The sequence below is a fragment of the Nansenia antarctica genome (assembly GCF_963989245.1).
Source record: "Nansenia antarctica genome assembly, chromosome: 2".
Taxonomy (NCBI): Eukaryota; Metazoa; Chordata; class Actinopteri; order Argentiniformes; family Microstomatidae; genus Nansenia; species Nansenia antarctica.
In genome coordinates, this window is record NC_137675.1 from 21,484,688 (window position 1) to 21,556,776 (window position 72,089).

Below are 72,089 nucleotides of genomic sequence, written 5' to 3' on the forward strand. Positions count from 1 at the left end.
GAGATAGTGTGCGGAATTGATCTTCACAGCAAGGTCTTCTCTCATGGCATCCGCTATCTGCCCGATCATGTCAGCGCATCGTTTGTCATTACTATAGGTTGGATTTAATTCAACGCCATTTTTCTTGTGAAGGGCGAATAATTTGTGGAATTTAATAAATGGGATCTCTTCTTTTGCCACGTAGTAAGCGATGTTAAACTTTAACTTGAGCTGTCTTTTAATTTCCTCACTGGAGCTAGCCTTCTGGCGTCCAACAGCTTTCTCAAGGGGCTTGTTCTGAGCTGACATGAAAGCTTCCCTGCATTTCACATGTTTGCGAGACAGACCATGTTTTTTCACTGTGTCGCGTTTCAGCTGTGTGTCTCCTGACACAAACGCGGTCTTTCCAGCTAACTTCATGTGGGCGACACACCACTTGCAATACATCTTCCCTTCCTTCAGCAACAGCCACGGGAAAGATGTTTGCCACTCGGCACTGTACCTGTAGACCTTTGTCACTTTTGTCAGACCAGACTTCGCGTTGGCAGTGGCACCGCCATTATCACCACGTGGATAATGACCTTCCCCCTCCCCTGACACACTTTCTGACTGGGCGCTCTCCTCCTCGCTTTCCCCGTCTCTGTTTTCTTCGTCACTCTCGTCTCCAGCTGTAATGTTGACTCCACTACCCCCCTCTACCTCCTCTCTGTCTGGAACGGTGCTAACATTAGCCTTGCTAAAGTATGCCGTAATCGGATTCATTTTAACAGCGGTCTTTTTCTGACAGGATTTTCAAATGTAAATGCACGCTTGTTGTGCTTGCGGGTCACGTGTCTGTTTTTTTTTTCTTCTGTTTTCAAAGGATTGCATTGGTTTAGATGCGCTGTGATCTTATTAACGAACATAAGATTGACTGCGCATGACAGTAGTTCAGCTTTTTTTTTTTTTTGTCGCACTGGTGCGATTGAATGTATTTCCAAGTCGCACAGAAATATATTCACTCGCAAATGCGACCAAAACAGTCGCACTGTCGAACCCTGTTATTATAGTCATCAGTGTTTCCCCTAGGTTTGCTGCCTTGGGAGGGTGGCATGGATCCTCCACCCCCCCCCCCCCCCCCCCCGTTGTGAAATCTTAATTTCTCCCCCCCCCCCCCCCGTTGTGAAATGTTAATTTCTCCCCCCCCCACAATTAGTGTAACAGATTAGTAACAGAACAAGTTATCTCTGCTGATTGAAACAAACTGTTACAGGACTCAATTTACAACAAGTCAAGCCATTTTTTACACATTTGTTTTTTTTATTACATATTTATACATATTATTTACATATTTACATTGTTACACTATGTCGGGCAAGTTGTCACATTGGATTATCAACGGATAAGAACACAACTAATTAATTGTGAATATTGATTATAATTTCAAATTCCAAAACCAAATTCAACTTCATTAAATAACAAAAAATTAAAACAATCATGCTTAGAGAATCTGGCAAATCATGCCTTTGAATCAAAACATTAATGCTGGCATGACCCCTTTTTTTCTTGTCTAAATTGACTGACGTATATAGCGCCCTACTCCAAATATCTTTACAGTCTCTCATTCCTCCTTTACCCACATAGTGTGCAACTTTTGTTGCTGCAGTGAATCTTTCTTGGTTTCTGAAAGAACACTTCTAATGCCTCCTGGTATGGGAAGTCAGAGACCTCTGGCCCATTTATAGATATCCGCATGCAGGCTGCAAGATGTTCCCCCTGCAGCCTGTTGCGGATGTTTGTCTTGACCTGCAAATACATTCATTTTAAATGTGATGGCTTAAAAATATATCTTAAAACAGTAAACGCCATTATGTGAGAGATATTTCTTACCCTGTTCATGGTGGAGAAGTCCCTTTCACAGTTTACACTGCTGGCTGGGACCGTCAGGGCAATGGCAGCCAGCTTGCTAATGGTGGGTATGAGGGTCCCAAATTCTTCATACTTTGAGGACAGCGCTGACAATATGGCCAGCTGAGTCTTGTTCTGAAAAGGTTCACATGATTAACACATGATAATGTCATGTGAAAATGTTTGTCAGACATAAAGTTACCTTGAGTGGACCAGAGACCACTTGTTCCTTGAAAGGTGTCCATTCTTCAAGGACTGTGTCAACATCGACAGTGGGACAAAACTTCTCCACCAGTGTCCTCAGGTGTGCATGAGCACTTTGGTTGGTGAGGGTAGCTGCCTGTGGACCCAGTATCCCAAAAGCAGCCAAGACTCCCACCTCACTGAAACGCCTCTCAAGATGGGCAATCAGGCCAATTAGATACGGATCCATCACCTGCTCAAACAAAAAGATATCAGTAAACTATTAATCTAAATAAAACTGCACAGTGACTACATTTAAGTAACATCAATTAAAGCAGCCAAGCTACATAGTCATACTTGTGATCGAAATCTTTGCCAGAACTGCAGTGTGTTCCCAGGCCCTGTGTCATCTGGCTGTCCTCTTCTGCCTCTCTCCTGTTCGGCAGTGATGCTGAATGCACCCAGCCCCAAAGGGTCTTCAAGGCTTTGGTTCAGCTTGTTCAAGTGTGAGCCGACAGGCTGATGATCCCCAGCATCCATTATGCCTTTTATTAAGGCCAGTGTGACAGAGACCTGGGAAATGAACCAAATTGACACCAAAATTGTGGTACCCTATATTTGCAGAAAATGCATGAAGTAGTTAAAATATTGCAGCTGATTTGGGTTATTAGTTACCTGCTCCTTGATTGTCAGGAACATCACATCCTCCTTCTGAAATAACTTAGAGAGGCGTGCCAGGTGAGGGAGAACATCTGCTTGCAGGTGGAGGGCGGCAATGAAGCGATAGGTCGCTAGGAATGAGTACAATCCCTTAGCACCAGGACATTTCCGGGACTCAACCTCATCTGCCAAGGCTGCCAGTACAGCAGGGATGTTTCTTCTCAGGTTTTTTATGGCTTCATGCTGAGAGAGCCATCGTGTGTCCTTCACTTGCTAGTCAATGACAGATAAAACAGTTTATAAAAACAATGTAAGCTGTTTATTAGGATTGGATACATAAACACAGTTAAAAGAAAGAATGTAATATGCAAGTAAATGGGCATAAATATTCACACACGATATATCAATTTATTTAAAATGTAACATATTTACCTTCACTTTCAGCTCACACACCCCAAGAACCTCTGCTGCTGACTTCAGGGAAGCAGAGCGGTTTGAACTGTTTCTGAAGTACAGGTGGAGCTGTTCAAGGTGGTCTCTGAATGTAGCCATGTAAGGCACATTTTCGGAAGCGTCTTTGCAGGCTAGAGCTAGCCGATGCGCAGCACAGTGGACACTGAGGAGCCATGGCCATGCGTCCTTCAGCTGTTTTGCGACCCCATTGTTTTTCCCTATTGAATACATTTGTTAATCAAATTTAACAACGAATAAATTCTTAATCCACTAATTCCATGTAAAGAAAAAACAAAAACAACAAGTTAACCAACCAGTCATGACTGCAGCGCCGTCAGTTCCTAGTCCAAATATCAGGTGTGTGGGGATGTTCTTAATTTTAATAACCTGTTTCACTGCTGCCACCACTGAATCTGCTTTCCCATCGGTCAGATATATGAGATCCAGGAATTGGCAGAAGAGCTTCCCCTCATTGTCCAAGTATCTAATAACATAATAACATTTTATACATTTCCATCTCCCCCTCATATCAAATCAAATTCAAATCAAATTTTATTTAGTGCATTTCTAACAAAATGTGACCCAATGCACTTCACAAGAGCAAATATATTGAAATGTTATTAGTTGAAATGTTAAACTTTGATAGACTTTACCTCAGATGAATGTCCAGTTGTTTACAGACAGAGACATCTGTACTCTCATCAATTTCCAAGCCAATGGCTTGTGATTGTACGATGTCCCTTAATATTGGCTTTTCAATTACCCCTGCTAGAATTTCCAGCATTTCGTCAACTATTCTATGCGATCTATAGTTGGTAGTTTGGCCAATCTGAAAAATTGTTGGAAGGTTTTACATACAAGTAGGGCAGGCCTATACATGGACAATTAAATACCGTTTATTCATATGAATTCTTAAACACATGTATAAATAAATAAAAACATTGAATTGATTGTCAATTATAATGATCAGATAAGACCAACAACAAACACAGAAAACAAAATGCATTACTTGCATTGCGAAATACATACTTTCAACTTGTCGAAGTAGGTGCAGCCCAAAAGTTCACCCAGTTGCAGCAAGGCTGGATAGTTAGTGTGGTGGGCTATTTCATGCTTAATGAGCCAATATAAGCACTTAAATGCCCCCACCACGGCCTCATGCTCCAGGACAACTGTGGGCTCAAATGAGGTCAGGACTGTGTTGCCTGAAATAAAATGCAGAGGTTGACCACCCAGTCCACAAACAAGAAAGCAAGCAAGCATCATCAGTACAGTATCAAGGAGCCGTAACACTTATGATAAAATTATAAATAAAATATATATTTTTTACCTGCTGTCAAACTTGACTGGCGCTGACAGGCTAATTTATGATGGTCAGATGAGATGTGGTTGTCAAGTTTGTCCTTTCTGTAGGACTGGCAGGGTGACTCTATAAAAGTCCGGGTCTGGGTTCCTCTCACAACCCCCTGCCTGTGTTGCCTACATATCCGGCAGAACATTCCTAAAACCAAAAATGAAAAATTCCCCATTCATTCTGTTTATGCCAATAATGGTAATAAAACGTTTTCACATTTTTATCTATTTTGCACCTAACCATACCAATATCGGTTTTGTAGAGCCAGGAGTACTTCTGCTCTGACAGCCAAGCTGGATCAAAGCCTGTCTTCCTGTGCTTGTCGACGCGTAGAGCTGTATCCGTGCTGGGTTTGGTAGGACGGTTAACGTTGTTACTCAACTATTCTATTATGTGACTAGAACAAATATGATAATTTATAGACTTTATTGTTGAGCCACAAAGCCATCACTTTTTTTAAATTTATTTTTTTACTGTTTTGACACTATAACAATCTTGACTTCACTATCTGTCCATTTTCTCACCTGGTTCTTCCTGCTCTTGCTCTCTCACTCTCTCTCTCTGTGTCATCTCCATCCTCCTCTCTCCCTCTTTGCACTGACAATCACACACAAACATATATGTGACCAGTGTGCGAATTAAATCACGGTGTGCGGGGGAGCCCAGGGATTAAAGCAAAAAAAAAAAAAAACTCCTGACGGGAAAAAAAAATCAGGCCAAATCGGGGCCGGTGGCTTTCCGTGCGCAAAGCGCGCGTGCGATTTTCCGTTCTACGTTCTAATGCTTTGACTTTTCTTTCGAAAAATGTGAATACATTTCCGCGTTGTCGAAAATCAATGACACATCGCTAGTCAACTAACACGGCTTGTTTTGTGAGCCTGCTAACAATGTAAAGTAGTGTTCTAGTTAACTAGGTAACAGACTGAAGAACTGCTTCTACCACTGGGCCGTCAAGTCCCTGAACACAGCAAAGGCCTAAGTTCTGGGCCCAGGACAGTCCGGACGGATTGTATGGCAGCTAGTGCTGAGGCACAAACATGTACATTTCAAGCCTGCAAACTGTGACACTTTAAAATAACGTGAAAAAATACTTTTGTGCAATATGACAACCCTAGTTGACTATCTGTGCAGTATAGTACAGTGGATTGTGTACATAGCCTTTATTTATGTAAACCAGCTCCTTACCTTACCTTGTGATTTTGTGCTTTTTCTAAAATGTTTTTTTTTTTTTATCCCTTTCCTAACACCAGGGGAGCCACCCCTCCTACATTTCGTTGTTTGGTACCTGTACTGTAGCAATGACAAATAAAGTCCATTCCATTCCAATGTAAAGTAGTGTTCTAGTTAACTAGGTAGCAGTCCAATCCATTTCGCTGCTGTATTTTGGCTTGACTAGCGAGTTTGTGTTGTGATTCTCAACAACGTAGTTTCACCCTTTTCCATAGTTTTGAATAATAAATGTGTGGACTGACGATGTAGCGCAGCCTAACTTATTCTAATAATTATTTAACATAGTTTTATTCTGATAATGATTCCCCCCTCCTCCCAGACTTACAAGGTCACACTATTATTGGATTGGTTGTTTGCGTGCCGGGTGAAGTTAGCTAAACATTTAACCTGCTAACTAGCAAGAGATACATAATGTCACTCTCCAAATGTCTAAAGAGGAAAGTTGACAGAAAACAGGGCATTTAAAGAGGAATGGACAGCGAACTATGCGTTCATCCTACCTGGTTTCATCAATGCAAAGCCGTTGTGAGAGACTCGCATTTTCCGTGCTCACAATGAATGTTCCCTTCCACCTACATGCGAGTCGTCCTTTTCGTCAATGAATGTGATAAAGACGGACTAGACTAGAGGAATCGATTGGTGCATAAAAACCTTGAGAACTGACGGATTAAAGTGACGTCCATAATAATAATAAATAATAATAATACATTAGACTTTTCTAGACACTCAAAGACGTCCATATCACCAGATAGCCAACAAATAGTGACCGTTGGGAGATGCCAGTTTTCTCATTAAGTGAGATTTAATAGCCTAATATTATTTTTTCTATGTTTAATGAATGGCTCATTGTAATTATTATCACTAGTAATGTAGCGTGTTTGCTCTGTCATTAAATGTTTTTCAGGAGCATTATAGGCTAAGCGGATTCAGCTTATTTATTTTTTTGCGCCGATTTAGTTGTCAATGTTTTTCATAAAATTAAACTGCATTTGCTTTGTTACTGTTCACATGTGTGGTGCAGTCACATTCACATAGCCTATAAGTAAACATTAAGTTTGAATTATTTACTGAGCTGGCGTTACTTTTTTCAAACCACACACCGCATGTCGGCTATTTCAGCACCACGCGTTGTCCACCTACTTCTCACTATGAGGGGTTCAGCGTCAGTGCACCCCGCTCTGTTACTGTCGCATAGTTGTAGCCAATAAAGGCCTATATGTAGGCTATATACAGGCTATTATATATCCTTTATATACCTAATACCAACATCAAAATAGATTGTATGCCTCTACAAATCATATTACACCAGGTAAAATCCGTCACAACTTGGAATAAATCCATCGCAATTTGGAATATTTTAGAGCTCCCCCAAAATTTCACAAACCATGTTTCCAGGGGAGCTCATGTCACCACTAGGGGAGCTATAGCTCCCCAAGCTCCCCCTTATTTCGCACCCTGTATGTGACACAGCCCAATGAAAAGGGCTACCTGTAGGCGAAATCATATTTTTTTTTTTTTACATGTGCTTAAACTACAGATTGTAAGCTTTCAAATGATGCATCATACATTGAAATTGGAAACAAATTGAAGACGACATGAGTATTTGAAAGTTGCTACACCTTTCAAAGATGTTGTTTTTTCCTCACCTTCACAGCCAGGTAATGGGCGGTAACAATGTCTGGTTAACCCCACCCCCAACCACTCCCCCTCTAGCTGTCAGCTGTCACTATCTGTCAGTGGTAAGTCACTGGGTCAGATAGCTAACATTATTACCTAGCAAGGTATTACCTAAGCTAATTAGCCAGCTTATCATTATGGAGGCTTTATGGTTGTAACTATTATTCTTTTAATGAAACAAAAAAGTCTTGAATCAGAATCAGAATTTATTTTACAGTACACAATAATACAAATATTTGGCTGTGGTTCTTCAACATTAGCTTTGCAGCAACATAATCACATAATCACAACAATACCATCACAATAATCACAAGTAAATAAGTAAAGTAAGTAATAAAGTGTATAAAGTGTCACATGCAAGTAATAAAGTGTAAACAGTAACATGCTGTGCAAAGTTCAACAAGATGAAAATGAAAGTGTTCAGGTATTTTTTATTATTTTTTTAACCTTTATTTATACAGGTAAGAAACACATTGAGCTAAAACTAAACTAAAACTACACAGTCTAAGACAAAAACTAGTCTAAAACAGTCTAAGATAATCTAAAACTAAGCTAAAACTACAAAAACCTAAAACTAGGCAGTTAAAGATCTAGGGACAGGGAGGGGTCAGTAATGGGCAAAAGGGAGGGTCAACTTAATAGCAAGAACAGATCATGGACTCGCACTGTATGCCTCTCAGCTTGAAGAGCTTGAAACTGGAGAGAGGGATCAGCTGAGACAGTTTCAGACACTGCTGTAATGAATTCCAAGAGGAAGGGGCTGCAAATGAGAACGCCCTTTTGCCTTTCATGGTCCGGACCAAGGGGATGGAGTATGTGATGATGTCCTGTGTGCGAAGGCCGTAGACAGATTGCTTGCGTGACAAGTGGTTAGAAAGGTAGGAGGGGAGCAGACCAAGGATGGATTTGTAAATGAAAGTATACCAGTGAAGGGTTCGGCGGATAGAGAGAGATGACCAGTTAACCAGGGAGTATAGCACACAGTGATGTATAAGGGGTTTACAGCCTGTAATGAATCTTAATTTCTCAAGTAGTCAGGTAGTGTGCAATTCCTGCATTCCTCCAGCGTGTTTCTCCTGCCACTACAAACGGACAGTCTTGTTCCGAGGTGCCTTGTTCTGAGGTGCTGTGGAGTCTGGTGGGCACGGGCATGTGGTGTCTTTTGCCTCATCAGAACAGAATTCTCTGATCTTGTCAAAGAGATACTTCTGTCTGTCCACGTCCAGTCCGGGTGGGGCTTGCACAGGAAGATCACCTCTGGGGGGCTTGACATCAATGTGTTTCAGTAGCTGAAACTCGACTGGTTGTGCGTCGTTGTATTCCCTGGCCATAACCACGCCAGGTTTCTGAGCATCAAAGCTGCAACAGACAGAAGACAATACATTAAATTAAATATAATATCAATTAAATATAATATAGTACATGGGCCCTGGTTGATGAGGGTCAGAGGGGTAGTGGACCTAAGAAAGAGAGACAAAAGAGGAAGAGAAGAAAAAGATTAGATGCAGTGAAAACCAACATCACAGAGAATTGTGTTTGTGTAAACCAAATACAATCAACAGTCATAGGATGAACTAATTCTCACCTGTTGTGCAAAGTCAAAACTGTAGTGCATCGTGATTTCTCGGCTTGCTGGTGTGGAGGGGCCAAGAGAGAGCTGCGATTCCTTGCAGACCTCCGCACAGGCAGCATTCATGCGCTGGTACAGAGAACGCTCCTTTGCAACACGGTCTAGGTGCTGCTCCTGCTTCTTCAGCTTGGCTGATTTCACCACATCCGGCAGATTGGCACTTCGGAACACTTGGTAGTTGCAGGGGTGCAAACTGGCGATGGTCCAAAAAGGTGACACTTTTTTTTGGTCCGTAGATGGTTAGCTCTATCATTAACAGTGGTCTAACAATGATGCGCGTGTAAGTAGCGATGGCCCTGACCTTAACACCCTCATAATTAATGTAAGCAACCTGTTCTCAAAATAATTATGCGGGTTCCTGCAGGTTTCAACAAGTTACATTTAAGACCTTTATAAGACCACTTTTAATAGATTTTAAGACCTATTGAGCAAGTATTGGTATTAGACTCACATTCGTTGATTATTTTCATTAGCAATGCTGGGTGATCTGTTCTGTTGCATATAGAACAATGATAATGTAAGTTAGCCTACTCTATCAATTTCTTGATTAATTTCCATTGCTTCTCAACACATTAGATATAATAGCATAAATAACAGAATAAACTCACACACTTACTCACACTCACTTACACTGCATAGCCTACATACTGAGATATGGCACACACACACCTCTCACAGGAGGTCCACACACACACACACACACACACACTATATTTACTAAACCACACATACCGTTGCTACCACTGCAAGTTTGAAGAAATTCTAACTTCACATGCCTACAGTCGAATCGCCTCCTACGGCGATTATCGTATCGAGGCCTCTTGTCTTATCATTTCACGTGGCAAAATATCGGGGTTTTGGGCGCAGCTTAACCAATGTCACACGAGCAATAAGTGTGCGATAAGTTTTGTTTTATATGTTGTCTCTCATCCGCACGCGTCGTATTCCCACGCAGTGGGTCTGGCGACAATAATACATTTTCCGGTCAGACTTTTTAAATAAAAATAAAATCGATTCTACGCAAGTCTAAAGCACACAGAAGCCATTAAAAATGTTTATTTTGAAAGTCTCGCCCTGTGTCTGATCCTGATGTTATAGAAGCAGTGTAGCAGCAGGTTAAAAGCGAGGTAAAGGGGGACGCGAGACAGTCTCGGGCAGCGTTCGTAAATTCGCTCTGCGCACTGGGCTCAACGTCATAAAGGGACCAAGTAATTTGATTGGACAAGAGGCATTCCATGACTGCTGATCAGATTTCCAGAGCGAATTTACGAACGCAGCCTAGGGCAAACCACTCGCCGACTCGTTTTTTTCATAACACGAAACTTGAAGTTGTAAAGTACCCTCTCGATATAATAAACAACAGTTTAACAATCACTAAATACTTATAATGATCATCTAATTATGTGTAGTTATGTGTTTCTAGCATGTCGATGTTCTATCAGGTAAATTCGCTAGAACTAACCTCCATACCCTGGTTCAGAAGAAGAAATCAGTCCTTCGTCACTTACATCATCGTCCTCGATGAAACTTTTAGGTGGATTGGTTACCCTAGCCTAGATGGTCTTTGTGACATTTCACAATCACAAACATATATGTACAGAAACTCACTAAAGTATAAAACACTGCTAAAATACTGCTTCTCTTCAAATCACTCCAAGACACTTTGAGGTCAGTGCATTAGTTTTTTTGGTGAACTACCGTAATAACCCTAAATGGCTAGAGAGTGCAACTTCTGTGCTTTCAGAAACTTTTGGATTTTTTTCGATTGCACATATAGTTCAAGAATTACGATAGTTTGAACGAACCCTGTAAATTCCTGTTGAGAAGTTATCGCAACATAGAAATAACTTCTATGTTATTTTATTTGATTACTTCTTATGTTTCTACTTCCATCTTAAGAACTTTTTAAGACGTTTTATTTCAACTGCAGCAGAGTTTAGCAGACAGGAAGATGTTAGCTTGGGCATCATGTGACTTGGATGAGATGAGATGTAGACCCCCCCCCCCCCCCCTCCCCAAATATTTTTTTGCAGATCTGCATGATTCACGTCGGTCTATTTTGAGGTAAAAACGGCGAATTTCACCTAAAGGTGACAAGTTTGCACCAAGTTGTTCCGCTGGCACTCCCAGCACAGATCTGTCCGGGGTTTCGTGCTTGTTATGTGAGGGACCAAGGTCTTCCACAGCCTTCGGAAGCTGTTCACACTAACAACACGTTGCTCTGCAAAGAAAGAAATTATGTTATGAGTATGACAGCTGTACATATTTACCCACACAACATACAGTAGTAGCCTTACACACACTAAACATGACTTCTAGTAGCCTTACACACACTAAACATGACTTCTAGTGGCCTTACACACACATGTGTCTGTGTGTGTGTGTGTGTGTGTGTATGTGTGTGTGTGTGTGTGTCTCTCTCTCCCCTCTCTCTATCCCTATCTCTCTCCCTCTCTATCCCTCTCTCTCCCTCTCTCTCTCTCTCTCTCTCTCTCTCTCTCTCTCTCTCTCTCTCTCTCCCTCCCATTTCGACTAGTTGTTTTTACTTGAAGCTCTTTTCGTGACATGTCTTGTAAGTCATGGCCCACACAAATAAATCATCCTATAAATCATCCTATAGATTTGGACACTGCAGGGAGATTGACACAGGAGGACTCTGTGGGGCTTTGTTGCGTGGGACGGGGACACAGAGCTGTGTGTCTGTGAGTCTGTGTGTCTGTGTGTGTGTTACTGTCTACATCCCTGTGTGTGTCTGTGTGTGTGTGTTACTGTCTACATCCCTGTGTGTGTCTGTGTGTGTGTGTGTTACTGTCTACATCCCTGTGTGTGTGTTACTGTCTACATCCCTGTGTGTGTCTGTGTGTGTGTGTTACTGTCTACATCCCTGTGTGTCTGTGTGTCTGTCTACACCTTGGTGGTAAGGTATTACAGTATTACAGCTACAGTCTGGTAAGCAAGACTTCCCTGATCTCCTCTTTTAGAGCTGAAAGGTTCTTTAAAGAAAGATAATAGATCACATTACAATTCTACTGACATACAGGGTCTGGTTAAAAAGTCTGCAAGTCTGGCAACATCATTTTTCTGTTTTTTCACTACCTTTCATTATCTACCTGTCATCTGTCAGTGATGACATGCTGACATGTTTAAATAGCAAAATGTTTTGCTAATTCAAGATTCATGTTTTTTTATTGCCATGTGTGTCAAACGTTTATTACATCCTATTACAAGTAATGAAGGGGGGTGCTGAGGGTGCTGCACCAGAACCATAGGTTCTCAAGGCTACTTGTGGTCTTGACTACATGTCCACTTTCTCACCTGGTTCTTGCTGTCTCTTTGGTGTGCTGACTCCATCCTGCTCTCTCTCCTCCTCCTCTCCCTCTCTCTCCTCCTCTCTCCCTCTTTTGCTGTCCACCGAAAGGCAAACATAACAACCAGAATATGTATAATCTAATAAGAGGTATACATTGATCCATATCAATTTATAACATCATTCTAATTGTATATTGGGTTGCTGTGGGCAATGCAGTCAGATAATGTCATTTTGACTTGACTCTCTCACCTGAAAAACAATCGTATGTCCATCTATGGAAAAACAGACATTTCCAATGAGTGAGGGTTTGTTCCAATGCTTCAATCCACTTGTTTATTGTATTTTATTACCATAAAGCCCAATTCTAGCAGAATAAGACATATTGTATTATTACTACTACTATCTATTATTACTAATCACCTCTGAGCTAGCTAGCTAGCTTGCTAGTTCGTTAACACTATTCACACAATGGAACTATAGCCACTTTCTAGTCACCATGGAACTATAATATGACACTTTCTAGTTAAGTCACAATAATAATGAACAATTTGAACCAATGTTTTCTGTCAGAAATACAGAAATTATATTTGCTACGGTTACTTACTTTCATATGCTGACTTCCTTCATCTGTCTCTCTCTCACACACACACTCCCGCGCTAAACAATTATTCTCCGGGCGAAGCACGAGACTACTTGCGAACCAATGAGGTGCGTGTATGTAGGCTACTGGACCGGAGTGTGTAACATCATCTGTAATTGGGCTAGAATGATTTTAGAAAATAATAATAATAATAATAATGATAATAATAATAATGATTATTCTCTTTTAGGTCGTGCTGAGATGAAATTTAGGGATACTCAAGCACCGCTAAAAAGCGTCTAAAATCGTCCATATCGCCAGATTCGGGTTGGGTGCGTTTAATAAACACGGGAAGTTAGCCTGCTTGTCAGAGGTTTGGGGTCTACGTCCGTCCATTACTAAAACTATGATTGTTGGCCTTTATTTGCACTTCCAGCAGAGACGAATGGCTTGTTTGAGATTAGCACGTCAGAGCGTGTGTGTGGAGGGAGCTGAGCCCCGCCCTTCGTGAAACGAGGAGACAAGCGGACAAGCGTGGCAGCAAAACGCACAGAGGAGAAACATATTAAATGAGGGTGCACATAAATTAGGCAAATGACACAGAATAAACATATTTCGACCACATAAGAAACATATTTCGACCACATAAGAAACATATTTCGGCCATATACATGGGAGAAAAATATAATTATAAAAAATAAAAATAAAACATGAACCAAATTGACATTGAACATTTTTCTTGGGGGGGCGGGAGGTCCCGTTGGGGGGGCGGCCCGCCCTCCCACGGCAATGGTAGGGGAAACACTGGTCAACAAGGAGAACGGGAGACTCTGAGTGTCGGAGGTCAGTAGAAGCCTTTGTCTCAGCTCGCTGCCTCACTGTCTAACACAGGGGTCCCCAAACTACGGCCCACCCCCACACTTGGACCGGCCCTTTGAACAACGTCGCCCCCCCACACTCTCAACAATGCCAGAAACATATTTAGAAAAAAAATTAATATATGTTTTAATCATATCATATCAGGTATTTGATATTAAAGGTTGGCTTTCAAATTAAAATGTCCCTTAGTTATAAACTATTTTCATTAATAACATTATTAGTTAGTTTCACCCGCCCACAGAATGCGGAACATTCAACGTAACGTTCCATAGTGAACAAGCACGGATCTATAGCAGGTGCACGCGAGCTAGAACGAAAATTCAGAGAGATGAAAAATGTGACGCAACGTCATCGAAGTGCGATGTGGGCGCAAAGTGCGAATGCCTTAAATCTGCGTTCAAAGTTTTTCAATGCAAAAAATCTGATTTACTTTTTTTGTAATAAGAAGCAACTTGAAGTTGTGAAGTACCCACTCGTTATTTTTTCGAGCAGTTTTCATTTAATTAAATACGTGTAATAAGTCTTCAAAATAAGCTTGTTTTATGAGATGAGTTTGAGAAGCTTGGGGGCGGGAACGTGAGCGCAGCTAAGAACAACAATCGGTGTGAATGGCTGTGAGCTCAATCGACGTAGCCAATAGCTGGGCGAGGGGGAGGGATAAAAAGCCACATGCAGGAAGCAGCGCGCTTTTGTTTACACCAGAATGTGTTCATAGACCAGACTCTAAGGTAAGATCTTCTATGTATGTACATGCCTTTGTTAGTTAAGTTAGTTGTTAGTTACTAGTTGAAACCAGTGCGTTCGTGTATTTAGACATTTCTTTATTATTACCCACGAGCAACTAACTGAAAGCACATTGTTCCGTCTGCAAGCTGAAGATTGTTAGCATGCTAGCATTGTAGCTCGGTATTCTGTCTATGTTGTAAGTACGGTTAGTATGTCTACGTTGTAAAAGTTGTAAGACTCATGTTCAGTGTGTAATACTGGAATACTGTAACATGTCAAGTGTAATAGATTACAGAAATGTTAACTGTCCGCCAGGCCCCACGCCTTCATTGATGTTTTAAAGCGACCGACACCAGTTCGTAGACGGTTCAGTGTGGTCCATTGCCGGCGTGGTAGGTCGTCTCCTCCAATGGCGCCATCTCCTGGGTCCCAGATGTAGCGGTGGATTCGGGAGGGCCCGGCTGACTCCCACTCCTGCTTCCAAGCTGCTGCCAACCATGCATCTCTGGAGATGTCCTCAGAGGTGGAGTTGAGCATGGCTTGTGCTGCCTTGTTGTAAGGGTGGCGGGTCTTGAGTCGGCTTGGAGGTGCTGGTGTTATGGTGGTGTTGTGCAGGATGTGCCAGTCATGCTTTTGTGCCTTCCTGGCCAGGGCGAGGGTGGCAGCCTCCCGTCGGAGGCCGGCCGGTGCTATTCCCGCGAGGACTGGCAAGAGGGACACAGGGGTAGGCTTCAAGCATCCAGTTATTATTCTGAGGGAGGTATTGATAGCCACGTCGACCTTTCTCGCATGAGGGCTTCTGCTCCAGACTGGGGCGCAGTATTCCGCTGCAGAGAAGACCAGGGCTTGGGTGGATATTCTAAGGGTCTTAGCGGAGGCTCCCCAGGTTGTACCAGCAAGGCGGCGGATCAGCGTGGCCCTGGATGTCACTTTGGCCTTGACTTCTTCCAGGTGTTGCTTGAAGGATAATGTCCGATCCAGGCGCACTCCAAGGTACTTCGGGGCTTGCTGGACCTCCAGACATTTGTTGTCAACGCGCACCTCAAGTTCCCTCCTGGCTTCTCTGGTGCTAAGGTGGTATGCCGCTGCGACTGTCTTTCCGACACTGAGTTGTAGACGCCACCTTCGAAGGTATGCTACCAGTGTGCCTATGTCTACGTTAAGACCCTCTTCCATCGCCTTCCACGTTGGTCGGCTCAGCATGATGGCAAGATCGTCTGCGTAGCCATACTTTCTAGATGCTGTATCAGGTAGGTCGTGGATGTAAACGTTGAACAGCATCGGCGAGAGAACAGACCCCTGCGGTACCCCGTTCCTCAGTCTTCTGAGCCTACTGCACTGGCCGCTGCTGGTCTGTAAGATGAAGCTGCGGTTGGAAAGTGTCTCCATGATGAACTTCACCATGTGGCGGTCCGGTATTGTCCTCAGCAGCTTCAGGTGAAGTCCCCGGTGCCACACGGTGTCGTATGCAGCAGTCAGATCCAGGTACACTACCCCAGCTTTCTCATTGTCCTGGAAGCTGTCCTCGATGTCCTGACAGAGTAGTGTTACCTGGTCTGCTGACCCTCATCTACTACCTGGAGTTACTATGGAACTATGGAGTTGGACAAACATACTTAGTTACCAGCACTTTAGGTAATTATCATTGTCATGTTAGGCTAGCTATTTTATGAACATGGTATGATGGTATGGTAGTATTTTATGAACATGGTATGGTAGTATTTTATGAACATGGTATGGTAGTATTTTATGAACATGGTATGGTAGTATTTTATGAACATGGAGTGCCAGTAACTGTAGGCAATATTTTAATGTACTATCTTTTTTCTGTTGCAGCTTTGATGCCCCCCACCCCACCAGACACAGCAGCTCAGAACATGACTGTCTAACTCAGAGCCGAGTGCTCATTGAAGTACACCACACACTCTGGCAATATTTTGTTGAATAACAAGAACAGTTGGGCATAGATACAGCATTTTGAACTGTGTCATGATTTATTAGCTATTGATAGTCAATTCACAGACCTTGCATGCTTACCTGTGTATAGTCTGTTGTATGTTCTCAGTTGTTGCCCTCAGTTCCAACTATACTTGTACTTGTTGCATGGCAAATAAAACTTGAAACTGAACTATAAGGCTGGACATTGACCACTGAGCACTACACTATTTCCAGCACAAGACATCAGCAAATTACTCTGTTATTCTTATTCTGATTGATGATTTGTTTGGATCATTAAAAGAATAACAGTTACAACTACCTTAACGCCTCCATAATAATAAGCTGGCTAATTAGCTACAGTAATAACATTGCTAGGTGATAATGTTAGCAATAGCTAGCTAAGTACTGTAAAGTTCTCTTTGAAAAGTCTATCTGACCCAGTGACTAACACTAATGTTTGCACACTGATTGTACTTTGCACAGCTTGTCGCACTATTGTTCTGCTGTAGTGTGACTACCATCACTTATACTTATCACTTTATTACTTATTATTGTGACTATGTACCTTGTTGAAGAACCAAAGCGAAATATTTTTATTCTTGTGTACTGTAAAATAAATTCTGATTCTGATTGAAGACGTTTTTGTATCATTAAAAGACTAACAATAACAGTTACAACAACCATAAATAATAATAAGCTGGGTAATTAGCTTAGGTAATACCTTGCTAGGTAATAATGTTATAGCTGTATAACTATAGCTGTCTGACCCAGTGACCAGTATTGACAGCTGATAGCTGTCAAGCTAGAGGGGGAGTGGTTGGGGGTGGGGTTGACCAGCTATTGTTACCGCCCATTACCTGCCGGTGTGAAGGTGTGAAAAAGTCCCAAATCTTTCAAAGCCGTTTCCTCAGGATTTAGTTTTCAGGGTTAACAAGTTTCAAATACTCATGTCGTCTTACATTTTTTCCCGATGTCTATGTATGACACATCATTTGAAAGTTTACAATCTGTAGTTTAAGCATATGTAAAAAACAGAAAAATGACTTTGCCCCCTCCTTGATCATTCCACCAGATCGCGTCACAAATGGCCAAACGGTTGGTAAAGAGAAAAGTTGATTCAGAATGCAGGGTTTTTAACCAACAGTGCACAAGTGATTATTATTGTTAAATGCAAAGAAAAGGCTCATCTGTCAAGAAGCGGTGTCTGTGTTCAAAGAATACAATCTGCGCCGACACTATGAAGCCCGCCACAAAGACAAGTATGCTAGTGTACAAGACCAAATGAGAGCAGAGAAGTGTCGAAGCTAAAATCAGCTCAGCAGAATACGTTTGTACCCGAAACCCAGTTATACCAGTCATCCGTTCGGGCCAGTGCTGATGAGTTTGTCAATAAATGTATGAATGTGATCGCGGAGGAGGTGTGTCCCGCGGTGAGTCTGTCAGCAAGTAGGCACCAGATGAATTGAAACAATGGGGCATTAGATAATGTAGATGCCCAGCTGCAGGAGAAAACGAAATAATTTTACCCATATGTTCATGATCTGTATCAAGCAGGGATTTTCCTGCATAGAGAATTATGAGGCGGCCGCCTCCGTCATATTTCTAGCCGCCTCCAGCTCTCGACAAAACTCTGACGGTCGTATTTTCTACAAGCGTTGAACTCGTGGATTTCTGTCATTTCTAACTGCAATTGCGGCACTGAGCCGACGTGGTGGCGGGGGCGCTGTTTCGCAAATAAGTTAGCGTTCGTGTTTGCTAGCGAAACAGCTGATAGTTGATGTTCAATGTTTTGATTAAATTTCGTCACTCTGTTTTAATATTTTGATCGTCTGTGTTGGTAGGATTCCCTGTGAACTGTCCATCTGGGCAGAGAGATGGAGGCTTCTGCTTACTCAGTGTCAGAGAGCCAGAGGACACACCTTGGGGACATGCGCCAGTGCTACATCCAGTTAGGGAAGAAACTAAACACGGCGGATATTGTGAAAATACAGCAGCGAATTAGAAGACCAGACCAACACCGTTGTGCTACAACTGATCAGTAAGTCACACATGCTGCTAACGCTAACACGTGCTGCTAACACTAACACATGCTGCTAATGCTAACACATGCTGCTAACCCCTAACACATGCTGCTAACCCCTAACACATGCTGCTAACGCATGCACGTCTAACAGATGAATGTCATGTATGATAAGGCAGCAAGCTGGCTTGGAAGTGAGCTGCCAGTCAAGCGTCCAAAGGCCACGCCCACACAGCCTCAGAACTGTCTGACCAGGAAGTAGAGCCTAATTAGAAGATTATTTTCTTAGTTTATTATGTGTTAACATTTTTCCTGGACACAAAATACATTTGGAACCATTTAATGTCCAGACCCTTTAATTACAGCAAATGCCATCAGTAATATTATTATTGCATTTGCAGGACGTGTCCTGTCAGTCTAGATGGGAGTTCAGTGAACTGTTTGTCTGTCATGTCTAATCGACCTGCGTTGTTTCTGCCTCCAGTGTTTCCAGCCGCAGGTCCTCTTCAGCTCATGTAACCAGATCTGGCTGTGTATACAGTTCTCCAGCCCTGAAAAGCCCACAGAGGGGTCCAGAGATGGTGAAAGAAGAGGATGGAGGAGACCAAAGGAGGGAGGAGGGAGTGATGGTGAAAAGCCCACAGTGGGGTCCAGAGATGGTGGCAGGGAAGCTGGAGGAAGAGGATGAAGAGGAGAATGGTGTGATGGTGAAAGAACAGGATGGAGGAGACAAGTCCAAGTAAGTAGTTAAAGGGCAGTTGGTAATTAAACAGTTGGTAATTAAACAGTTGGTAATTAAACAGTAGGTAATTAAACAGTTGGTAATTAAACAGTTGGTAGTTAAAGGGCAGTAGGTAATTAAACAGTTGGTAATTAAACAGTTGGTAATTAAAGGGCAGTTGGTAATTAAACAGTTGGTAATTAAACAGTTGGTAATTAAACAGTAGGTAATTAAACAGTAGGTAATTAAACAGTTGGTAGTTAAACAGTTGGTAATTAAAGGGCAGTTGGTAATTAAACAGTTGGTAATTAAACAGTTGGTAATTAAACAGTAGGTAATTAAACAGTTGGTAGTTAAACAGTTGGTAATTAAAGGGCAGTTGGTAATTAAACAGTAGGTAATTAAACAGTTGGTAATTAAACAGTTGGTAGTTAAAGAGCAGTTGGTAATTAAACAGTTGGTAATTGAACAGTAAGTAGTTAAAGGGCAGTTGGTAATTAAACAGTTGGTAATTAAACAGTTGGTAGTTAAAGGGCAGAACTATAAGCACGTCTAACAGATGAATGTCATGTATGATAAGGCAGCAAGCTGGCTTGGAAGTGAGCTGCCAGTCAAGCGTGCAAAGGCCACGCCCACACAGCCTCAGAACTGTCTGACCAGGAAGTAGAGCCTAATTAGAAGATTATTTTCTTAGTTTATTATGTGTTAACATTTTTCCTGGACACAAAATACATTTGGAACCATTTAATGTCCAGACCCTTTAATTACAGCAAATGCCATCAGTAATATTATTATTGCATTTGCAGGACGTGTCCTGTCAGTCTAGATGGGAGTTCAGTGAACTGTTTGTCTGTCATGTCTAATCGACCTGCGTTGTTTCTGCCTCCAGTGTTTCCAGCCGCAGGTCCTCTTCAGCTCATGTAACCAGATCTGGCTGTGTATACAGTTCTCCAGCCCTGAAAAGCCCACAGAGGGGTCCAGAGATGGTGAAAGAAGAGGATGGAGGAGACCAAAGGAGGGAGGAGGGAGTGATGGTGAAAAGCCCACAGTGGGGTCCAGAGATGGTGGCAGGGAAGCTGGAGGAAGAGGATGAAGAGGAGAATGGTGTGATGGTGAAAGAACAGGATGGAGGAGACAAGTCCAAGTAAGTAGTTAAAGGGCAGTTGGTAATTAAACAGTTGGTAATTAAACAGTTGGTAGTTAAAGGGCAGTAGGTAATTAAACAGTTGGTAATTAAACAGTTGGTAATTAAAGGGCAGTTGGTAATTAAACAGTTGGTAATTAAACAGTTGGTAATTAAACAGTAGGTAATTAAACAGTAGGTAATTAAACAGTTGGTAGTTAAACAGTTGGTAATTAAAGGGCAGTTGGTAATTAAACAGTTGGTAATTAAACAGTTGGTAATTAAACAGTAGGTAATTAAACAGTTGGTAGTTAAACAGTTGGTAATTAAAGGGCAGTTGGTAATTAAACAGTAGGTAATTAAACAGTTGGTAATTAAACAGTTGGTAGTTAAAGAGCAGTTGGTAATTAAACAGTTGGTAATTGAACAGTAAGTAGTTAAAGGGCAGTTGGTAATTAAACAGTTGGTAATTAAACAGTTGGTAGTTAAAGGGCAGAACTATAAGCACGTCTAACAGATGAATGTCATGTATGATAAGGCAGCAAGCTGGCTTGGAAGTGAGCTGCCAGTCAAGCGTGCAAAGGCCACGCCCACACAGCCTCAGAACTGTCTGACCAGGAAGTAGAGCCTAATTAGAAGATTATTTTCTTAGTTTATTATGTGTTAACATTTTTCCTGGACACAAAATACATTTGGAACCATTTAATGTCCAGACCCTTTAATTACAGCAAATGCCATCAGTAATATTATTATTGCATTTGCAGGACGTGTCCTGTCAGTCTAGATGGGAGTTCAGTGAACTGTTTGTCTGTCATGTCTAATCGACCTGCGTTGTTTCTGCCTCCAGTGTTTCCAGCCGCAGGTCCTCTTCAGCTCATGTAACCAGATCTGGCTGTGTATACAGTTCTCCAGCCCTGAAAAGCCCACAGAGGGGTCCAGAGATGGTGAAAGAAGAGGATGGAGGAGACCAAAGGAGGGAGGAGGGAGTGATGGTGAAAAGCCCACAGTGGGGTCCAGAGATGGTGGCAGGGAAGCTGGAGGAAGAGGATGAAGAGGAGAATGGTGTGATGGTGAAAGAACAGGATGGAGGAGACCAAAGGAGGGAGGAGGGAGTGATGGTGAATCAAGAGGACCGAGGAAGAGTGGAGATGAAAGACAGTGAGATGGATGGTAAGTCTTTGTTATTGGTGAGGGTCATTGCACTGTTGTAAAACCAATGCTGCCAGTGCAGTGTGAGTCAGTCAGTACCTGCATCGTCTGACAGTCCTGCTCTCTCCCGCTGTGTGGGGTTGATATATCAGGGCTAGTTCCCCAATCTAACCCAGTCCTGGACTACAGGACAGCCACATGTAAACAAGTGACTTACTACATTTGTCTAAAGTAAGTGAATCAGTTTACAAAATTGGGGAATAAAACATAATAATAACAGACAAGAGAGAAATATGATAGAAAATCCATTTTAGGAATAGCAACTGCACTCTACTGCCCTCTACTGCACTCTACTGCCCTCTACCGCACTCTACTGCACTCTACTGTACTCTACTGCACTCTACTGCTCTCTACTGCACTCTACTGCCCTCTTATGCTCTCTACTGCCCTCTACTGCTCTCTACTGCTCTCTACTGCTCTCTACTGCTCTCTACTGCTCTCTTATGCTCTCTACTGCCCTCTACTGCTCTCTACTGCTCTCTACTGCTCTCTACTGCTCTCTACTGCCCTCTTATGCTCTCTACTGCTCTCTACTGCTCTCTACTGCACTCTACTGCCCTCTTATGCTCTCTACTGCCCTCTACTGCTCTCTACTGCTCTCTACTGCTCTCTACTGTACTCTACTGCTCTCTACTGCTCTCTACTGCCCTCTACTGCGCTCTACTGCTCTCTACTGCACTCTACTGTCACACAAATATTCAGAGCTTTGAACGAGATTATTAACACCCGAACAGCCATGGGTGGGGTCATTAACACTAGAACAGCCATGGGTGGGGTCATTAACACTAGAACAGCCATGGGTGGGGTCATTAACACTAGAACAGCCACAGGTGGGGTCATTAACACTAGAACAGCCATGGGTTGGGTCATTAACACTAGAACAGCCATGGGTGGGGTCATTAACACTAGAACGGCCATGGGTGGGGTCATTAACACTAGAACAGCCATGGGTGGGGTCATTTGACCTAGTGAGTAAAAATAAATTCTACCTTTGAAGTCGATCACATTTCAGGACCCTCCTTTCATGACTTTTCCAAGATAAGTGCATTCTACCACCCAGTATCCTGACATGTTCTAAATCTACCTCGTATAAAGCTATTTCTATAACAGGTTTTACCCAAGTTACATACGCAGTAGTGATAGGATATTATATGTCTATGTACAGACAGTTATGAATGATAAACTGTACAGTAGGTCTCGCTATAGCTATCGCAGCAAAGTACTTGCAGTAGCCTACATTTGATTATGTCTGTAATCCTCAACGGATTTTCATGGAACAACATGGAACAAATACCATTTTATTTATGATACAGTATATAATGTGTATAAAGTGTATTTATGATACAGTATATAATGTATATCAATTTTCAAATATTAGCATATTTATGACTATTATTTTTTTAATAATGATAATCAACCTCTTCTGCATCATATGTGCAGCCACTCCCCGTGATAATCTGACCGTAATCCTGTATGGTGGTACGATGCTTGTAGGAGGTGCAGAGGTTTATCTCTCTGAGAGACATACTTAGATAGATAAACAAATGTTGATATTTAATTTCTCTATATATATTTTTTTCTTAATATCCTAATGCTGTACGTAAAGCACTTTGAATTGCCCTTGTTGTATAAAATGTGCTATACAAATAAACTTGCCTATGTAACCCTGTATATGTTCCTATTCTTACAGACCAGCAGAGCTCCAACCCAGGTTCAGACAGCGAGCCCAGCTCCACCACACCAGGAAACCATCAACAACACAGGAGCTCGAGGCAGAAGAATCACCTTAAAACACACCCACAGACTGGGAAGAGTTTTAGGCCAAGCACATGGTGCCGGTGGTCCTTGGCCTCCCCTTGGGGACCGCTGAATACTGGTAAGCAAACTGGCTAGTAGTTGCTCTATTGGTAGAGGGCTGCAAGGGAATTTTTCCTGGCTACATAGTATACAGGTTTTTACTTTTGCCTGCTCACGGCTCTGTCAGTATTGATTGACTGATTGACTGATTGACTGAACATTTTCATTGTGTGAAGTGCATTGAGTTGCATCTTGTAAGAAATGCGCTATACAAATAAAATTTGATTTGATTTGATTTGATTTGAAGCAGGACACCTGAAGATGCCTCAGAGAACACACACCGGAGAGAAACCATACCACTGCTCCCAATGTGGGAAGAGTTTCAAAACAGCAGGAAATCTAAAGATGCATCAGAGACCACACACAGGAGAGAAACCGTACCAATGCTCCCTGTGTGGGAAGAGGTTCAACACAGCAGGAAATCAGAGAAACCAAACACATGCAGAGAAACCAAACACATGCGCCCAGTGTGGGAAGATTTTTAGTGAAGCAAGACACCTGAAGAAGCATCAGAGAACACACACAGGAGACAATCCATACCACTGGTTGTTATTGGAATGAGTCTACAGTCGAAGGCAGTAAGACTGTAGACTTGGTTACTTTCTTTATTTTTTTGTTTTGTGATATATGGAGATCTTTCTTGGTCAGGTGGCCGGAAATGATATATTGATGACTCAGAGAGAAGGTTGAATTGTAATCATTGTATTAGGCAGATCTGGGTTGCATTCTCTTGTACATATGTTTCCAAGGCAGCATGCTCTGTACTGTCATTAGTTCCCATACATGGCTCTATCCTGTGTCCATGCTGTTCTACCCTGCTGACCAATGTAAGGCTCCTATGTCCTTAGAGTTAAACTGGTCTCACTGTTACTTTATGGTATATGCCTGCTCCTAAGAATGTTGTTTACTACTGAGAGTGGGCACACTTAAAGTATGTTTAAGGTTAAACAATGAGTATCACAAATACTTTTGTGGGGGGGGGGGGGGGGGGGGGGGGGGGTTGGGACATGTTCGTGTTTTCAATAAAAATAAATTAAAAAAAACATGTGGAGTTCTTAATAAAGTCAATGAATGACCACATCAGAAATAAATTAGGCATCGGTTTCATCATACAAAGTACATTATATGTCAATATGTCAATGTCTGGAAGTAGATCTTCAATCAAAGGAACGGCCTTGTGTTTCTGGTAACAAGGAGTGCTATTTGATTCTTTGATAGTCATCAGTCTTGCACGTGTTCTTGCCTCTGTTCACAGCGTTAATAGGTTTTATTAACTTAAGACAATTTTAGCATTATCATTACACTACACCCCTCCTTTTCTTGACTTAAGTCTATAAAATCTTAGGCTCTCCATCAATGGATTGTAGAATTAACCTGCTCAGAAACAGTTGGAAACAAAAATACAGATGTTAAGCATAAGTTTGTTAATTGGGTTATCTGGACTGTTGTTCCCGTCCCTTAGAATTCCTAGAAGAAAGTTTGTAAGTTCGTGCTGTTGAATTCAGCTGTTTACTGCTGATGACACTGTTAGTTGCGTGCGTCAGTACAATTGAACAATTACGACTACATAAAAGTATGTGTAAGTCTCTCGTCATCATCATGTCTCTGTCTTAAATCATAAGAATTAACACTTCCATTGTTTGTCACATTGAAATGTCATTAGTTTGTCTCATTTCTCATGTTTCATCCGGCAATAGCTTCCTTCAGCATCTGCAACTTTCTCTCCCCACTTCTGCAATGGTTATAGACCAGATCTTAACAGCATCTCGGTCTCTGAGTCCTTCGCTCAATGTCTCTTGATTTCCTTGATTCTGTTTCGCTGAATCTAGCATCCTGTTCGTTAGACGCCATCTGATATATGGAGATCTTTCTTGGTCAGGTGGCCGGAAATTATATATTGATGACTCAGAGAGAAGGTTGAATTGTAATCATTGTATTAGGCAGATCTGGGTTGCATTCTCTTGTACAGATGTTTCCAAGGCAGCATGCTCTGTTAAGTCCAAGCTTCAAGCATGGCTACGCCATAAGGGATGCCGAGCTTGGCTACGGCTGGTGCCGAGCAAAGTACTGATTGTTTGTTACAGCTTATATACCGTGCTCAGAGAGGGAATAGCTTTACCTCGTAACTTACAATACTGACATTAGTTCCCATACATGGCTCTATCCTGTGTCCATGCTGTTCTACCCTGCTGACCAATGTAAGGCTCCTATGTCCTTAGAGTTAAACTGGTCTCACTGTTACTTTATGGTATATGCCTGCTCCTAAGAATGTTGTTTACTACTGAGAGTGGGCACACTTAAAGTATGTTTAAGGTTAAACAATGAGTATCACAAATTGGGCATATAGTCACACAAAAACGCATCATATCATTTTGTTATCTTGATTTGCCATAATGTCCACGGTGACATGCTTTTTTGGTTGTCATTTCGGCAACATTTTTGTTTGCACTTTGCAAAGTATTTTACATACATTCAGGAGAACCTTTGTGGTAAAGAACAACAATTGTTTTTTTGTTGTTGTCCCCCAGGAGTCTATTTCCCTGCCAAATAATAAAGCACAATGCTAGCTAGGCCTTGTAGAGGAGGGGCGATCAGGTCAGTAGGAAGTACTCATGTATTTTAGTTCTCACAGTCGATATTAACCCTCTATGGCATGACTTTTTATTTTAGATGGGAACAAATATTCACCCCACTTTTTCACCCCAATGTTATCGCCTGGTTACACGTTACAGCTAGCTAGCTAGTCACAGCTACTGTTAGATTCACGACTGTTGTTCACTGCGTTGTTGTTGTTCATTGATTGGTGTGAGTGTGTGAGTGCATGAGTGCGTGTGAGATCATTTTGGAATTTCATAAATAATGAAATCTGTATGCCTTTTGAGTCCTGTATGCCTTTTAAACTGCTTCAGAATAAATATACCGTCATTGAAATTCTATTGTGGTTGTCTTTGGGAATCTGTCTTTGAAATCTATCCTCTTCTCTCTGCCAAGCCCCCGCATCACCCCCTTTCTCTCTGGTCCTCCTCATCACCCCATAACTCCTTCAATCTCCTTCTACAGCTGTCATCTTCTCATTCTCTCTCCCTCTCGCTCTCTCTCCCCCACTCTCTCCCTCTCATTTCCATCCTGTGTCATCTGTCCCGCTCTTATCTTCATCCTAATTTTAATTTTCATCTCCCCCTCCTGGCTCTCTTTCTCCATTAGTGTTGAGTGTTGTCTGACTCAAACATTGCTAAATCTCTCTCTGTCTCTTCAGGCTGGTTGGTTGGGTGATGTTGAAGTTGTTTGGGTCTGAGTTCTGCAGTGTTCAGGTTAACCTCAACCACCTGGCTGCCCTGCGCAGAGCCTCACAGCAGGTACGCACACACACGCACACACACCTCCTCACATGTACATGCCTGCATGCTGTTGACCTTGACAATGATGAGAGTCATTGATTTAATATGCATGCGCATGTCTTTCTTTGTTCCACAGAACACTTCCCTGGTGTATGTGTGTGTACATCAAAGCGTTGTGGACTACGCTCTTATCCCCCTGGCTCTCTTCTGTAACAACCTGAGAGTGCCCTACACACTCTGTCCCCTACAGATACGCAACACCTGGCTACGGTATACATACACACACACACACATACACACACATACACACTCACACCTCAGAACACACAAATCCTGCGTTCTTACAAAAATGTGTGGGTCGCTCACTCTTCCAGTCATTTAACTCAGGTGATGTGCTGCTATAGGTCAATCCTGCAGAGACTGGGTGTAGTCCTCCTCCCTCTTGGTGCAATCGCAGAGCAGGATGCTGAGATGGACAGCCTGTACTCACCAATCATGACCTCTGTAAGTCGGACTCTTTGAGTGCCGCTGCGGGTACACACACACACACACACACACACACACACACACACACAAACACTCAAAAGCAGACCCTCTTTGAAGCTCTCCCAGTAATGCCACATGTTTGAATGGCAGCTTTTTAATCAGAACGCAAGCTGTCGCAAGCCTCGTCTACTCTCACACTCATTATTAGATGGAAATTAACTACAGGCCTGAGTTTCACCAGAGAGTGATGATTGCGTTCTGTGTGTGTTGCAGCAGAGGGAGGGGGGGGGGGGGGGGGAGTAGAGAGGGATGGAATGAGCGGAGAGAGAGAGGGGGAATGAGTGGAGAGAGAGGAGAAGAGAGTGGGAAGCGAGAGAAACAGAGGAGGAGAAAAGAGCTAGTGTGAATGCAAGTGTGCGTTTGGCAGGCCCAGGCAGGTTTTTTCAGATTTTCGAAGGAAGTGATTTGTCTGTATGTTGTTGCCTTATTTAGAGAAGGCCAGTGAAATGTAGGAATCTTTTTTGCTCTCTCTTGCATTCCTTTTGTCTTTTCCTGTTTCTCCTGTCTCTTTTTTCTTTTTTTTATTCCTTCATTCTGTTTCTCTGTCTCTCCTCTCTCCTCTCCGTACTTGAGTACGGTATAACTTTGGCTTTGTTTAAAAGTTGTCCATTTACAACATAAAAGCATCTTTTCTTTTGGAGGAGTTAAAGGCTAATTAAGAACATTAATCAATATATTAGAATGAAAAACAGGTCAGCTGCACACTTATCTGAAGAACTGCAGCAGTGAGTAAGCAGGTTGTTTATCAGATGTAGCCGTAAGCTGGTAGTTTATTGGACGTGCTGCAGTGTGAAGGTTATCTATTGCCTGTGTGGAAGTAAGTAATGTGTCAGTGTTAATAGACTTGTCATGTTTATTGAGTGTATTTCTCAGGCCTGCTCTGCTGCTGTTCAGTAGTCATTGAATTTGCTCCATCTGTGAGAGAACAAAAGGACGCACAAGCACGCACACACACAACCACATTTTGACACACACACACACACTTTGTTCTTTTTCCCATCTCTCATTCCCTATCTGTAGTTGGTTGGTGAGTTGCTGTGTGAGGGTCAGACACTGAGTGTGTGTGTGTCGGGGGAGAGCGGACGAGGAGGGCAGTGGCTGGCACGTGTCAGACAGGCTATGACAGACGGAGCAGTACCCAATATCAGCCTGGTCCCTGTCGGCATAACCTACGACTGTGTCCCCAAGACTGATTCACAGGTTTGGAAGTTACACACACACACACACGCAACCATGCACACACACACACACACACACACACACACACACACACACACACACACACACACATTAATCATCTTAAAGGAGCAATCTCTAACTTAAATTTCTTCTGTGGCAACTCAAGGTACAACAAACACTTTTTGTGCCACAATAGAAACCCAACCCATCATTTAACTAACCAGTGCAGGGCTATTTTGAAACAGAGATGGAAGTGACAGATGGCAGTATCCCTCTCAGGGTTTTTTAGTCCTCTGTCTCCTCCCATTGCCACATAAAAAAGTAACTTTCTGGAATCGGATGACGATTATCGTTTCCTCCGTGTGTGTGTGTCCGACGTCCGTACATGCGTGCGTGCGAGTAGACGGATGGGTGGCAGTACTGAATGCTAGGTTAATTGCCATGATAAAATTCCCTCTGTTCTTCATTATAGTCCAGCAGACACACACACACACACACACACACACACACACACACACACACACACACACACACACACACACACACACACATTCACTCTTCATCTTATTGTTAATTAGATCCTGCTCATTAGTGTTATTGCACCTCTAATCTTCCTCCTAATGGGAGAGCCTTATCATGATATAATCACAATGCAGTGTTTCCTCCCGAATTTTTCACATTAGTGGCGGAGCGGTTATCTTTCGCGCGCACAGCGCATAAAATGCACACTGGCGCTCAAAACAAAGACGTAGTTTTACCAAAAACTAGAGGGTGGCAACAATTATAATTTATTAAATAGCGGTTAAGCCATTAAAGGCGAGCAGGTGATTTTATATAGAAGGTGATCAAATACCAACATATCCTACAGCTGCAGCGGAACATGCGGAACGCGCATTACACACACACACACACACACACACACACACACACACACACACACACACACACACACACACACACACACCCACACACACACACACACACACACACACACACACACACACACACACACACACACACACACACACACACACACACACAGAAAGATCAATACGAAGTAGGCTTACATGAGAGTACTCGCACAAAACCGGCTAACCTTACTCATTAACTGTTTACACAAGTAAAATCACAGTGTGACAGTCAGATGGAGCATTCGGTAAACAACAACAGCAAGGTAATGCTATCAGTTGAGTTAAAGAAAACCAACTCTTACCTTTGAGGACACCAACATGAGCCCTGCTTACCCGTACCTCCGCCGTTCTGTTCGTGGTGATTTTAGAGGCAATAGATTATTTTTGCCCCGCGCATATTGCTATGAATAGTTCGAAGCTAGGTGCTTGCACGTTAGGTGCGAGAATGCTCGGTTAACCCATTAGCGGGAACATTATTTGTTTCACAAAATAGGCTGATTTAATTGACCATGAACATCAGAGACATACATTACGAATGTTCATTTAAAATACTCTATACTGAGCACTGGTATAAGAACATGAACCAGAGAACAGCAGTAAATGCAATAACCCACAGTCGTCGCTGATGATGTTGCATTTTCGATTAGGATACGTTTACGGGATTAAAGGCACCGGCGACGGGCTAAAAGAGAAATCCAAATGTCCCGCTAAATTAGGACCAATCACAAAACTGTTTTGAAAGCGCGTCGCCTCGCGCCGCGTGCCTGTTGAGAGCGATTCAGTCTTGATTGCAGTGCGAACACAAACGACGAGGTTAATTGCAACATTGTAACATATTATTGTAAATAACTACGCCCTAAATCGTAACGAAATGTTGGTCTGGAAGCGGCCTAAATCTAGCTTCAATCTGCTTTTTTTCTGTTCTCCGGTCATAACTCGCTGCCTTTCTGCGCAGCCTGAATCAAAGTGGACTGTCTGAATCAATTAGTGGCGGAGGAAATTCATTCCTGGCGGCCCGCCACGAATAAATGCATATAGAGGAAACACTGCAATGGCTGACTAATCTGTGTGTGTGTGTGTGTGTGTGTGTGTGTGTGTGTGTCTGTGTGTGTGTGTGTCTGTGTCTGTGTCTGTGTCTGTGTCTGTGTGTGTGTCTGTGTCTGTGTCTGTGTCTGTGTGTCTGTGTCTGTGTCTGTGTGTTCTCAGACTGCTACGTGGCAGATGAGTTGGTGGTGTCTCGTGCGTATGTACATTTGCATGCGTCATGTTCATGGGAATAAGGATGAGTGTCTTTGTGAGTGATTTAGATATAGTGCTTTAATTATACCACTTTTATAGCCTATGGTGTGTGTTTTCCCCCAGGCTGGGTTTCCGTCTGCTGTGCGGAGTGTGTTGTCCCTTCTGTGGGGTGGACAGAGGGGCAATGTGAGGATCCACTTTGCCCAACCCTTCTCTCTACGGGTGGGTCTACAACACAACACAACACAAAGGGCTGTTGCAGACTCGCAGTGGTTGCTATTGTTTGTCCTCTTTGACGAACTGTGCAGATCAAAGCTCACATTTGAAGAAGTGCTCAATCTGGGTCAGTCTGAATGACAGTCAGTGACGTCCTAGGAACCGCTGTCTTGTCAATGAAACAGTAGTCTAGTGTTTCTTAAGTCTTGTCTTTGTGACTGTAGGAGATGTGTGAGTCAGGGAGGTGCAGAGTGGATGGAGGACGCCCTCTACAGGACCTGCTGCTGCCTGCTAACCTCAACAACAGGTGTGTGTGTGTGTGTGTGTGTGTGCGACTCTGTGCCTGGATCTGTGTGTATGTGCACGCTACCTGCTATACGCCAAAACAGAGGCATGTGTATGCAGTAGGTGTGTAGCGGTTTACGTATTTGTACCGAAAATGTTCAGTACGGGTCCTTCGGTTCGCGTGTGTACCGAACGAATTCAGCTGTACCCACTGCACGTGCAGAACTTTTTTGTGTGTTGAAGTAATCTCAGCAAGTATGGATGCGCACACACGCCACAGAGACATTGTCAGTAGTTTATCTTAAACTAGAGCTTGAAGTTCCTCCAGAATCCCTTAAGTCTCCTGTTTGGGAAAATTACGGTTTCTCAGTTACCTACAAAGACAGGTGGATCGGACTAAAGCTAGCATTGTTCAACTGCGATCGGGTTGGCTGTACGTCGAACTTGCTCACTCATTGAGACAGCATCACCAGAACATCACAAAACAGTGAAGTACAAACCCAGCTCCCCCATGGTCTTTAAGTAGCCCATACTCCGTTGTCGAGAACACAGGTTTTAAAGGTTTTACTGTTCTCCCTCTATACCAAGTCTCTTGGCTCGGCAATCTCCTCTCATGGGTCCTCTCAAGACTGAGCTACTCTTCATCCCTGGGACAGCCTGCTCTCTCCAAGACTTCTCAATCACAGTGGAGAACTCTACTGTAACCCCCTCTCAGACAGCCAAGAACCTTGGAGTGATCCTGGACAACGGCCTATCCTGTGCGGAGAACATCGCAGCGACAGCACGCTCCTGCAGATTCTTCCTTTACAACATCAGAAGGATACGACCATTCCTCACCAGAGAAGCAGTGCAACTCCTGACCCAATCCCTGGTCATCTCCCGCCTTGACTACTGCAATGCACTCCTGGCCGGGCTCCCCGCCTTCGCCATCAGACCTCTGCATCTCATCCAGAATGCTGCTGCCCGTCTGGTGTTTAACCTCCCCAAATGTTCTCATGTCACCCTGCTCCTTCGCACCCTTCACTGGCTCCCGATAGCAGCTTGCATCAGATTCAAGACCCTGGTGCTTGCCTACCAGGCAGCAAAGGGGACAGCCCCTGCATACTTGCAGGCAATGGTCACCCCCCAAACTTCAGCCCGTGCACTCCGCTCCTCCACCTCTGCTGGCCGACTGGCCCCACCACCTCTACACCAACACGGCAGTCGCGCTGCCCGGTCACGTCTCTTCACGACACTGGCTCCCCGCTGGTGGAATGAGCTGCCCAGGTCTGTCAGAACTGCAGAGTCACTACCCATCTTCCGTCGGAGACTGAAGACCCAGGTTCAGGTTACATCTTAACTGCTCCTCCTGAGACATTACCACCCCCCAGCACTACCTCTCCTGAGACACCGGCTTTTCCCCTTTACTATGCCTCCTAAGACTCTACTGCCCCCCTTGTACTGTCTCTTCAGTGTCTATAAAAAATTAAAATAAAATACTTTTTCACGACGACTGCCAGTGGCCCCTGGCCTGAGCTAGATTATACCTCCTGCTAGAACCGGTGAATTGATTATTCACTTCCTTAGTCAAATGTATTGATTGTAAGTCGCTTTGGAATAAGGCGTCTGCTAAATGCCAAAAATGTAAATGTAAACATTGAAAGTAATCAAGTATTTTTATGTAGTTCCCTCTCGTCCGCATTTCATTCAGCAAACCATACCAGTCCTTTATGAACAAGCACAAACTACAGTTGTCCAAGACTTATCCAAGGCACCATCTTAATTAAGAAAGGAAGACCCACTGTTTAGTAATAATGAGGGGGGGGGGGGAAATAGGAAAAGAAAGTTTGTTTTGTGAATTTTTACCCTGCTGTACCGAAAACATACCGTGACTTCAAAATGGCGGTATGTACCGAACCGAAAATGTTGTATGCCACTACAGCCATAGTATGCAAGGATGCATACTCCTTAAACTTCCTATGAAGTTCCTATGAGCTTGGTTCAACTGGGAATTTTAAATCAGTAAATATTTTATCTCATTAGACATGGCCCACTTAGCATTGCCATCACAATCTCTTAAAAAAGACAATGACACATCATAGCTTCATCTCTGAGGACTTCAGCCTCAGCCTCGGGATACCGAGGAAGGGTTTGGCGCTCTTGTCTTGTGTTCAGTGAATCTCTTTGTTGTCAGTAGATATAATGTCTCTCTTCCAAGACCCGTTCACGTCACTGCCGTCCCCTGTGCACTGCCTAAAGAGGTCGCACACTCTCAACATGCACCCTTGTCTGGGCTGCCTAAATGATGCTCACTCACACAGTCTATGGGCCTTAACCAGGCCAGCCGTTTTATCCCTGTATGACGCTCTTCTGAATGAACTGACACATGTTGCAATATTTGATTTGATTCCTTCTATCCTCCCTTCTCTGCCTTCCTCTCTCATCCCTTGCCACCAGCTCCGAGGCCATATTTGGGCAGAGGATGATGTCGTGGGTCCTTCCCCCTCATTATATGCCTGAGCTCAGCCAGTCAGAGAGAGACCTCTGCGTCGCCCTCACCCTGCATCTCATCTACTGTAAGAACCTTGTTCAAGTCAAGTGTTTTCTCTATCCACCTCAGACAGACTACTTGTCAGGTGTTACTCTCTGCCTCTCTGCCTCTCTCCTATTTCCTTCTCTCTGTCTCTCTCTCTCTCTCTCTCTCTCTCTCTCTCATTCCCACCATCTCATATTCGATTAGGTTACAGAGTACAAGTACTGGGAACGAAACGTAGTTTGACATCTAACCAGAGTGCAAAAGACATGATATATAGGCAGTGCATGGTATTATAGTATGAGGTATTACAGTGCGCATAAATAAATGAATATAAAAAGTACATTGAGATGTGTATCAATATGATGTGTACAGTTATGATTTACATACAGTATGATATGTACAGAACAAGGGCAATAGATCTTGAAGTATGTAACATAATATAAGGGTGCATTCACACCTAGCTCGTTGGTCCGAATCAGGGAGCGTTTCCCCCCCTAATTCGGTTCATTTGGGCATATGTGAACACAGCAATCGCACTCTGCTCCGGAGCAAATCAACCGGACCGTGTCCGCCTAGAGAGGGTGGTCTCGGTCCACTTGCTATTGCTCCACGGAGCGATTTGTTTGCAGTGAGAATGCACGTTTCCCACAAACCAAAGTCCTGTACTCTGCACTGTCGAAACTTCAACACACAATCAACATTTGATTGTCAATCACTATAGTATCTTTAAAAAAAAAAAAGTGGGTTAGGGTTAGGGGGGGGGGTGTAGTGCCGTGGAGATTGCATCCTCCGTTGACCTGTTCGGCCGGCAGGCAAACTGGTGGGGATCCAATGTGGGGGGTGGGTGGTTTTTAAGGGGAGTCAGGATGCAAGGACCAACCGCTCGACCAACATATCTATATGTTATTCTCTCTCTTTGTCTGTTATGTCGTACACTGAGGTGATGTTAACGTGTGTTGATGTATGTGGCCTGTTTCCTGTTTACAGCTACTGCATCCTGTATGGCTGTGATGTCAACCAGCCTGGTGGCTTGTCTACTGCTGCACAAACACCGCAAGGTACTGATCATACCGGCCTGATACTAAAAGATGTATACGTGTCTGTGTTTTAGTGTCCGTGTGTTTCAGTGTCTGTGTGTGTGTGTGTGTGTGTGTGTGTGTGTTTGCACGCATCTCTCTCTCTCTCTCTCTGTTGGAGTGACCTCCTCTCCCATGGTGATGTCATATTGATGAGTCCCAGTCTGAGCTAATGAGCCATAAACACACCACCATTCCTTGTTAGTTTGGTTGAATGGCCACCATTTCCTGTGTCTTTCCCCTCTCTCTGTCTGGTCTCACTGGGTGGTCATGTCATGTTTGCTATTTGTTTCCATTGGTCATCAGACAGTTTGCTCAGCTACCCGACCACCCCTCTCTGGCCCTCTCTCCATCTCTCTCTCTCCATTACCCTCTGTCTCCACTCTCTCTCCCCAGGGTGTGTCTCTCTCTGCTCTGTGTCGTGACGTGGCCTGGCTGATCGAGGAGGTCTTGTTCAGGAACAAAGACATGGGCTTCGGGGGAAGTCTGGTCGGGGTGATCTACCACGCCCTCACCCTCCTCACCCCCCACCTTACCCTGTCAGCCCTTCCCTCCAGGACAGACCCCCTCGTCGCCCCTCACCCCTCTCTCTCCGCCACCCTCAGCCTCTCCCTCCACACCCGTGTACTCACACACACCTTCATCCAGGAAGCTGTCGGAGGTGGGTGCGTGTGCCGACGCCCGCACACAGGGAATATCAGTAAACGCTATGTTAGCACTCATGATTCTGCTCTATATGGAGCTAACAGCTCTATTCAACATGCTGTGTGTGTTTTGGTCAGCATGTGCTGTGTCGGCCATGCTGAATGAGGTGGCGCGCTCCGGGGTCAGCAGCACGCTCATGGGTGACGATGTCCACGGTGACGACACCAAAGGTGACATGGAGTTTGGCGTGGCGCTGTGCCAAGACGAGCTGACGGAGAGAGCTCTGCAACTCTGTCATCTACTGCCGCCTGGCTATATACCTGTGAGTATGCGCACACACACACACTCTCTCTCTCTCTCACACACACACACACACATTCTCTCTCTCACACACACACACACACACACACACACATTCTCTCTCTCACACACACACACACACACACACATTCTCTCTCTCTCTCTCTCTCTCACACACACACTCACACATTCTCTCTCTCTCTCTCACACACACACACACCAGGGTTTCCGTTAACCGGTAATTACCGGTCTTTGTCCGGTAAAATGTGTTGAAGTCCGACAAATTTAAAACTCGTCGGTCATAATGTCCGGTGAAAATAATTCCCTCTAAGCACAATTTGAATACAATTCGCTAAAGTTCACATTCTGATTCCTTCTATTTTTAAAAAGACGAATATATAGGCTATGTATTTCTTTTATTATTATATGATTTGACGCCGGCATGATGATGACTCCTAATGTGTAGGCTAGCTTATGCGAAACAGCGGTAATAGTCAGATGCCACATGGGATTGATGCCAGATGGGATTACAGCCTAACCAGTCTATTACCGCTAAACCCAGTAGCCCATTCGGCGATAACCCGGCCCATCTGGCAACCCTGCCAACCCGGCCACCATAATAATACGCAAACGTTGCAGCTCAAAGTCAAGTGCACCATAGCGAGCGATTAAATTAATGTAAACATGGCAAGACAAAGTAAGCTTAACAATGACTTCATGAAACCAAGCAACAATGAGTCTGAGGAGAAGTCTGACTCTGAAGAGATGGAGGTAGTGGCTCCTCCAGTCAAGAAGTCTCGAGGGTTCCGAGTTGAATGGAAAGAACATTTCCCCTGGCTGCGTTTAGATGAGGAAAGAAAAATTTTCTGCTCACCGTGCGAAAAATCGGGGAGGAATAACGGATTCACGAGAGGAGCAACACATATGAGAATGTCGGCTCTCACTGATCACAGTCGGTGCAGTGAGCACATATCGGCGGTCAGTTTGAGGCAACAGCAAACCGCTATGAAAGGCCACTGTGAGCAGGCTAATGAAACGGCTAACAATAAGCTGCACTCTCAGCTACAAGTTGCATTTCACATGGCAAAAAATGGCATCGCATGTCATCAGTATGTGGGACTGACTGAGCTACTGAAAGCAGTTAAGGCTCCAGATTTTGTCTTGAGTGAGGGCATTTACCGCCACAGCGACTCCGTTGATGACATGGAAAGGGCACTGGAAGACGTTGTGATGGATCAGCTGGATGAAAAGCTAAAGGGGAGTGACTTCATTGGAATTATCATTGATGAGACAGTAAATATCACCGTGGACAAGAAGCTGATTATATACGTGAAGTTGGAAATAAAAGGAAGAGTTGAGACATGTTTTCTGGGCAATTATGATGTGCACTCCGGGACCGCACAGTGTATATTTGACAAAGTGGTGGAGGTGCTCCGCGAGAGAGGTGTGGAGCTGTCCCGCGTCATTGGCCTGGGCTCGGATGGGGCCAGTGTAATGATGGGGAAGCGTGCTGGAGTTGGTGCTCTTCTGAAGAAACAGAGTGCGTTTTCCATTCAGGTGCACTGTGGTGCCCACCGAGTTGCGCTGGCCGCGCTAGATGCTGCAAAGGCTGTTGACCAGGTAGGAGCCTACAAGCGCACAACGGCTTCTGTGATAATGGCATAGCGCGCATGCGAATCATGTTATATTCTTATATATTATATAGCTCGCATCTAATCGTATCGGATGAGAAATAGACATTAAACGGCATATATAGGCTACACAACAGTAATCACCGCGACAAACAGCTATATTATATTTTAATATGATGACCGGAATATCTCACGTTTGTCCGGTAAATCGAAATCTTCCCGGACACGATGACCGGCGGCAATTTTTTCTAACGGAAACCCTTACACACACATTCTCTCTCTCTCTCTCTCTCTCTCTCTCTCTCTCTCTCTCTCTCACACACACACACACACACATTCTCTCTCTCTCTCTCTCTCACACACACACACACACATTCTCTCTCTCTCTCACACACACACACACACACACACACATTCTCTATCTGTCTCTCTCACACACACACACACACACACATTCTCTCTCTCTCTCTCTCTCTCTCTCTCTCTCACACACACACACACACACATTCTCTCTCTCTCTCTCACACACACACACACACACACACACACATTCTCTCTCTCTCTCTCTCTCTCTCTCTCACACACACACACACTCACACACACACACACACACACACACACTCGTTGATCATTTCGTAGCCGACAGGAATAGCACAAGTCATGTGTTGGCCCGCACTGAAAATATTGTACGTGTTAAGAAATCTTTCACATTGAAGAACACAACTGTTGTCAAGAGGTTTAGAATAGTCTACAACAAAAGGGTTTTAATGCAAGACTACACAACCTTACCGTATGGTTTTTGAATCATGTCCGATTTTGTCAATAGTGATTTTGATTTTAGACTACAGCATCCGTTCAGCTTGCTGTTGTCGGGCCCTTCTAACTCGGGTAAAACCTATTTTGTTAAGGAGCTGTTAGCTAATGCAGAGTTTTTACTCTCGCATCACATTGAAAATATTGTATACATATATGCTTGCTGGCAACCGTTATATGATGATTTGTTAAAGATTTCTTAACACGTACAATATTTTCAGTGCGGGCCAACACAAGACTTGTGCTATTCCTGTCGGCTACGAAATGATCAACGAGCTCCACCAGAGTGTCTAGTTTAACAACTTTAGAATTCTCAGCGTTCAGGGTAATACCTTTAGCTTTCATGCATGTAACACCCTTTAAAGTTCGATAACGATATGTTTTAGGCCCCCCTGAACAAAACTCCACAATATGGTCACCGCCCCCTATCTCGTCAGTTAAATCCCCCAAGTATGGGCCTAGTGGAGGGACCCAATCACCTGGCTTTGTTACAAAGATCACCGAATCCGTGTCACTATACAAAAGTCTGTCATCCAGTTTATACATCAGATCATACAACTCGAGCCTAGCATGTGCAGTTGTGAAAGCTCCTAGAAAGACATTGATATCCTTTGTATTCCATAAAGCCCCGTCAGCATGAGCCCACTGGACCAATGCAACTGTGTCAGATATGAATGCAAAGTATTTCAAGTCCACATCGGCTGAAAATATGTATCTAGCAAAATCTTCAGGATCCTTCAACAATTCAGTGTTGGGGAGATTCTCTCTCATGGAGAATCTACCCCACAAGCTGTTTAGGAGTAGTTTGTTGATAGATCGTCTGGCCTGATTTAAAACTATTTTGGAAGGATCGAGTCTTATCCCTTCCTTGGCGTAATAATTATCCACATAGGCTTGCTTGTCGACATCTGACACAACATGTTCAGGGTACCCACCATGAATCATTCAGGTTGGTTACATCTTGTTTAGGGTTTTAATCGTATTCCCTTTTATGTCTGCCTCTATGTTGACCGGCAACATATCAAGGAGTGTCTCCTCGAAAGCTCCATCCAGTTTAATAGCGCAGGCCTGTGCCAGGAGCTTGGATGCCACAGTGAATGTCTTCAGTTTTCCATCCGTCTCTGCCGACAGAGTCACTTCCATCTTGCTGGACTTTTGAATCCCTTGTATAGACAGCTTCACAGTCTCCAGGGTAGCAGCTTGGACCTACACACAAAGAAACATATACAGACAGACACACACACAGACAGACACACAGACCAGACACCAGACAGACACACAGACACACACAGACAGCACACACTTCAGGATTTAGGGTTACGTCTCAAACTATAGCAAGCAGTCTCTGAAAAAAGCAGTTCACCAAATGGCATTGCATAGATGGAATGGGACACTGCATAATGGTTCAAAAGTTACCCACCGTATCAACCCTGGTTTTGTAAGTTGAGTTGAGAGAAATTATGTTGTGGTACCCTTTGGATTTCACATTGGTCACCCTGACTGTATTTCCAACGGATGCACGACAACTGAGAGCCTTCTCATTCCAGAGACAGACCTCGATAGAACCCGTCTTGTCCTGTAAGGTTAAAATGCGCTGTGGAGTCTTGGCCCTCTGCCATTTCACCTTCACTTTATTCACTGGGGGCATCTGAGCAAAAACAGAGGGTATAGGTAACCAGGAAACACTGAACAAATAGTTATGTGAAGGTCTTGAAAAAGGTATGGCAGCTCACTGCAATTATAGTTCCCTCAATGCTCATCTCAGAACCATCTGGTGACGCCTTGGCATCAGCTATGGAGCAGACTGGATCTTGGGGCGGTTCAATGAGCATCCTTGCCTCCATTTCCAGTCTCTGAGGAACATTGACTTGTCTTGTTTTTGAGACCGTGGCACTTCGTGTGAGCATCACCATACCGCGACCCTCACTGAGGCCGTCTACGTAGAAGATAAGAGCTCCCCTCTTGAAAGGTTCCATATCTCTCATCCCCATATACACAAACTTTGATACTTGTTGTGTCATCAGCCAGACCCATGTAGAAACGAACCAGTTTTTTATTTTCCTTTGTGTCGTGCATCAGCTGAGATTTTTTAATCACTTTTCCTTTAATTGCTTTACTGCAGAGTCCAGAGCTCTTCAGATCTGCAATGCTTATCTGGACAACACAAAAAGGGGGAAGGGCTTCTGTCAAAGCAGTATCAAACCAATATGTACATTTGACACTTGACTCTCTCACACAAGTTAAGTGAGTAAAGGATAAAACAGTTACCCAAGAGTTGGAGGAGCACGGGGACTCAAAGGGAGATGAATTCTCCTGAGATGATGGAATAAATAAATTAACAATACATTTTTATTTTCTGTCATTCAAACATAATAGGTAAAACAGACATATCGTGTAAATGTTAAGGGATTTTAGCCAATAGTTTGTTTTATTACTGAAAAGATCACACACTACTCCATACCTTGTAGCTTTTATCCCGCCTCTTTTCTGGACCTTAAAAACAAAACATTAAAGGTGTATTCAGCTCATACTGTATACATTAGGCATGAAGAATCTCTCGAAAATCAGCCCACTCCCCGAGAACACCCCTGGCCAGTAACAACATGCTTATATGAAAACTTGGGTAGGACACTCCATTTTAGAAAGCGCATTTTCCAGACCAAAACAGTATTCAAACCTGCTTCTGCCTCCTCCTCGCCTGAGTCTGATTTTGATTCGCTCACATATATTCTCTTACATCCTGAAAAAGATCATGACAATAATATTTGTATTATAGTATCAAATAACCATTATTGCTATCATTATTCACTTCACAATCAAGGTTTAAACCCAGCTAAATGATAAACAGCAGTCATTCCCCTATGAGTGAGAAACTTTCTCTTTGTGGGGTGGGGTAGGGGGAGGGGTAATATGGCTACAGTAGGCCTAAAAAGTTGGATATGGGCTGTGGCATTTTCTGTAGCATTTCATGTCACATTTTGCTGCAAATCCTGCTGATTGGTGTCTCCTCATTAAATGTAAATGTAAAAAATGTAATTACTGTGGTACGTAAAACTCAAATTAACTGTTAGAACCAGGAAGAGTCCTGTAGGCTTACCTCTTGGGGGCTCATGTTCTTCAGACTTCAGCACAACACGACCAAACGAGTTCGGGGTTATCTTTGCAACACAGGGTTCAGACCTGGGACGATGATCAGCAACATTCAACAAGCATGGCGTCGACCTCAACCCCCCTCCGACTAGAACTTCTGCAGGCCTGATAGCTGGGTTGTGTGGAGGGCTGTCCAGTCCGCTGTCTGACGATTGGGGTGTGTTGTTGACCCTCTCAATCACTCGTTGAAATCTATGGATATAGATAGTTTTCAGCATATTGTTAGAAATACTTTTGTCACACATGTTTCAAAATCATTCCTTTTTCTGTTAATCTTTCAAACATCATACCTCTGTGTATAGGGGGGATCAGCGACGTCCTGTTCTCCCTCCAAATTGTCTAAGAAGCCTCTACTGAGTTCAGCGTCGGCCAATTCTCTCTCCACAATGTCTAAGGAGCCCGAGAATTCAACGTCGTCGCGGGTCCACATCTCAGGATCGCCATATTGAGCAGTGTTTTGCAGTGTCTCTGGAGCAGCTAATATTCCGGCCCAAACGTTTTCAGGCCGATCGCCTAGGTCTAGGATGCCTGTATCAAGCCTGTGTACACGCATATAAATGCACACATATTATTAAACAGTCACGCCCCCCACCCACACCCACACACACACACACACACACACACACACACACACACACACACACACACACACACACACAAACCCCCAATCCTCCACAGCTGTTTTCATTGTAATAACTTGTATACATAGTGTAAACATTATTTGATTATTAATCCAACCCCACACACCCACCAGAACACACTACACATTAAAGGCCTTACCTTACATATTAACTTCCATGGCGATTTCGGGGTCTCTGAATGCACTCGATGGTGGAGAATTCGTCAGGATTTGAGTTCTATCTCTCGCGGAAGTGAAGAGAAGAATTCGACTGGCACTCGCTCTCTCTCTCTCTCTCTCACGAAAGTGTCTGCATCAAGAGCTGTCTTATATACCATTTAAACAGACGCCCTCCGAACGTCATTATGCATATTGAAGCATTCGTGAACCTTTTTAAATGAGGGTTAAAATCATCACCTTTATGCGCGTCTGTAGTCTTTGAAAACAAACGGAAATAATCCGCCGAGCGAACTCACGCTGTGACTAAAGCCAAGCTCCGGCGCCAGGTGTATTGTTTGAAATCTTGCCTATCAACGGCGCCACATCGCCGTATTAACACATACAAACTGATTAACCAAACATTATTTTAGACAGACGTCTGGGCACGCAACACCCCACCACTCCACATGGTACGCTCTGTGTGACACCTCGGAGCCCCAGCCTTACTAGTACTCGTTTTACATGATATAATAACGAATTCCTATGTGTAATGAAATAAGGACATACGAATAAATGTTCTTCATGTTAAAACGTTTTATTATCATCATCACATGTCATAGTGTAAACAGTCCCACACACACACACGCCCGCCCACACACACACACACACACACACACACACACACACACACACACACACACACACACCACCCCCGTCTGTGTGAACACGGCGATGAACTGCTCTAAAAGTCTTGTTAACCAAACTCCAACTAATCGTCGGGGTAATGCAAGTTTCCTGACAGTCGAACATTCAAAGATCTGGTCTATCTCGGCCATTATTTTCTCCATAATGATCCACTCATCCCACGTCACCAACATTTTAAGATGCCTCCACATAGCGACATATTCCATGTTGTATGTGTATCTATTTCTGCCAATACCACCGTAACACAACGCCACATTTTTCATTGCATTAGTCGGTTTGTACTTAGAACCATTGTTAATGTCCTGGATACAGCTCAAACACACATAGTATGTCATTTCAGTGTTGTCAGCAATCCACAATGTTTGACAGGGAGGGTCCGTTTCTCCAGACATTTTAGGCATCACATGGTTACGTAGCATTCGCCAGTCTCCTGCGCTGAACGGCACAACAGGAGTCGTTTGATCGTGTTTTCCCCCGGCATCTAACACATAGATCTGCACCACCCTATCATCATTGTTGAAGGAATAGCCGGCTGAACGCCCCTCGTTGAGACTGACAACTCCGGTGATATTTTCAGCCTGTGATCTCATGAAAAGTCCGAATGTCTGATCAGGGTAATGCTTCTTCCTCTTCCGCGGTGCCAACACTAGGGAGCCCAGACGATCGACCTCGGCGTCTGATCCGATGTCATTGAACTCCATGCATGCGAAATCATCACAAGTATCCATTGTTGAGTCTTTGACATTTAAGTGATAGACACAGCTAGGCTATTTAAACACATTTCAACCCTTGCTAGTCAACTCCTCCTAAACACCTACGTCAACATTCGTTTTGGACCAGCCCTCATATTCACACCCGAGCCAAAGGGGGTGTGTTCTGAACAAATGGCGGGGGCAAATAAACCCTCAACGGGGGCAAATAAACCCCCCTTCTGTAAAAGATCAATACCTTATGATTTATGACCCCCCATAAAAGATCAAAGGAAATCGAGATCAAAGAAAGGTGCCGGGTATATCTACTAACCTCTCTTTCTCAAACCTACAGTAGAACTCGTTCAGCTCGTTAGCGAGAGGGAGGTTGTCGGACATCAGCGGGGACTTGGGTTTGTAGTTGGTGATGGTCTTTAGGCCTTTCCAGACGGAGGCGGAATCCCCCTCAGAGAGCTGTTGCTGCAGCTTCTCCGAAAAGCGATGCTTCGCCTCCTTCACCGCTTTGGCGGACCTGTACTTGGCCTGCTTGACCCGGTCCACGTCCCCACTGCGCCTAGCCACCTCCTTCTCTGACCTCAGACGCCTTAGTTGGGATGAAAACCAGGGCTTGTCGTTGTTGAAAGACTTCCTGGAGCGGAGGGGGACACACACCTCCTCGCCAAAGCTGATAAATGATGTAACAGTGTCTGTGTATACATCCAGATTGTTACCAGCCTCTGGCCCCGCCCACTCCACCAAGTCCTGGTCACAGCCTGCACTCTCCAACCAGGCGCAGAGTCGCTCACATGCCTCACTGGACCACACCCTGAAGCGCCGTACAACAGGCTTAGAGAGTTTTAACCTCTGCCTGTAGCGAGGGATCAGGTGTATGAGGATGTGGTCACTGTGGCTCAGTGCGGCACGGGGGACAGAATGGTAGGCTTGTCGAGCTGTACAGTAGCAATGGTCCAGAGTGTTCACCCCCCTGGTGGGACACGTGACTTGCTGCCTGTATTTGGGGAGCACCCGGCTAAGATTAGCCTGGTTAAAATCCCCGATAACAACAACAAAACTGTCCGGGTAACTACGTTCCACACTCATCAATTGCTCTGCCAGTGTGTCTACTGCTGCGGTGACGTCAGCATCAGGTGGAATGTAGACACACGCGAGAATGAATGAGCTGAACTCGCGGGGGGAATAGAATGGACGACAGAGGATGAATAGGGATTCTATAGCCGTGGAACAGTGTTTGTGGAGCACTGTCACCTTTGGAACTCCAGCGCTCGTTTACAAAGAACAGTAACCCCCCACCCCTAGACTTGCTCACCGCCTCGAAGTCTCTGTCAGCCCGGAACGCGGAGAATCCCTCTAGCTCCACCGCCTCGTCAGGAACAGATGGCGACAGATGGGTCTCCGTAAACGCGAAGACAGCCGAGGAGTGGAAGTCGCTGTTCCTCGCAACGAGACACCGGAGTTCATCCATTTTATTGCAAAGGGAGTTCACGTTGCTCAGAAAAATGCCCGATAGTGGTGGTCGCGTCCCTCTCCGCCGAAGGCGAACCAAGCAGCCGGCTCTCCGACCTCGCTGCCTCCTGATCCACCTCACAGCACTGGCGAAAAACGCGGTCCCCCTCACAAGCATATCCAGAATGTCCGTGGAACGGGTGAGTAGTTTGGGGAAGATGTCCGGTGGGGTTAAACCCCGATGTGCAGTGGAGGTGGTGGTGGAGGTGGTGGTGGTGGTGGAGGTGGAGGTGGTGGAGGTGGTGGTGGTGGAGGTGGAGGTGGTGGAGGTGGTTGTGGTGGTGGAGGTGGTGGTGGTGGTGGAGGTGGTGGTGGAGGTGGAGGTGGTGGTGGAGGTGGTGGTGGAGGTGGTGGTGGTGGAGGTGCGGAGGTGGTGGTGGTGGAGGTGGTGGAGGTGGTGGTGGAGGTGGAGATGGTGGTGGTGGTGGAGGTGGTGGAGGTGGTGGAGGTGGAGGTGGAGGTGGTGGAGGTGGAGGTGGTGGAGGTGGAGGTGGTGGAGGTGGTGGAGGTGGAGGTGGGTGTGTTGGAGTTTGAGGTCTCTGGAGTTTATTGACTGCAGTTTTAGTTCTGTGAGACGTATGAATATGTAAATCTGTATGTAAATCTGTCCATTTGAAGTTGAGGGCAAAACGTTTCCTTTTATGGTCATGTTGTTCGAGGTTGCTATGGTAACCGTAAGAGACACAAATGAGGTCAACTGTGGCATTTCTAAATGCATGTAGTGGTTTCAACACCTCCTCCCTCTCTCTTCTCTCTCCTCCTCTTCTCTCTCCTCTCTCTTCTCTCTCCTCCTCTTCTCTCTTCTCTCTCTTCTCTCTCCTCCTCTTCTCTCTTCTCTCTCCTCCCTCTCTCTCTCCTCCTCTTCTCTGCCCTCCTCTTCTCTCTCCTCCTCTTCTCTCCTCCCTTTCTCTTCTCTCTTCTCTCTCTCTCCTCCCCCTCTCTCTCCTCCCTCTCTCTTCTCTCCTCCATCTCTCTCCTCCCTCTCTCTTCTCTCTCCTCCCTCTCTCTTCTCTCTCCTCCCTCTCTCTTCTCTCTCCTCCATCTCTTCTCTCTCCTCCCTCTCTCCTCCCTCTCTCTTCTCTCTCCTCCCTCTCTTTTCTCTCACCTCCCCCTCTCTCTCTCCTCCCTCTCTCTTCTCTCTCCTCCCCCTCTCTCCTCCCTCTCTCTTCTCTCCTCCCTCTCTCTCCTCCCTCTCTTCTCTCTCCTCCCCCTCTCTCTCCTCCCTCTCTCTTCTCTCTCCTCCCTCTCTCTCTCCTCCCTCTCTCTTCTCTCTCCTCCCTCTCTCTTCTCTCTCCTCCCTCTCTTCTCTCTCCTCCTCTTCTCTCTTCTCTCACCTCCTCTTCTCTCTCTCTCTTCTCTCCTCCCTCTCTTCTCTCTCCTCCTCTGTCACAGTGCGAGAGGTAAACAGACTGTTTAAGAGGCAGAATCCCCGGAAGGCAGCTGGTCCGGATTCCGTCTCTCCCTCTGTCCTGAAGCACTGCGCCGACCAGCTGGCCCCGGTGTTTACCCACATCTTCAACGCCTCGCTGGAGCTGTGTCACGTCCCAGCGTGCTTCAAGGCATCAACCATCATCCCCGTCCCCAAGAAGGCCAAGGTCACAGGCCTCAACGACTACAGACCCGTCGCTCTGACCTCTGTCGTCATGAAGGTCCTGGAGCGCCTTGTCCTGGCCTACCTGAAGCTCATCACGGATCCTGTGCTGGACCCCCTGCAGTTCGCGTACAGAGCCAATAGATCCACGGAGGACGCCGTGAACATGGCTCTGCACTACGTACTAGAACACCTAGACACTGCAGGCAACTACGCCAGGATCCTGTTCGTGGACTTCAGCTCGGCCTTCAACACGATCCTCCCACACATCCTGGAGCACCAGCTATCCCTGCTGCAGGTGCCGGTCTCCACCTGCAGGTGGATCACGGACTTCCTGACTGACAGGTCTCAGCGGGTGAAGCTGGGGAAGAGCATTTCCAGCTCCAGGTCCACCAGCACGGGCTCCCCGCAGGGCTGCGTCCTGTCTCCAGCACTATTCTCCCTTTACACCAACAGCTGTGTCTCCCGCCACCCCTCGGTCAAGCTCCTGAAGTTTGCAGATGACACCACCCTGGTGGGCCTCATCTCCGGGGGGGACGAATCTGCCTACAGGGGTGAGATCGAGGGGCTGCAGAGCTGGTGCAGTTTAAACAATCTGGAGCTAAATGCTCTGAAAACAGTGGAGATGGTGGTGGACTTCCGAAGGAAAGCAGCCCTGCCCCCTCCCATCACGCTGGGAGGTACCCCGGTGGCCTCCGTGGAGTCATGCCGCTTTCTAGGCATGACCATCTCCCGGGACCTAAAGTGGGAGCAGAACACCGAGGCCCTCACGAAGAAGGCCCAGAAGAGGATGTTCTTCCTCCGGCAGCTGAGGAAACTCAGGCTGCCGAGGTCCATGATGGTCCAGTTTTACACGGCCATCATAGAGTCCATCCTCACCCACTCCATCATCACCTGGTTCCCTGCTGCAACGACCAAGGACAAGGCCAAGTTGCAGCGGGTGCTACGTTCAGCAGAGAGGGTGATCGGCTGTCCCTTGCCCTCCCTCAACTCCCTGCATGACACCAGGGCTCTGAGGAGGGCAAGGAAGATCATGGCAGACCCCTTCCACCCCGGCCACGGCCTCCTCACCCTGCTTCCCTCTGGAAGAAGGTTGCGGCTGCCTAAGGCACTGAAGGCCCGCCACAGGCTCAGTTTCTACCCCTCAGCCGCCAGGCTGATAAATGACTCTGGCTTCCCCCTCCCCCCCTCCCCCCCGCCCCCAATATGCACTGGACTGAATATGCACTGGACTCACTGTAAAAACTCTGCACTGCACTTTATACCGCACTATCCAATGCACTGTTGTCTGTCCTGTGTTGTTGTTGTTGTGTTGTCCTGTTTTTTGACACGTGAAAAAAGTATAAACGCACTTGCTGTGGTGACGAAGCAAATTCCTATATGTGTAATGCATAGTGGCAATAAACGTTATCTGAATCTGAATCTGAATCTGAATCTCCTCCTCTTCTCTCTTCTCTCTTCTCTCACCTCCTCTTTCCTCAGTCTCTTCCCATATCAACACCGTCACTGGGCTCGGAGTGGAACAAGTCAGAGGTGTTTGGGTGTTCAGTTCAGCTTGAGTCCAGCTCTGCAGACTGCCTGCCTGTCCATCACTTCAGTCCCACAGCCCCGTAGTCAAGTCTCTCTCTCATAGCCTCTCTATCTCTCCCCCCCCCCCCTCTCTCTCTCTCTCTTTCTATCAAGCAACACTTGTCTGGGTCACCGTCACACACCCCTCCTTTCTCCCGCCACCCGTCCCATTAAGAGATGAGACAGCTGTTGGTCTTGTTCATCGGGGGCCTGATCCCCGTGTCTTTGGGGAAGGTCTCCCTGCGCCGCCTCAGCGCCGGGCTCAGCCGGCTGGGCAGGTTAGTCTGCTGCAGGAGCTCTCTCCTCCCTCTCTCTTCTCTCTCCTCCCTCTCTCTTCTCTCTCCTCCCTCTCTCATCTCTCTCCTCCCTCTCTCTCCTCTCTCCTCCCTCTCTCTTCTCTCTCCTCCCCCTCTCTCCTCCCTCTCTCTTCTCTCTCCTCCCTCTCTCTCCTCCCTCTCTCTTCTCTCTCCTCCCCCTCTCTCCTCCCTCTCTCTTCTCTCTCCTCCCTCTCTCTTCTCTCTCCTCCCTCTCTCTTCTCTCTCCTCCTCTTCTCTCTCCTCCCTCTCTCTCCTCCCTCTCTCTTCTCTCTCCTCCTCTTCTCTCTTCCCTCTTCTCTCACCTCCTCTTCTCTCTCCTCCCTCTCTCTCCTCCCTCTCACCTCCAGCACGTTGGCGTTCTCCTTGGCCGAAGCCTCCAGGAAGCTGTTGTTCCAGTCCATCTCCACGGTCGACAGGACGTCGTCGCTCGCCACCTGCCTCTCGCCCCCCCGGTCCGACTTGTTGCCCACGACGACGATGGGCGTGTACTTGTCCTCCTTGACCTCCAGGATCTCGTTGCGGAGGCTCTTGACGGCCTCCAGGGACTCGGGGTCGTCCACGGCGTAGACGAGGGCGAAGGCGTCGCTGTTCTGGATGCTGATAAACCATTTTCTCTGTTTCTGTTGATTGAAGGAAGTGGATTGGGAAGTGGAGCTAGCCTTTGTGATTGGACGTAGAGGAAAACACATTAAGGTGAGTTTGATAAACCCTCTAGGTATGATGCCTATGATGTATGACACTAATTACACATTTTTACCATATTTAACTAAATGTCTCCCTCAATAATATACACATACACACACAAACATAAACTCTCTCTCAGGAAGAGGATGCTCTCTCCTACGTGGCTGGGTTTACAGTGGCTAATGATGTCAGCGCACGTGATTGGCAGATGAAACGCAATGGGAAGCAGTGGCTGCTGGGAAAAACCTTTGACAGCTTCTGCCCTCTTGGTCCAGCCTTAGTGACCACCGCTGCTGTGAACGGTGAGAGAAGACAGCGATAAAGTACAGGAGCACATATTGTGAAAGAGTAATTGTTTGTGAATAGTACTCTTTTAATCATGTATTAGAAAGTCATGGCTGTTTTTCTGTGTATTTGTTGTCAATCAGACCCTCATAAACTGGGTGTTCGCTGTCTGGTGAACGGAGCAACAGTCCAAAGCAGCAACACAGACCAATTGATCTTTAAGACAGAGAAGCTGGTAGCCTGGGTCTCACAGTAAGGACTGTTGGTTATCATACACAGGTCACCTTCGTAACACTAATGGAGCTGGCTTAATACATCATAATGATGCCCTATCTTGACATCTGGTGGTATCTTACAATTGAGTCCACACAGGCAATGGAACAGAGTAGCAGTGGCGGATACAGAAAGTGGCTGATGGGTGGGCCTGGAAAAATCTGGGTAGGCCTGAGTGAAACTCATCACCGCACGTTTTAGACCTATGTATGAGCAGCCAGATGGATGGAACACAACCGGGCTCGCGATCATAGGCGCCGATTTATGTTTCTGCCCGTGGGTGCTCGAAACATTTGGGTACGACCAACACGCATGCACACACACGCACACGCACGCACGCACACACGCAAAATATTCGCAGGGATTGGAGGAGATCACTATGCAGACCATGAAACGGAAAATAAATAAAGTAAACCCAGAGAATGCAACGGACAGCCAAACAAGTTATTATAATACACACACGCAAGGCATTCAAGCGCACGCAATAGTCAATGAATTAACCAATAACCATCAACTATGGAGGACCAAGTCTGACAGAATTAACAATAAATATATAGGTACATAAATGAATGTATGAACAAATAAATGAACGAATACACACAGTATAACGAAATACAATTCTATATGTATTTATTCTTATTAATACATGAATTATGAGCTTATTAGTGGTTAGTGGTTAGGGTGGTTAGTGGCAGGCCTCCCTGCACAGCGGGCTGTAATCATACAAACACAAATGAAATAGCCAATCAGTAGCCTGTCACAATTCAGAACTCCCTCGCTCACAGAGGGTGCCTGCAATCATAAATGTATGCCACGGTGGGCCAGACTAAAATATGAAACCATGGCCTACCTTATCGGTTGGTTATACAAGGCGGAGTCGTCTGGGTTTTGAATTGAATAAATTGATGACTCGTGTTTGTCACAGGCCTGCCGGAGACGTTTCCAATTGTTGTATCCATCTCTTATAAAAGTGAACTCCGTGTGCGCCTCTGGGAAATGTCGACACACTTTACAAAAAATAGCGTCTCTTTCTTTACTATATATTCCATCCACTTGAACTTCTCGTACCAATTTCTACTGAAGGAGCGCGATTTCCCATCTATTACAGTGGTAGGGAATGTTACCAGCTTTGGTTGAGTGGCTGGTTCCTCCATGGCTGACAGATCCGAGTGTAGTCCTACCAGTTAGCTCTTCACAAGCCGGTGGCAATGTCGGTCGCTTCGGTGGAGCTTTAGCGTGTATGCTCAAGTTAGCATTAGATGTTGAAGCTGTGGCCATTTCTCCCTCTTTATCCCCAGGGCCAGCACACATCTCATCACAATCCTCCTCTCTGTCTTTGGACAAGGCCTGGTCCAAACTTTCATTATTTTCACTGACTTCCAGACGTGGCTTTTTAAGAAAGCGGGTCAATGTTAGCTGTTTAGCCATCGTAGCGCGCACACTGAACAACTGGTCAAGGTCAACTGAACAATCAGAGTAAACGTAAAAGAGGAAGCCATGTAAACGTAAGAGAGGAAGTTGAATATTATTAGTATTAATACATACTTTTAATCATTTCCAAGACAAAACTATTCACATTACAGTTAGTTAGTGAAAATTAAACTTTAAAAATATTTTATTATTAAAAAATATGTATTTTTATGAATCTGACTGGGTGGGCCAGCTGTCAATCTGGGTGGGCCTAGAGTAGTAGTGTTTGTTGAAGTGTGCTTAACCCAACCTGTGTTTCTTGTATGCATCTACTATGTGTTTGTGTCCTGTTAGGTTTGTGACGCTGAGTCCAGGTGATGTGTTTCTGACCGGTACTCCTCCAGGTGTGGGTGTGTTCCGGGACCCACCAGTCTTCCTCAAGGTGATTGCAGCAAACTACCCGTGGTGTAGTGGTTACATCTTTTCTAGTGTCTTCTGTTGACTACCAAATCAACACCTAGCTACTGCCCCATGTCTAAATCTGAAAGATGGTGTATTCAATTTGACAAAAATATCCACTAAGCCTATAAGAAGAAACTTTAGCTCTAGTACCTCCATATTGCTTACATCTGTCTGACCCTTTCATATCAATATGCAGGTGTTTAAGATGGGGCTTATGGGTTGATGTAGACTTCAGCATATGTAAGGACTAATGGAGAATTCCCCTGTGTGTTTCAGAAAGGAGATGTGGTGGAGTGTCAGATAGACCAGGTGGGAGCCATAAGGAACACAGTGGTCTGACTCCCAGCCAGCTGATTCGTCATATCTCCTGTCAATCATTGAATGATTGCAATTGATTGGTGTCTTTATGGACCCACGTGCAATTACTGTCAGTCATCAGACCAAGTGGGAGCCATAAAGAACACAGTGGTCTGAATCACAGCCATCTGATTGGTCATATCTCCTGTCAGTCATTGAATGATTGCGATTGATTGGTCGCTTTATGGACCCAAGTGCAATCACTGTCAGTGTCATAAGATCACTGAGTAATGTTGAGCTAAACTGATTACATTTATCAAATTAGATTGATATCTAAATGGTGCATGTTTTCCTATAAAAATCAATAGATTTTGTTTGTGGAATGGACTGGATATCTTTTATAAAATCAAGTACTTTCTTCACATGCGTGTCCTGTGATGATTTCTTTTTAATCAAATTAAATCTACTGTCCGACTTCAACGTACCTGGCCAAAAGAAATAAATAGAGCACCATAGACACATAGAACGTAAGAGGCACCATAGACACATAGAACGTAAGAGGCACCATAGACACATAGAACGTAAGAGGCACCATAGACACATAGAACGTAAGAGGCACCATAGAAACATGTCACATAAGAGGCACCATAGACACATAGAACGTAAGAGGCACCATAGAAACATAGAACGTAAGAGGCACCATAGACACATGTCACATAAGAGGCACCATAGACACATAGAACGTAAGAGGCACCATAGAAACATGTCACATAAGAGGCACCATAGAAACATGTCACATAAGAGGCACCATAGACACATAGAACGTAAGAGGCACCATAGAAACATCAGTGTTTCCTCTACATGCATTTATTCGTGGCGGGCCGCCACAATAGAATTTCCTCCGCCACCATTCAGATTTCTCCAAAAAATAAATAAAAAAAATAGCCCGCTTTTCAGACCTTCACAGCGCTAGACACACCCACAAGCGCGAAGCGACGCGCTTGCAAAACTGTTTTGTGATTGGTCGAATACATCTAGGCTGCGTCTAGTCTACAAACTACTTCAAATGTTACAATCCATTACAGATTGATTAGCAACACTGCATCAGCACGACGGTGGGTTATTGCATTCTATGGTTCGTGTTCTTATACCAGTGCTCAGTATACAAGTATTTTAAATGAACATTCGTAATGTAGTCTGATGTTCATGGTCAACTAAATCAGGCTATTTTGTGAAACAATTATGTTTCCGCTACCTTAGAACTACTTAAAGTAATTGCCAGAAATGTTAGCTAGCAATGTTAGCTAGCTATGTGTTCATAAATTCCTGGTTCCATTTTCAGATGAGTTTGTTAAAGTATTTCAAACGAAAAGTACCAGAAGATGAGGAAGATGGTCAGGTAACCACACATAGTGAAAAATATGATGATAAATACGATGTAATAATATGATGAGACGGTATGATATGGCACGTGGTCATATGGTGGTCTTGCGGCCTGTCTCGTTCCAGCGAGTCAACTCGTATACATTGTGCGCTCTGCGCTGCGGGCTATCTTGTAACTTCGCAAACAATAGCAGCATTTAAAATGTTTTTTTTAAAAGTTTAGTTTATGTTCAACTGGAAAAGGTAGTGAGCACAGAATTTCGTGTTTTGAATCTGCTAAAATTGCCTTTTAAAAAAGCCTGGAGCAGGAGAGAAGAGTGGAGCAGCAGAGAAAAGAGTAGCAGGAGAGAAGGGTGGAGGAGAGAAGAGTGGAGCAGCAGAGAAGAGTGGAGCAGCAGAGAAGAGTGGAGGAGAGAAGAGTGGAGCAGCAGAGAAGAGTGGAGCAGAGAAGAGTGGAGCAGCAGAGAAGAGTGGAGGAGAGAAGAGTGGAGCAGCAGAGAAGAGTGGAGGAGAGAAGAGTGGAGCAGCAGAGAAGAGTGGAGCAGGAGAGAAGAGTGGAGCAGCAGAGAAGAGTGGAGCAGCAGAGAAGAGTGGAGCAGAGAAGAGTGGAGCAGCAGAGAAGAGTGGAGGAGAGAAGAGTGGAGCAGCAGAGAAGAGTGGAGCAGAGAAGAGTGGAGCAGCAGAGAAGAGTGGAGCAGAGAAGAGTGGAGCAGCAGAGAAGAGTGGAGCAGCAGAGAAGAGTGGAGCAGAGAAGAGTGGAGCAGCAGAGAAGAGTGGAGGAGAGAAGAGTGGAGGAGAGAAGAGTGGAGCAGCAGAGAAGAGTGGAGCAGGAGAGAAGAGTGGAGCAGCAGAGAAGAGTGGAGCAGCAGAGAAGAGTGGAGCAGAGAAGAGTGGAGCAGAGAAGAGTGGAGGAGAGAAGAGTGGAGCAGCAGAGAAGAGTGCAGCAGAGAAGAGTGGAGCAGCAGAGAAGAGTGGAGGAGAGAAGAGTGGAGCAGCAGAGAAGCAGGGAGACAAAGGAAAACACAGACTCTCAGGCTGGGACCCTAAATGGGCAGAGAACAGGAAGTTCCCATGGCTGTACAACAGTGACCGTGGTGAGTATACAATTTACACCATATCATGCACTTCAGAATATTTCAGTGCAATATGACCAATAATGCCAATTTACTCTGTCCTTACAGGAATGTTTTGCCGCTTATGTCGGCAACATAAACAGACCCCAAAGGGAGGACCAGCAGGAGCCAATCGGCCATTTATAGAGACAGGCAGCCAACAATATAGGCTTGGTCAATTGGACAGGCATGCGAGGACAGAGCACCACAAACAAAGTGTGAAGTGTCATGCTTCAGTGGCACAAGGTGAACTTTCTTCTTTAGATATAGGAAGCTATTTTAATTGATAAAGGACTATCAGGTATAACCAGCTTTTGTTGCAATAACCATTTGTACCTGCTTTGTATAGGTTCTTCAGTTGTGACTGCATTCAACCCAGTCATCAATTTAGAGCATGAGGCCATCATTGGGGGGTTTAAATGCCTCTATTACCTCACCAAGCGAGAGCAGGCACACCACACCAATTATCCTGCTCTCCTTGAACTTGCCGAGTTGCTGGGGTGTGACTACTTCAAAAAGCTGAAGGTAAACAATGATCATGCTTGCTATGTTGTTCTTGTTCTTGTTCGTTGTTCTTGTTCTTGTTCGCAAATTATCTTCAAAATGTAATATTCCAACTATAATCAAATGTATTTTTAGATAAGGAAACAGACCACCTACCGGTCCCATGTCATCATAGATGAAATGTTGGAGATTTTGGCTAAAGTGGTCATGGAGCCAATCCTCCAAAACATCCACTCGTCCTTGGCTATTGGGCTGGAGGTGGATGAGAGCACAGACGTCTCTGTGCAGAAGCAGCTGGATATACACATCAGGTACTATTCAAATCAAAGTACACTGATTGTGTCTGAGTAATACATATATGTTGAGGATGTCTTTTTGTGCTTTTCAGATATATGGACAATGAAGGCCAGCTCCACAGCCAGTTCCTCGATCTGGTGTCAGTGCCTGACGGAAAGGCAGCTACTATAGTGGCTGCCATAAAGGATGTGCTGCACAAAAACAAGGTTCCAACCGAAAGGTTATTTGGATTGGGAACAGATGGAGCTGCTGTAATGACCGGTATGAGACACAACATGAGCAAGTGGAATTACTGTAAATGGGTTTTTATTTTTACTGCATGTTTTAGTTGCTCAGACACTGACCATGAAATGGTATCTGCATGTCTTGATTCGATTATATTTATTTTCCTGTAACAGGGCGGGTGAATGGTGTGGCCAAGCAGCTGCAGGACGACTTCCCCTGGATGCTGCCAGTGGCGTGTGCTGCCCATCGCCTCGCCCTGGCATGTAGGGATGCCTCATCTGCGGTCCCCTACATGGCTACCTTCAGGGACCACTTGCAGCAGCTCCATCTATACTTTCATAACAGCGCCAACAGAACGGCCGTTATGAAAGCTGCAGCACAGACCTTGGGCCTCACTGACTTAAAAATGAAGGTGAGATCACAGAAAAACATAATAAAATACTTTTAACTTTTAACAGTAATGTTGGCCATTATTGTGTACTTCAGATGCACTTCCTGTGTTCTGAATGTCTTCTCTCATGACGGAAATATGTTTCAGCAAGTGAACCTTTATGAGGTCCCAGTGACGATGGCGTGCCTGAGGACCATCAGAGATGCAGGAGATGCACAGCCCCCTGGCTCATTCTTGGCCCAGCTCAATAATGAGCTTGATAACCCTGCAGGATTAGGGGCGTTTAATATCACCCATGAGGAGGAGAGGGAGAGGAGAGGCAGAGGCCAGCTGGAGCAGACTAGGGAGGCACTCTGGTCCCGGTTCAGGACGCAGGTACATTTGTTTTGGATGTTACATGTTGATCTAGTCTAGTACTATAAGTGTTAATCTAGTAAGTACTATAATAAGTCTGAGGAAATTAAACAAAATACCAGATAGGCACTAAGGTAGCCATCCCAATTGTGTTTTGGAGGAAACAACATGACAATCAGTTTTCATTGCAAAACCACTAAAGCTATCCAAACTCCAAAGCTATCCAAACTTGCAGTCTTCCACTAGTATTGTATGTTTATCCTCTATACAGGGCATTTCTGTAAAAGACTCCCAGCACTCAAACTAGTCTGTTATTTGTGCCATGTTTAGGTAATGGAGCCCTATCTGGATGGCCTCCAGGATAGCCTGGACAGAAGGTTCCAGAACCTGGACATCATGGGGGCATTTCATGTTCTGGGACCCCAAGCAGCCAAGGAGGATGATGCCGTCAACATTGCACATCTTACCTCCCTGTCTGCAAAATTCCTGCAGCAGTCTGGAGGAAATGTACCGGTACTGCAAGAATGGCCTTCTTATAAGCAGCATGTGCTGATTGGAGCATTCAAGGTAAAATCTGAAAGTCACAATTAATAGTTCTGCAGAAAGATAATTGAGGACCCCAGAATAATGTTGTCTCACTGTGTTATGTGTTTCAGAACATGGACCAGCTCACTATGATGGGTAAACTGTCATCCCAGCACGATGAATGGGGACAGCTCTACCCATGTCTGAGTCAGCTGGCCTCACAGTTCCCATCTCCAGTGTGAACTGTGAGAGGGACTTTTCCACAATGAATAGGGTAATTTACTAAGTAATCTAAATCTGATATTGTTTGATTTCTCTCACCTTCCCACATACTTATATATTTTTGTCATTGTTTTTGTCAATATTTTTGTCATTGTTTCTATTTGCAGGTGAAGACTGACCTGAGAAACAGACTGCAGGGGGACCATCTGGCCGCCTGCATGATACTGAGCATCAACGGGCCGCCAATAACCGAGTTCCCTTATGACAGAGCCTTAGAGCTCTTCTTCGAAAAAACAAGAAAAATAAAGTGCTCTCAGCCAGGCTGCACACTTTGCCACTAAGGCCCCCCCCCCCCTCCAAAAAAAGCATGACCCTCCCCTGTTTTTCCACCTAAGAAAAATCCACCTCTACCAGACAACTGCATTACTTACTTTACTCATGTACTTATTATTGTGATTATGTACCTTGCTGCAATGCTAATGTTGAAAACATTAGGACACAGGAATTGCACACTACCTGACTACTTGAGAAATACCTGAACACTTTCATTTTCATCTTGTTGAACTTTGCACAGCATGTTACACTATTGATTGCACTTTAATTCTGCTGTAGTGCGACTACCATCACTTATCACTTTATTCCTTATCATTACTTAATTTACTTATTTACTTGTGATTATTGTGATGATGGTATTGTTGTGATTATGTACCTTGCTGCAAAGCTAATGTTGAAGAACCACAGCCAAAGATTTGTATTATTGTGTACTGTAAAATAAATTCTGATTCTGATTCAAGATTTTTTTGTATCATTAAAATAATAATAGTTACAACAACCATAAAGCCTCCATAATGATAATGAAAAGAAGGGGAGACGAATTTTTTATTGACAACGGAATTACATGCTGGAAAAACATGCAGACACAGACAATAAGAGACACACGGGAGAAGTACGGGAAAACATTTTATTTTTTTGGGCCATCCTCGAGGCCTGCAGTCAGCGCTACCCGCCACCATTGTAAAAATTCCTGAAGGAAACACTGAACATGTTACATAAGAGGCACCATAGAAACATGTCACATAAGAGGCACCATAGAAACATAGAACGTAAGAGGCACCATAGAAACATGTTACATAAGAGGCACCATAGACACATAGAACGTAAGAGGCACCATAGACATGTACCTGCATGTAAAACAACAAATGTTGTACAACAAAACAAAACAAGAAGGTGTATTAATCGTAGAGGTACTGGGTGATGAAGTGATGTAGTTTCTGTCTGTTGACTGTCAGCTGGAAGAGAGGACTGACTCCCAGGAACACACACCCGCTCTGCTGCTCCTCTACCAGTACCTGAGGACAAACACACACGGGAATAAATGTAACAACTTATGGATTAACATTTGGATCCACAATGACACAAAGGACACACAAGTGGGTGCTACACATTGGTAGTGATGAGATGAGTTCTACCCCTCTTACAATAATAGCACATTGCATGTCTAGAAAGGCGCTATATAAATGCAATCAATTAATTATTAATAATAATATATTATATATCAGACCTCTGACCCGAATCCTTATAAGCCACTGATATTAATTATTAATAATATTTATAACATACTAACACAAGCAGGATGGGTACACATGCATGTGCTCACAGACACACAGACACAGACACAGACACAGACACAGACACAGACACACAGACACACAGACACACAGACACACAGACACACAGACACACAGACACACAGACACACAGACACACAGACACACACACACACACACACACACACACACACACACACTTACCCCCAGGTCTGTCAGTGTCCTGACCGTGGTGCGTGCCACTTCCTCTGAACAACTGTCTATGTTAACACAAAAACAAACACAGCTGTAAATGTCTTTGGTTCAAAGTTGTATTCAGCTCAACATCAGAGCTGTTTTGAGATTCTTTAAATCAATATGTAGCCTCATGGTAAGGTGGCACAGTGTGACTAATGCGGTTTATCTATTGTGTATTACATTGACAGGTTTCCACTTTCATGTTACAGCCCCCTCAGTGAGTCTGCTGTGTGTGTGTGTAGTCTCACCATAGTGTCCTCTGTCTTTCTTGGCCAAGTCACACAGATGGGAGTGTATCTGGGCCACACACACAGCCTCTGCAGGGGTCACACATACATTTTACACACATTTTTTCTTTGGTCTCCATTGATTTAGTCACTGTAATTGTGGCCATTGTTAAAGGATACAAATCCCATTACCTTTGAACAGAGTATGATTATCAAGCTAACATTTGCGTAATGGAATGCACATGCCTGCTCTGTACTAAAAAACAGCAAATATTCCACTTGTGCATGGATGGATGGATGGACATGCATGCAGACAGACAGACAGACAGACAGACAGGCACACACAGAGACACACAGAGACACACAGAGGCACACAGAGACACACACACACACACACACACACACACACACACACACACACACACACACACACACACACACCTGGCAGAGGTGTGTGTAGGAGGTGCAGTCCCTCTATGGCCCAGCCTAGTGCCCTCAATTGGGCAGCCAGAAGACTGTAGAGGAAGAACAGCATCTCTGGACACTGAGAGGGCTGACTCAACTAGAGAGAGAGAGAGAAAGAGACAGGGAGAGGGGTTGAGGGTGTAGAGATAGGAAGTTTATTTTATACATATTATAATATTGTATATACTCAACATACAAATATATAGGTTTCTGTGTGTGTGTGTGTGTGTGTGTGTGTGTGTGTGTGTGTGTGTGTGTGTGTGTACGAGTGTGTGTACCTTGTAGGAGCGTGTGTCATTTTCTTCACAGTCAGAGTCACTGTGGTTTGGGTCATCTGAGGCCCTCCAGTTCCTGACCACCTACACACAGGAGAGGAATGAACCAAGGAAGAAAGTGAAGAAATTGAAATTCAGTTATAGGCCCCTACAGTGAGATGATAAATGTGTGCATCAATGTATGAAACTTTGTGTGTGTGTGTGTGTCTCACCTCCTCCATGACAAGGACGCCACAGCGTACCAGACTGTCCACTGCATCCAGAGCAAAGCTATGAGAAGACTGACATGGCTAGAGAGACAGAGAGAGAGAGAGAGAGAGAGATACAGATGACAGATGACAGAGAGAGAGTTCTGTTAAAGATGTTGATCTGTAAAGGACTCTCTGTAACCCAATTGTAGGGCTTCCATGTAACCTGAATGGACTGTATGTAATGTAACTTCATAGAGCATCTGTAACCTGTAAAGATTCTTCGTAACATTATTATTTGTTTTGAATCAGAAGTCAATGGCAGTAAATGGGAAACTGCCATTTTTAGATTGTATCAACTTTGCCCTTTGTCTTTGCAAGTTATGTAAGAGAATATTCCCTCAATAGGAAAACAACATTTGTCATTACATTATATATATATATACCATTCCCTCTGATATCCCACCAATCGACCCCCCTGAACACCACATGCTGATCAGCCCTCCAACCTGGAAAGAGGTGGAAAACACAGTGCGTCGAGCAAGAACGGCATCAGCCCCGGGGCCAAACGGAGTCCCATACAAGGTGTATAAGAACGCATCAGATGTCCTGAGGTTTCTCTGGAGGCTCATGAGAACAGCATGGCAGAAGAAGATAATACCTAAAGCGTGGCGCAGGGCAGGTGGAGTCCTCATCCCAAAGGAGAAGGATGCAGTCAACATCAGCCAATTCCGTCCAATCTCCCTGCTAAACGTTGAGGGCAAAATCTTCTTTAGTGTCATTGCACAGAGGATGGCCGAGTATCTGAGAAGAAACAAATACATCGACACATCTGTACAGAAAGCAGGAATATCAGGATTCTCGGGGTGCTCAGAACATTTCAGCATGATCTGGCACCAGATCCAAACGGCAAAGGTGGAGAGACGGGACATTCACGTCGTCTTTCTGGACCTTGCCAATGCCTTTGGCTCTGTGCCCCACGAACTCCTGTGGTCTGCCTTCGACTTCTTCCACATACCGGACACCATCACAGCCCTGGTTAAATCCTACTTCCAAGACATGCAGTTCTGCTTTACCACCTCTGACTTTACCACCTCTTGGCAGTGCCTGGAAGTAGGCATCATGGCGGGATGCACTATTTCACCCCTGGCATTTGTGATGGCAATGGAAGTCATCATCCGAGCCTCAAAATGGGTTGTAGGCGGACAGCGAGTTGACTCTGGTCAGCGTCTCCCTCCGCTCAGAGCTTACATGGACGACATTACAACGTTGACCACCACCGTCCCATGCACCAGGAGGCTGCTCAGAAAACTGGAAGAGAACATCAGTTGGGCCCGTATGAAGATCAAACCATCCAAGTCACGAAGCATCTCAATTGTGAAGGGAGTGCTCTCTGACCTGAAATTCTTCATCGGCGATGATCCAATCCCAACAGTGTCTGAGCAACCTGTAAAAAGCCTTGGCAGGTGGTATGATGCAAGCCTGAAGGACAAAGACCAGGTTCTACAACTGCGCAAAGATATCAGCAGTGGCCTGCAGTCCATCGATAAAACACAGCTACCTGGAAAGTTAAAGGCTTGGTGCCTGCAGTTTGGACTCCTACCACGGATGCTGTGGCCCCTCGCAGTGTATGAGGTCCCAATCTCAACCGTAGAGAAGTTGGAAAGAGGAGTCACAGGCTACATCAAGAAATGGCTCGGAATTCCACGATGCCTTACCACCATAGGTCTCTACGGAGATAGCATCCTCAAGCTGCCCCTCACCAGTCTCACAGAGGAGTTCAAGTGTGCAAAAACAAGACTCCAGATTACACTGAATGAATCCAGAGATTTAGTGGTGAGCAACAACGCACCAACCTTGACAACCGGGCGCAAATGGACACCAGCCAAAGCGGTGGAGGAAGCAACAGCAGCCCTCAAACATGCTGATATTGTGGGGTATGTTCAGCAGGGAAGAGGAGGCTTCGGGCTAACAGCTGCTCGCCCTGCTTGGAGTAAGGCCACAGCACCAGAACGGAGGAAGATGGTGGTGGAGGAAGTACGCCATCAGGAGGAGGCTGGAAGATGGGCCAAGGCAGTCTCTCTTGCCAAGCAGGGACAGTGGACGCGATGGGACAGTGTGGAGAGGAGGAAGATTAGCTGGAAGGACATGTGGGCCATGGAAGCGAGGCAGTTGAGCTTTATTATCAGAGCTACATACGACGTCCTTCCAACACCAGTTAACCTTGGCCAGTGGTATGGTGAAGACCCGGGGTGTGCCCTTTGTTCCACGCCAGCCACCCTCAGGCACATTCTTTCAGGGTGCAAAACTAGTCTCGCCCAAGGACGCTACACGTGGCGTCACAACCAAGTCCTGAAGATCTTTGCGTCCACCCTGGAGGACAAACGAGCTGCCACCAACTCCCTACCGCCATCAGCATCCAACCACCAACAGGCAATTACCTTTGTCCGTGAGGGGGCAAAGGTTACCAGGAGCAGCTCGACACCATCTGAGCGAGGCCAGCTACGGTTGGCCCGCGACTGGAAGATGCTGACTGATATTGGACGACAGCTTGTGTTTCCTAAAGAGATCGCCATAACCACCCTGAGACCTGACTTGGTTCTCTGGTCCCCTTCTCTAAAAAAGGTGTACATCATCGAACTAACCGTACCCTGGGAGGACGCAGTGGATGAAGCTTACGAGCGGAAACATCTACGCTATGCTGAGCTCGCCGCCGAAGCACAACACCGCGGCTGGAACACTGAAGTCCGCCCAGTGGAGGTGGGGTGCAGAGGGTTTGTGGCAAGATCTACCACCAGATTGTTTACAGACCTGGGAATCAGAGGCCAAAGCCTGCGTTCAGCCGTCAAAGCTGCATCGGAAGCAGCCGAAAGAAGCAGCCAGTGGCTTTTTATGAGAAGGAAAGATCCCTGCTGGGCCCCGAAGTAGCCAACTAGAAGGTATGCGGTCAGCTTAGGCCTGACTCAGGGAAAAGGACGCCCCTGCCTTGCATAGTCTCATGAGATGTCAGCCATTCTCATGACGAATTAGGATTGACGCAAGTTCGGGGCTGATCCCCCTGAGCTGGCCACCTCTGGCGAGGGTGTATAGTGTGATGGCCGAAACACCCCATGACCTGGAGGAACACTACTGATGATGTGTCCGAAATTAAACCTAACCCCAGCCCCCCCCCCCCCCCCCGCATGAATCACTCACCATCAAGACGACACACACGCACACACACACACACACTCTCACGTACGTACCTGCACAAAGAAATTTACATCTTATCCTGTGTTTCATAAATCAAACTATAACACTAGTATACTCGCTTGAGGCCTCCTACCAACAATTTATAATTTTATTGTGTACACCAAAATGATGACTATGTTCTATAGAACTTTTATTGAGTCGGTGATGTCTTTTTGCATTGTGGTGTGGTTTGGGAACCTGAATCTGGCCAATAAGAATAGGCTTGGTCAGCTTGTCAGAGTGGCCAGTAAAGTTATTGGGATGAACCAAGCAAAGCTCGCTGACCTTTATGATCAGCAGGTCGCAAGGAAGGCCCATGTCATATTGGACTGTACTGACCACCCCCTACAGAGAGAGTATGAGCTGCTACCTTCAGGTAGAAGATTTAGGGCCGGTTGCTCAGACAGGGCTTAAATAAAGACAGGACTAGGCCTAATCTTGACTAGTTAAACTAGGTCATTTAAGCCGCTTGCATGAAAGTATCTCAACTGTGGCTAAGTCGGAGACTATGGAGTCCTGGAGTAAGCTAAGTAAGCCTTATTGCAAACACCTGGATTAAGCCTCATTTGAGGGAGGCGGAGCCAGGCTAGTTCATACAATGGTCCCCATGAAAACCCGGAATGGAACAGAAAACACAATTTTTAGGAGCTTTTATTTTGAAAGCAAATGGTTTTATCTTAATTGTCAGAAAAATATGTAAGAAACTGATGTGACTGATGTGGATCTTGAGATGGAACAATGGCAGTGGCAACCAGAATTCGTTCAAAGAACTACACTGAGTTGGAAAAGACGCTACTAAAACAAATTGCATCAAACCATCCAATCATTGAAAGTAAAAACCATACTGCTGCTACCGAGCAAAAGAAGAAGAGTAGTTGGATTGCAATTAGCAGCAGTGGCGGCTCCTGCCAAATCTCTCAGGGGGGGCAATTGTTGCGTTGATGGTTAAGGTGACACGTTCAAGGGTAAATTCACCTAAATCAGCGGGCTTAAATAAATTGACTCTCACAGCCATTGGTATTCAGTTATCACATATTTTATTTTAGGTGCAGCAAATCCAGGATAAAGAGCAGTGGCACAGGGGCTGATAATGTGCAATGGATGGATAAAACTATTTACATACTACAAAATACAAAATATGGACGGCATACATACTGCTCACTTGTATTGAAATGTAGCTCGTCTCTCTTTCAAAGCAGCAAAACAATCAATGACCCTCTCATTAAAATCAGGCATCTTCCTGACTAGTTCCCTCTCCATTGAAAGCATGGCCAGTGCATTCAGGCGCTCCTGGCCCATTGTGTTTCGCAGGAAGTTCTTGATTCTCTTAAGGGTCGAGAAACACCTCTCAGCTTCAGCTGTTGTCATGGGAGTGGTAATTAGGATGTTCAACAGAGCTACAGTCTCAGAGAAAGTCTCCTGGAGGTTGTACCTGTGTAGAACCTGGTACAGTGCCAGTGCACCAGAGCAGCCCTTGAACTCAGCACTCTCATAGACAAGGGACAGCTCAGTCTTGAGCTTCACCTGGTTCAGCATGGGGTATGCCTTGACAGTGGTGTTCAGAGCCTCAACAGGGAATGCATGGCAGTGCTGTTGGAACATCTCTCCTTGGAGCAGCGTGGCACTCACAAGGTGGTTGGTGAAAGAAAACCTTTCTTTGGAGTGGGCCAGGATTGTGTCGCAGATCTGTCAAAAGTATGGGGTGTGAAAGAAAATGTGGAAATAAGCACTTTGGAAGTACAACACTGAATAAAGACTGCTACCATCCCATCCCTGAATGTAACTCTGATTGGTGGTGATTTTCCAACACTGTGTTTCAAAACTTGGACCTACCTCTTTAGACAGCCTCTGCTTCTCTTCTTCTCCCAAGACCCTCCTTGATGTTCTGGTTCCTGTGGCTTCTTGCTGCTGCTCTTGAGATGAGCTTTGGTCCCTGAAGGCAGACAGACCAACAGTGTTAAGATTTCAAATAAGAAAATGTGGCTGAACAATCTGCTGTCTTGTAGTTGTAATTGTATCTACAGTAATTTCTGAAATGTAGTCTAACGATGATTTAAGGTCTCCAGGAGAGAGGGATCTGTTTTAAGTATAACAGTTGACTTTAGCTTTAACAGGCTGTGCACATGAGTCACTCCCGACCACTTAGATATCTTGGAGCTATTTAGGTAGATATGCTTATTCTTGAATAGAAATATGTAGGTCTATCTATTCACAAATTAAACCTCAGACATTTTTAGACATGTTCTATATATTAGCCTATTACATATATCTAAAAAAAATGCTTAGTTGTAATTCGTGTATGTATGTAATAAAATGTATTGTATAGTTTGATAAATGTAATATACTACATTACATTAAGTAACTACATATTAATATAATGTAACATAATAAATTAAATGCAAAGTTTTGTTGCAAAAAAGAAGCTTCGCATAGCAACCTACCAAATGAATAGTGGAATATCCTACTCCAATTACTCGGGCAAGCCCTAATTTTAATTCAACTCATTGTTATATAAGCCTACTAGTTTTACCGGCGCCTTTCCCATTCATCATAGCATGCACACATTTGATTATTACAAAGTTCTATATTACGGAGAAGGTACAAACTATATTTGTTGATCTTACCGTATGGCCTGCATGCTGCTTGTGAAGCTTTGGACGGCATGTTTTATGAAGACTGCGTCAATGTCCTTCTTCTGCAGCCGTATGACATGACGTAAGCACGTACGATTCTTTGGGCATGTCCCAAAACCCCATAGACAAATGACCGAATGGCCTGAAGTTACCAAAATAGATTTTACATGCAAGTCTACGAGAACAGCCTAGTGCAATTTCGAGTCGAGGGAAAGTTGCACTGAAAGGGGCGGGACTTGAAGCTGATTGGAAGATACTCCACAGAACACTAGCTGATTGGACTATGATATACTCCACAGAACACTAGCTGATTGGACTATGATATTCAGAAGCAACACTGTCTAGAAGTCATAGAAAAAAAATCTCTCTCTTCTCCCTTTGGTGGGGCATTGTCCAATTGCCCCTAATGAACCAGCCTCCCCTGATTAGCAGTGAATTTAATGCAAATGAAAAAGTAACAAAACGAACAGTACAGCAACTTCAGGTGAGATCTTCATTCATCTCTTCATGAGATTATCAGCATTTCACTTCTTATTTGCTGCCTGAGCCCAAATGGTAACCTCCATATTCAACTGTCAATCTTCATTCTAAGGTTCATATAAGTAAATGTGTGCTTCTAATGGCGCTTTTCCATTGACCGGCCTGGCACGGCTCGGCTCAGTTCACTTCGGCACGCTTTTGAACAGTTCCTGGTATTGGCGCTTTTCCACTATACACAACAGACCAGGATCGAGTAGGAGGAGTAGGAGATAGTAGGCGGAGTTACGCATCATAACAGCGCGCCATGGTGGTGACGTATATTTTCACGAGACACAACACAGCCACAACAATAGCAACATGGAGGAACTTGAAGATATCGTATGCCTTTCCCTCGGCATGTGGTATATTATTAACCGTGATTTTTTGGAGAGAAAGAGAAAGAGAGAGAGAGAGAGAGAGAGAGAGAGAGAGAGAGGAAGCTATGTACACATAATAAAGTCATGTTTTTTGAACCCTTAAAACCACTGCCTTCACTTGTCTGCTTTATGAACTGTATGAGCATATGAGATGGCTACTGCCTGGCTACTGGAGGCACCCTTTGCGGGTTAATAACTGTGATTTACCGTGGGTTAGGATAACAATTCAAACGTGTCCGGATAGGGGAGAGGACAGGGAATCCAAAACCATTTGAATGGTGTCGATCCTACACTCCTATCACGGTCGACACAGCGCGGAGCGAATTCCCTGGTAAAACGTTTCTCTCCCCCCGCTGTCAACAGGAGTTTAAACCAGCAGGCGCGGTGTTGCGAGCAGCAGCGGGTGAACTCCCGGTTCATTGAGTTTACGGTTAAAAGCATAACTTCTCGGGGTGTCAGCGTGGTGGTTAAGGGCTCAAAATGACCGTATACCGATGGTGAAGTTAGCAAAGGAGTATTGTGTTTTTACCACCTCCATAGCCGGTGTTATTCACGGGCAAAGACGGTGCATAATAGCGATTTTTGTGTTATGCTTGTTATAAATAAAAGTTCTATGATGCATTGAAATGACATTAAACTAAGATAATACGATGGTCAGCATAATTTTTCTAATCTTTATTAATAAGCTATTACAGAAACTGTAGTGACATTTTCCAAGAGCGAATGTGGTATTTAAAAATGGCGGTTAGTGATGAAATCTATGAACATGGGATGACGATTTCCATTGACCAATCAACGGTGTGCAGCGTCACACGTCACACGCAGCCTGGCAAAAAGGTTCCGGGTCTCAAAAAAGGTTCCTGCCCTCGATGGGTAACTAAAGAAGCGACCCGACCCGACCCGACCCAGGCCGACAAATGGAAAAGCGCCATAACACTGTTCATTTTCCCAGAGGAAACAATTGTGACCCAAGTGACAGAGCCAGTGCACAATGAGTGTTTACCGTCCACATCTGCTGCCGCCATAACTGAAGTTGTCAGCACCTGTCAGCGAAGAAGAATAAAGATGACAATGCATGAAAAGTTAGCCAGAGAATTTCATGAAGAGAAAATGAAATATCTAAAGGAAGAACATGAATTCAAAATGAGTATACTCCAGGTTGAATTGGAAATGAAGTTGGAGGAAAAAGCTATGAACACAATGAAGTACAAATAATGTATAAAGCAAATAACAACCTACTCCCTAGGAATATTCAAAAATTGTTTTTTGATAGAGATGGGAGTTATAATTTGAGGGGGGAGTTAAATTTAAAACATATTTATGTACGTACAACGTTAAAACGTTTTTGTATTTCTATATGTGGAGTGAAGCTGTGGAACGGATTGAGTGTGGAGCTAAAGCGGTGTCCAAGCATGACCCAGTTCAAAAAGCGGTATAAAAAAATGGTTTTCACCAGGTACGAGGAGGAAGAAGGGCTTTGATAGTTGTTGTTTTCACAGATTATTTGTTTATTTACATGATCTGTTTTCTATTGTTGGTCAATATGTAAATATGTAAATAAATGTGATTTAATTTAAAATATATATATTATATTTATATTGAAGTCAACTGCTGTTTATTAATTATTAATCTCTGTTTATTGGAGAAGGGGTAGGATTAAATAAGCTTATGCTTCTTCCTACTCCTTTTCAGACATGTGAAGTAAATAGTGTTTTTTGTTTTGTTTTTTGTTTTGTTTAGTTTTTTCTTGTTTTTGTTTTGTTTTGTTTTTTTCTTGTTTTTGTTTTGTCTTTTGTTGTTATAACTATTTCTCTCTGCACATGTTCGAAATAAATGCTTTCATTCATTCATTCATTCAAAGTACAGTGCTGAGACAATTGTGCTTAACTCTTGTGATTCACAATAAAAGTATCTTGTAATTTCCCAAGAGTATTTACACGAGTACTGACCATTTTATTCCAGCCTTGTCACTCATTTAATTTTACTCTTAAATTATGTACAAAGCAAACAATAAATGCATCTCACCCTAGTTGAAGTGCTGCAATGTGAAGGCATTCCTGTGTGCAAGTCCTCGTTGGTCACCGACTGCCACAACCATGGGCACATCTGCATCATCTTCACCTTCCTGTGGAGGTTCAGGACAGTGCTGCCTCCTCAGGTAGTTGTGCAGCACAGCTGTAGCAATGATCACTATGCAGCATCTTCTTGGGTTGAAGCGGAGTGTGTTGCGTAAACACTGGAATCGATTTTTCCATACCCCAAACATACGTTCAACCATACCTCGAGTGCGGATATGAGCCCTGTTGTACCTCTTCTGTGGCGCTGTTATGGGATTAATGTATGGTGTGAATAAAAATGTACTCTGGCCGTATCCACTGTCACCAAGCATTAGTCCACTATGTTGTCCCCTCAGAAACTCAGCACACAATGAAGAATTGAAAAAGATCCGTGAGTCGTGAGTTGAACCTTTCCAACGGGCAACAATATTTGAGAACTCCAAATTAGGAGTGCATACACCCTGAACATTAATGGAGAACCAGTTCTTGCGGTTCCTGTACTCCTCAGCATCAGGAGTTGATGGGCACTTGATTGGAATATGACATCCATCGATACAGCCAATCATTCCTGGAAAGTGTCCATACTCATAAAACTCTACTTTATAGTTGGCTTGGCTAGCAGCATCAGGAAAGTTGATATGTACTCTTCAGTCCACAAATGGCCCTGCAAACTTTGTGCACTATTCTACATGCAGTAGATTCATGGACACCACACAGATCACCTGTTTCCCGGTGAAAGGTTCCAGATGCCAAGAACCTCAAGGTAATGAGGACTTGGAGTGGAATAGGTACAGGCCTTCCTCGTTGAGACAGCTGAATGGATAGTCCAGGCTCAAGCAAAGAAATTATTTCTGATGCATTTTCCTTGTGCATCCGAAAGCGGTCTCTAAAAGCTATTTCATCAAAGTAAGTCAGTGGATCACTCCTATCCACAAGTACCCGTCTGGCTAGCCTCTGTAAGGCATGCTGGTCTTCATTGAGATAATCCAAGTACTCCATGCTTCCTCACAGACAATGTTAAACTGAAGTTAAACCTGCCTCCTTGGAGGATTAATTTAAGCTCCAACTTGGTTCAATTTAGTCCTAGAATAGCTCTAAACTTCCTTCTTGCAATCATCTTAATTTAAACCAGAATAGACTAAATCTGTCTTGTTTTAAGCTATGTCTCTGCAAGACGTTTTTAGTTAAACCAGTTTAAATGGCTTTTTAGTCTGGAACTAGGCTTACGCCATGTCTGAGCAACCGGCCCTTGAGTTCCAACTCATAGGACTAAAAGACTCAAAGACTCTTTTGTTTGCACTGCAATTAGCAGGCTGAATTTGCACAAATGATTGCCCAAAGCACTTTCTGCACTCAGCAATTTGCTTGTGCGTATGTGTGTGCGTGTGTGTGTGTGTGTGTGTGTGTGTGTCTTCACATAAAGTGATCTTGCACTGTACTGTATTGTTGTCTCTGTGTTCTGTCTGGTATGTTGTCTTTCATGTTGTATTTATTATGGATTGAATGTATTTTTAATACCTGGCTGCAACCAAATTTCCCATAGTGGGATGATACATTTGACTTGACTTGACTATATTGAGTCGTTTTTGTTATCGCACAATTGTAATAGGGACTATTAATGTAACAGCAACATAATTATATGTGTTGTTATCCCAAAGATATCTCAAGTAGACAGGGCTCTTCCTGTGCAAATAAAGGTTTAATAATAATAATGTTAGTAACCTTCTCAACAGCAGTGACATTGAGACGATATAAGATCATCATGTTTGCTGGACGCCATCTGACAATGAATCACTAAATCAATACAATGCATTAACATCCTAATGAGGTTACCTTCAGTATTCCTTAAGTCTTCTGTCTTTGGACACTCCTGTATGGGAGGTGGGAGGGATGGATGGATTATTAAGAGCAGAAGCACAGAAGCACGCGTGCGTGCGTGCGTGTGTGTATGCGTGTGCGTGTGTGCGTGTGTGTGTGTGTGTGTGTGCGTGCGTGTGTGCGTGCGTGTGTGTAACTAACCACTCCTATCAGTCCCGAGTCTGTCTCTGTCTGCTTCACTGTGACTTGAATCACTGGACTCGGCCTGTTTCTGGTCAACATTGTCATGGCAACACTGTCTGGGACAGTGCTGCTTTTCCTATTCGGGGAGAAAGAGACAGTGAAATGAGGTTATACTTATCTATATAGCCGAGTTATAAGGGAAAGCACTACTCTAAACTTCTGTGGGGCATTTCGTGACGTTAGAATGATAAGGTTCTATCTCCGTTTAGGGTAGTTTAGAGATATTGAGCGTCAAAGTTTTTACATTCCATTATGTTTGGTGAGATAGAACCTTTGTATTTTATGAATTACTAACTCAAAAATGTCAACATTTTAAAAATACCACCACACAGGCATTAATAAACACCTAATGGATCAGATTATGTAAAAAAATCTATTTTGACAAATATAGAACCTTATAATTCTAACGTCATGATCTGTCTCCAGGAAACCGGAACGGGATTAAACCTAATTCTACCCACCATGTTGTTCAAAGGAGATTAGAAATGCTTTCTAGTCCAGGAGGGTGGGTCTCACCTTAGACTGGCCGGAAGACATGAGTCAGAGGCGTTACTCTTCTTCTCGGCTCCTTTGCTGATGTCAGAGAGACTGCTCTGGGGCACTACGTCACCTTTGTCAAACATCATATGGAGGCGGTAGTTTGCCATCTTGATGAAGATGAAGAAGACAGTGACTGAGGTGCAGTAGATACTGAAGGCCATATTGGTGGGTGGTAGAGCCTGGAGAGAGTGGAACAGAACACACACACACACACACACACACACACACACACACACACACCTATCACATCCTGGAATATGGTGGAAAGAGAGAACAAATACACATAAACACACATGCACGCACACACACGCACGCACACACACACACACACACACACACACACACACACACAATGGAGCCCACCTACCTCCATTATCTCATGAGAGGTTATTGAATACTGTATAAGGATGTGTGAGTCACTCCTTGCAGAACACTGACGACAGCATCAAACTGTTGGCCCTACCTGTCTCTTTCACCCTGACATCCACTCTTTCATATTTTAATCCCCATAGATTCTAAGAGAAGGTAACAGATATTTTTTAAAGACTTGAGTTCTGATATCTTTTTATACAGGGTGTGAAGAGCATTCCTGCCATCTTAAAAACATGACATGTCTCCTGAGTGTGAGACAGAACTCTTCATCTAGAGGATAAATGTAGCCTTCATTCTAAATCTCTTTCTCATCATCTCACGTTCTGTGATCTTCATGCAGAGATGAAAATCAAAAGCGTTGCTGCCATTTACATCACACCTTTACCAACACTTTAGCTGCTATATCGGGATAGATATTACTATATGCTGGCAAACCATCTGAT

General features: G+C 44.5%; 3 protein-coding genes across 3 annotated transcripts; 2 read left to right on the forward strand and 1 right to left on the reverse strand.

Moving 5' to 3' along the window:
• Positions 1-15,908: 15,908 nt before the first annotated feature.
• On the forward strand, positions 15,909-37,331 carry LOC308149949 (glycerol-3-phosphate acyltransferase 1, mitochondrial-like; the record flags this gene model as incomplete). Its single annotated transcript, XM_080522827.1, has 12 exons — positions 15,909-15,985; positions 26,673-26,772; positions 26,891-27,024; positions 27,159-27,258; positions 28,321-28,500; positions 30,753-30,851; positions 31,070-31,152; positions 33,567-33,685; positions 34,633-34,703; positions 35,118-35,382; positions 35,504-35,688; positions 37,071-37,331. The coding sequence occupies 12 exons, from the start codon at positions 15,909-15,911 to the stop codon at positions 37,329-37,331; spliced, it is 1,674 nt and encodes a 557-aa protein (XP_080378953.1).
• A 10,955-nt stretch (positions 37,332-48,286) lies between these two features.
• On the reverse strand, positions 48,287-49,059 carry LOC308149950 (GTP-binding protein Rhes-like; the record flags this gene model as incomplete). Its single annotated transcript, XM_080522828.1, has 2 exons — positions 48,287-48,424; positions 48,775-49,059. Coding segments are annotated over 2 exons (423 nt in total), but the record flags the coding sequence as incomplete, so codon positions are not given.
• Position 49,060: 1 nt separating this feature from the next.
• Positions 49,061-51,897, forward strand: LOC308149951 (oxaloacetate tautomerase fahd2, mitochondrial-like; the record flags this gene model as incomplete). The annotated part of the gene is made up of 5 exons (XM_080522829.1): positions 49,061-49,126; positions 49,257-49,419; positions 49,546-49,654; positions 51,440-51,527; positions 51,824-51,897. Coding segments are annotated over 5 exons (489 nt in total), but the record flags the coding sequence as incomplete, so codon positions are not given.
• Positions 51,898-72,089: the final 20,192 nt, after the last annotated feature.